Here is a 72,089-nt window from a genome sequence, read left to right as displayed (position 1 = left end):
CTCTACCACTAGGCCAACTTAGGTTGTACATCATTATAACTATTTATATACATAAGAAATCGCTTGATGATGAGATCATGATCATGGTTTATTTATGTCGATCATTTTTATATAGGTGGAGCGTCCTAGGGCACATGATATGGACTTCCATAACTTAGTGAATGTGGTTTTCTAAGTGGAGGAACATGGAGGTGTGAATATTGAAGCTGAAGATAATGATCCTATGGAAGAAGATGATCATGCGCCAGAAAACATAATTGAAGATGATGGTACAAATACATTAATCCATGACACATTTAGTACTAGTGCAGATAATCATGATGATCAAGATGACTTTGATGTTATTCATGATGTACCTCTACTTGAGAAGGCATACGAGCCCCTTTACGAAGGCTCCCAAAAAACTCTTCTCTCCATTGTATTGTTGTTGATGAACTTGAAGTTTATGAATAATTTATCCAACATAACAATCTCACATATGTTAAGGTATGTCATATATGTCATCTTTTTTCATTTATTTTTATTGTTATTTCATTATAGTTAATAAAGGGTGAAACATGCACCATTAAGATTCTTTATATTAACAAATTATATTTTTGGTTGTAGATTGATAGGTGAGTTTTTGTTATCACCATCAAATATTCTACCTCGCTCATACCGAGAATTATTTGCCATTATGAAAGATATTGGAATGGAGTATCAAGCAATAGATGCATGTCCCAATGATCATAGTATATATCATAAACAACATGAATTTGCAATAGAATGCCCTGAATGTTATATGAGTAGATATCAAACAGATCAACTAACAAAAAGGTGTCTCGCAAGGTTGTTCATTATATTCACATTATTCCATATTTGCAACGATTATTTAGGTGTGAAAGCTCGGCATAGTTTATGGATTACCATGCACACAATAGAAGTCGAGATGACATTATTTGAATGCCTATGGATGGTTCTATTTTTATGGACATAGACAAAAAGTGGCCACACTTTAAAGAAGAACCTCGTAATCTCAGGCTTTCATTGGCAGTGGATGGTGTCAATCCATTTGGAGAGCTGAGATCTACTTACTCGGTGTGGCCTATTTTTGTTATCAACAATAACATTCCTCCATGGATGTCAGTAAAGAGGGAGCACATAATGTTGGAAATGATTGTTCCAGGTATTTTTTCATTTAATAGTCATCCACATTAAATTATAAATATTGCAGCAAAATGGTCATAATAATTATGTAATGTTTGTGTTCATTCAACTAGGTAAGTACCAAGTTAAAGATATGAATGTATATATTGAGCCTCTTATCGACGAGTTGCTGGAGTTATGGAATCATGTCGCTATGTATGATGTCTCTAGACCAATAGGACAAAGACAATTTCAATTCCATGCAATGCTTGTATGGACAATTCATGATGCCCCAGGGCCAACACATTTTTCTGGTATATTATAGTGATCAACTTGCACATAATTGTAAATATAAAAATTATCATATATAATCCAATTATTAATGATCTTGTAGGTCTTCAAACAAAAGGAAAATTTGCATGTCCATTTTGTGGTCCAAAGATGAAATCTCGTTATTCAAAAAGTTTAGGAAAGCAGGTGTTTGATGAGTATAGGCACTTCCTCCACAAAAATCATAAGTATTGAAATACTAAAAAACATATTTTCAATGGGAAAGAAGAGACTACATCAAAGCCACGAAGAATGACACCTCGCCTATGGAAGTTGGAATACAATATAATTAATCATCAAGGTAATGTCATTCCATTTAATGGTTTATGTTTGGAATTTATATTTTTATGTTGTGTTTTGTTTACTGATGATGATCATCGTTGTTAACTTTTTTAACATATTTATATGCCTGGTGAAGGTCGTCAAGGCATTAATGACCACCTTCCAAAGGGAATAAAGAGTTATCCCAAACAATTTAATAGGTTTCCCTACTACGAGCAGCTACAAATTGTGCATTTGTTTGATAATGCATATTGGAAAGAATATAATGGAGACATTATGGAGAATATTGGATGGAATGCATGACAAAGAAAAAACTGTCAAAATTGGTAGTGACATTCAGGAATCCAATCATGCAATGAAAATTGTCATTCAACCGAATAGCAATCGAGACCAGATTAATATAAGTGCCTTTCCTTGGTTATTAATAGAGTAGCAAAGCAACACTATAAAAAAAGATACGAAAAAATTCGATTTCCCATAGGATTTGCTACAAACATAAACAATCTCATAACAAAGAAAAGTGAATTTGGGTCAGGGATGAAAATGCATGATTGGCATACCTTCATTAAGGCAATTCATGTTCTTGTGTATTTATTATATATTTGTATATTGCATGTACTTTTCATTCTATTATGTTAGAAAACAAAGAGAAAGATCATTTAATAATCGTTGCAATACGTTCTACCTCTATATCTCCCAGACCACTTCGACAATAATGTCAAGAAAGTTATATATGATCTTGGAAAATACATGAGGTAAGTAGTGATATTTGTTCAATTTATAGTGATATTACTTGTTATGTAATATATTGTATAATATTTTGTGAGGTCTCGTTAATATATTTGCATCTTGAATCTCTTGTAGGTGGTTGTCATCTAAAGAAATCCATAAAGAAGATATAAAATATTGGAAGAGAAAAACTCCTCATCTAATGTGTGAAATGTAAAAGTATCTACCTTCAACTTTTTTCAATGCACAAGAACACTACCTCATACACCAAGTTGAGGAGATTTAATTGTGTGGACCTGTACACACAAGGTCAATGTGGATGGTTGAGAGGCACTTGAAATTTTTGAAGTCTTTGGTTCAACAAAGAGCACATCCTGAGGGTTCTATGGTGAAGGGCTATATGGTATACCATACTATGGTGTACATTACTGAATACCTTCCTAAGTTCGTGGCAAAGATCCATGTAGATCATATTTGGGATCCCAAATCCATTAACAAATTTGAAGGGGAGGACCTGATGGGGAAAGGTACAATGAGAAAAGTGAGAGGTAATTATTCGATATTGCAGTTATTTATATATATTTTAGTTAATTTATTCATAATCTGCAATATGCTTCAGTTGTAAATTTGTAGTTATTTTTTGTACACTTGGTCGAGAGTGGGATGCACTACATTTGTATGTTGCAAACAATCTTGATTGGATGATGGTATGGATTCAACAATGTCAACAATCTATTCGCGCATTAACATGGGAAGGTGTGGCTTCATTGGTTAAAGAAGCTCACCATAATGGAGATTCCAATGTTACACAAAGAGAAATTGATTTAGCATATGGTTTAAGAGATAAACATGTACGTATAAATATATTAGTCACCCATATTATTTAATTTTCTTCCAATTGTAATGATGTACATATTATATATGTTTGAAATTTTGCAGGTGAAATACCACAAGGCTATGTGGTGCAATGATCATAAATTTCGCATCAAAAAGTTGGATGACACGAAGAAAACTTGTGATTCTAGAATAAGTGTAGTATTTCAGGTGACTAATGTTTCATTTAGAAGTGACATACATCTTTGAGTCTCAAAAAATCGATACTATGGGATTTTGGATGATATACTTTAGTGTGACTTTAGGTCCTTCAAATTTTTTCTTTTCGTCGTCCAATGGTACAGGCTATGATTGAATGAAAATGATCTTGATAGAACTGTTATTGATCATGATAATGGATTTACAATGGTTAATACAAGGTCGTTTGAGCGAGCTGGAAATGAGTCCTATGTTCTTCCAAGCCAATGTGAGTAGGTATTTTACTTAGAGGTTCCTCATAAACCGGATTGGTCACTTGTTGTTAGACATGATCCAAGAGGAAGGCTGGTAAAGTATAATGTGATGGAAGAAGAAGATACCAAAGAAGTAGAAGATGATGTAGATGATGATCACGATCGACAGTTAGTTGATGATGTTCTTGAAGAAGAACATGATGATGATGATGATGATGATGATGATGATGATGATGATGATGATGATGATGATGATGATGATGATGACGATGATGATGATGATGATGATGATGATGATGACAATGATGATGGTGATGATGATGATGATGATGATGATGATGATGATGATGATGATGATGATGATGATGATGATGATGATGATGATGATGGTCATGATGATGAGTTGGATGGAGAAGAATATCAATGACATGAATGAAATGTATTGGTATGCGATTAGAATATTATCTATTTGATATTGATTTCTTGATAGAAATTTATTTCACTTATATATATGGTCACATAATTAATTCAATGTGTTTTAAATTCTAATGTCATTACATTATTTATTCATGATGTCCTAATAGTAGAACCATGCCACCCATAGGAGATGGAGAAAGATAGAGTGTCGGCTAGCCGTCATTTTATTTTAGAGCATGTAGACCGTGGTGAGAAAGTTGAACATGATCCAGGTAGACAACATCAGGAGCGTGATGGGGCCTCACCAGGTAAAGATGGCCACTGTTATTCCTTTAAACAAATTTAATTGCAATTAGTGTATTGATTAATGTAACCTTTTGTGTTTCAACTGCAGAGGATTTAGAGGGTGTTAAGGATATTGAGGATGAGGCTAGATAAAATGATGATGACAATGATGGTCCAATTAGTCTTTACCTCCAAGCTTCAAAAAGAAAGAGAAAAAAATGATTGTAATCTTATTATATGTTAACAATTGGATTTTATGTTTTAATGAATTTAATTATGTGTTAATGAATGTTAATGAATGATATGTGTTAATGAATGATATGTGTTAATGAATGTTACGTGTTAATGAATGTTATGTGATAATGAATGAATGTTATGTTTCATTAATGGATGAAAGAATGTTAGACATTAACGAGGAATTTAGAGTGATATTAGGGGGCAGGTGGAGGGGCCAAATGAGCTTCCACCTTCGCGTGGTTGGCCCTGTTAAGTAGAGAATAGTAAACTATTCTTGAAACAAAGAGAAGCTCAATAAAGTAATGCACTTTTCAATATTCATTATGCTCCACTGTTAATCTTATTGATGCTAATCATCTTGTTTGCAGGTTACATATTCACTGTTGCAAGTTGTGAACATGCTTCTACAAGATAGTTCCCCATTACAAGTGAATGCATGCCTCATTGGTTTTGTGAGTTTATTTTGTTCTAGAATAGACATACTTTCTCTATTCATTCCTTAACATTCATTAATTTTGTTTTAGAATAGACACACTGCCTCATTTTGTTCATTCATTGTTCATTTTGAGTTTATTTTGGGTCGAATTTGAAGAAAGATCGCATGCATAAAAGGAGGTGAAACTGCTGGAAACTGAATGTTAAACTAAGTTACCGATTCTTCACTAAAACCCCTAGATCCTGATTCTGATTCTGCCTGAGTCTTGGTCCAAGCCTGATTCCCCTTGGATTCCTCCAAGGTCCTTCTTAGGTGGTTGGGTCTTCAGTGATTATTCATCATCTATTGTGCCTAATTTTGGGCCAAATTAATAAAGTAGTGTTGGCTGCAAAGTGTACAATTTAAATTGATATCTCATATACATTGCAACCTTTTGTAAGGGGTGTGATATGACCCAAACTGCTATTCAAATTGCAATTGTTATAAATACGCAACCTGTCATCATTGATGCAATCTGATCTTTATTTCTATTTCTGTTGATTTCTTCATACTATCATAATGATGTGAAACTTCTATTAGTGATTTCTTATTGGTCAACTGGTTATCATATTGATTAGTAATCAGCTCTAAGATCTGCAATAATTATAATGGCATTATTTATCACTAGATTTGTCATCCTACTATCTTGATGACTGGATCTTGTATTGTCAATACTTTTTTGAGGGTTTCAAGACCTAATTGAGCATCATTAATCAAATCAGTTTCTACATCTATGCAATTCGCTGTATGAGTGTTTACTTTGATTTCATTTCAATCTGTCATAAACTAAATAAATTCAAGATTACATTTGCTCTCAGCTACTTTTATACCATTGGAGTAGATTTTATGTCATATATATATGTGTGTGTGTGTGTCTATGTACAGACATACCCATACCCAAAGATTTTTTTTGCCGATTCGGTGAATTCGTAACCGATTTTGTATCCGTATGCTACTTGAATCAATAACTTAATTGATAAATCATATAAAAGCCATCTTGTATCATGTATGACCTATGAGGGGCTTCTAAATGATGTAGAATTGATGAAATTGTCCTCAAAACTCCACCTTTTCAGGCCTCAAACTGATGATGAACTTAGAAATCCACATTTTCTCTAAAAACTAATGCCTGAACTGATGAATGATACTAAGAACTTGCATTCTAACTTGAAGTTCACTTAACTGAAACTCCCACCCTTTAGTCATTTCCATGTGCATGTTTATGGTAGTTCAATCTACTAAAAAATACTATCATGACTGTAGCTTCATTTCTCATAGAAGGTGATCATATCTCCATGTTGCATTGTCTAATCTCAAACTCACTATCACGTGCCTCTATATTTAGAACCTAATTTCTATCACAATCCTTGTTCTTCACTCCTCATTACTGGTCTGCAACACTGTATCACCATTGTATTGAGCCTCTATACATGCCTTATGACTATTACATCTGTGAATGCCTTTGAGTTCTTTTTTTTCTTTAATAGACTTGATCTTCTTATCTCTCTATGACTATACTATGTCTCTAATTTTCTTTGTGACAATGCTTTTATGGACTACAATTGGCATTGATGGAATCTCCTAGTATTGCCCTTAAGTTTGGGGCCTTGAAATGGAGTGTATGCCTCATGATGGCACTATCTACTTTGTGTTCTACAATATTCTCATGTCTCCAGCTCAGATGATTATCTTTTATGACTAGATATATCTTTGTAAGTGCTTTCTTTGTTAATCATTATCTCCTTGAGCTGTCTCCAACTCAGATAGATGATTATCTTTGTAAGTACTTTATGCCTAAGATTGAAATATTGTTCTTGATAGTCTTTCTACTCACTACTTTGTAGAGTTTTCCTTAGGCACGTGCACTATCACATGTTGCCCTTTAAACAAGGTCTAGGACTATACCTAACCCTACACTGTTATCCATGACTTCATATTGAGTTCTAGGTCTCTATCTTTATAATATCCTCCTTTGATAGTATTTTTAAACAAGATGACTATCTATATGACTATTTATGAATGCTTTATGTACTGTCTGCAAGACATTTTTGGCATTTACTATTATGATTCCTTATGATAAGTCTTCTCATGCATTCTTGTAGTTATTTCATCTTTATCTTTCTGAGAATGAAGTACCTACTGCGATTAATCCTTTGTAAGCTCACTGATATTAATCCTTTGTAATCGGAAAAAGTCAACCCGATGGTAACACCGACAAGTAGAAGCATGTGATCAGGATAGAATACACCGTTTAAGTCCATCAACAAAACACACACTAGTGGCAATGGAGAAATATTGTCTTGCCAATAGCTGATGAGGCTATCGGTACGACTTATCCCGATGGACACTGGCAAAAAGTAAAATGCATCGGCAAAAGTTATGATGATAAAGGGTCATCGGTGTAGACGAAAGCAGACAAGATTTTTTTTTTTTAAATGTTGGGGAAGGTTGGAATTCCGATGAACACCACAATACAACAGATGATGTTGCCATACTTGCGATGACAAAAACATCGTAGGATGCGGCCTCGTCCGTCATCTTAATCATCAAAATTCTGATATCTCCTTGCAAATGGTCCATCGACAGAACACACACTAGCAGCAATGGAGAAATCATGTCTTGCCGATAACCGATGAGGCTATCGGTAAGACTTATCCCGATGGAAATTGGAAAAAGTAAAATGCATCAGCAAAAGTTAAGACATTAAAGGGTAATCGGAAAAGGTTATAGTGATAAAGGATGCAACGAGGTTGGAATTTTGATGTGTCCTCATCAAATAAACATGTCGCCTAGCGGCAATGGAGAAATATTGTCTTGCCGATAGCTAATGATGCTATCGGTAAGACTTATCCTGATGGACAATGCCCAAAGTAAAAATGCATTGGCAAAGGTTACGGCGATAAATAAAGTGTCAATGGCAAAGGTTATGATGATAAAGGATGCAATGAGGTCAAAATTTCGACGTCTCCTCATCAAAAAAACATACTGCGGGTCCATAGAAATTTTCAATATGGTGTCATTTGAATTTCAACGTGAATCTTGTCATCGGAATCACCGATGAAAAAATAACAATGAAAAATACGTCATAATTCTGACATTTAGTTGTCTGAGTTTCGACGAACGGTCGTCAAAAAATAGCTCCAAATGTACTAGTGTAGGTACCAAGATCTGTGGCATGGTAATTGGAATAAGGATCATAATTTATGTGTAGACACCTAAAAATGGTCAACGCTTGCGGAATCATACTTTAACATTTGTGCATTGCCTTATTTTAGGGTTTTTGCGTCACATTAACATTTCTCCTATGTCACGTACTTGGTCTTTATCATTTGCGAGCATCGAGTCCTTCTTCTGCATTCTTCAATTTTTCTAGCTTTTGAATTAGGTCTTGTCGATAGCAATCTTTAATCATGATTTTGGTCAATCTTGTCAATCTTGTCGTTTTACGATCGATTCGTCATCAATCCTTGTCCTCTTCAATCATGTCAATTGGCGCATATCAATTTGGTCTCTGTGTCAATATTGGTCAATTTGTCAATCAATCTCAATTGTTTATCAATCAAATCAATTCAAAATCATGATCGAATCAACATCAAATCAATTTTATATCAAGACCTAATTATCATCCTTGCATTTCTAATTTAACCTTGTTTGTCATTTTCTCTCCATTCTCCCTCTAGGTTAAATAATTTATTTATTTATCCTAGGTCTTCTTGTCACAATTAAATGTTTATTTAATTGGCTAATTAATTCCCAATTTATGAATTAATTAATAAATGAAAAATTATTAATTAATTCACTAAATTTCCTATTTCCCAATTTTCTAATTTTCCTAATTTCTAATTCAATTTCCTCCTATTTTTCTCCTAATTTCATGGGAATGACATTTCAATTTGTCATAATTTGTCATAATTGACAATCAATCAATTTTGACATAGAAAGTTGTCATAATTTTGTCATGAATTATCAATCAATCAATTTTGCATAGAAAGTGCATAATTTGTCATGATTTGTCATAATTGACATTCTTGATTTGCAATTTCCATTTGAATTGAATCATGCTAATTTGATCATCTCTCCAATTTATCTATAAATTGGATGATTTTCTTCAATCAAGGTCCCTGAATCCTGATCTAATAATCACTTGTTGGAATTACTTTGTCGAATCAATCACGCTTTGAGTATTCTTGTGCCAATGTCAATCTTGCTTTCACATTAGGTTTATGCACTTGAAGGTGAGATCCACAAACAAAATCTATTTGAAGAAGAAAGAAGGACAATGGAGCCACATGAAGGAGATATTCAGATCTGCATTTGGTTTGCTTACCTTTTAGTTTTGAATGTTTTGCTTTCATGTCTCTATTGAGTGTGTTAGGATTGATCATTGCAATTTGCTTTCGTGATTGAGCTATGATTAATATTTTGATTTGCTTTGATGATTTCTGATTTCCTAGCTACATTAATTAGTGAACCCGACGTGAACTAACCCCCTAATCATGCTTTTGAGTGCTTTTGAGTTGATTTACAGGTCAAAAACCCAAGAAACAGGGCAGTACAGTGTTTTCTGGGAACTTCTGCGTCTGTGTGAGACAACCTGCGCTTGTGTCAAGCAACCTGCGCCTGTGTTAAAGAAATTTTGTTCCTGTGTCATGCATTCTGCGCCTGTGTTATGAATTTTGCATCTGTGTAAAGTCCAGAAACAAAGGTAAAAAAAGCAGTGTTTTACTTGAAAATTGTTTGTTTTGCATTTTGTTTTCTGCTTTTTGGTTTGTGGTACTGATTCTCTATGTAGATCCTTGGCATATGCATGGCAAAGACAACGAATGAAACTACTAACACATTTTATGCAGATTTGATAGTCAAAGACTAAATATATCAAACTTCTAACTTGGGTTTTGCAGGTTGCCTTGGACTACAACTAAACTTTGTGTTTGCAATTAATGTTTAGGCACCTAGTATGATTTCTAAATAGGATGGAATGAATATATGTTTTCTTTGATTGTTGAGATTGACATTGAAGTAGGAGAGTATGCTCTCATCCTTCTTAGGATGATCAGAAATCCAGATCTTCAATACCATGCTTATGTTTTTTGATTGTGTGTCACCTTTAAAGGGCCTGCCTTCCCGACCATTTACTTTTGCAAGCAAGTGATAATCATGAGAAGGTAACGACCCAAAGTGAGTACGGCTAGAATACCTTGGCATTCTAACTCACTATAAACAAATACCTGATGGGCGAAAGCTTTGAAGGAAGGGTTACGTGGGAATTGTAGTTACTTAGGAAGTGATGACCCTTGAACTCTTTCTCATATCAACATCTAAGTAGGGCCTCAAGGTCTAAATCATGCTTGTGCAACTACATTTGTTTGGTATCTTAGTGGGCTTAATGTCTCAATCACGCTTGCGTGACATCAAGGAGTAACGCTTAACAGAAATCCTTACTAAACACCTTGTATTTAGAGGCCAAAAATCCTTCTAGTTGCTTGAGAAGGACAAGTTCAGATACTTGGAAGAGATACTAAGTTCACCATGGGGAGATTTCCATGGGGACTGATGCTTGGCTGCCTTGAGAAGTGAGTGCCGTGGAGGGGAGCCCGTGGGGTCAAGCATCTATGTATTCTCCTTGAATCTCATAACGAGTCTACCTCTCAAGTACCTAATGTCCTTGCCTACCATAAGAGATGTGTGAAAGAGCATGATTGTCTTGAGTCTATGTTAAAAAATCTTGTCTTCTTTGTTTGTCAAAAGTTGAATTGCATCTCATTTCAAAAACAAGACAGATTGATTCAAAACAAGGTTAAACCCAAGAGCATTTCATCCAACAAAGTTCAAAACATCTTCAAACATGGTTGTCAAACATTCTTCAAAGTCTTGTCTCAACATTCATGTCACTTAGATTTAGGTGCATCTTAGGTTTGCATTTTACAAAGTTCATTGTCAAGTACCAAGATTAGGTTTCACCTAAGTCATACTCCTTTGCATATCAATAAGGGTCATCCATTTGCATGTGTCCTCTTGCATTAGAGTAATACCATTGTCATACATTCATGTTTGGATACCCTAGCTCTCTTCATTAAGTTTAGGTCATTATCATATTATATTAGGGTTATTTGCATAGTAATTGTTCCTTTGCATATAGTGTCAAAACTAGGTTTTGTCATACTTGAGTAATCCAAATCTTTGATAAACCCTAAGTCATTGTTAGGAAGTCTAGACCTTATCAAACCTTTTCTCTTTATGTCATTATTGTCATTTGGTCAAACCTAGCTTAGTATCCAAGCATATAGGGGAGACATTGTCATTTTGTCCTTTTGTCACTTGGTCCTTTTGTCCTTTGAGGTCTAGACATCATTTCAATTTCCTAAGGGTCTCATTTTTAGATTTGCAATCCAAAAAGTTTGTCAAAATCTTGAAAAACAACAAAAACATAGGTTACACTCTTGCCATAGATTGCATTTTCATCTATTTAGTTGCATATCATACATTATCCTTGAAAAATTCCAAAAAATATTGCATTGCATAGTGACATGTCTATTGAAACAAGGTTCCAAGCACCAATGAGGCAACAAAGCTTGACATATCAACCAACAATGCAATCGAATTTTAATCCAAGGCAATCACAATTATATCCAACTCAACAACAAGGCAATATCGATCAAACTTTTTATGATGAAACAAGTCTCCAAATACAAAAACTAGAGGAGAAGCTAGCTCAAGAAGAGGAGATATTGGAACAAAGAGTGAAAAAAATTGAGAAGAATAGATCACAAATGTCCAAAATGTTTCAAAAATTTCCAGGTCGAAATCCAAAGATTGAGCCAATTGATGTAAGATCTCTTCTTGAATGATCAGACATACCAGCTCTCCTCTCCCAAATAGAGATGATGAAACAATTTCAAGAAAGGAGACAACATCAATTTCAACATTATGTGCCTCCACAACAAGAACAAGAAGGTGTTTACTATCAATTAGATTTTCAACCAATACAACCAATGGTTCAACCAATTGTTCAACATATACAACCAATACAACCAATGGTCCAATTTCAACAATATGTCCAACCAACTATAAAATGTCCACAACTAGTTCAACCAATGGTGGAATATCAACAAGTTCAATCAACATATCAATGTCAACAACCACAACCAAACATTCAAAAACAAAGGTTGCAGCACACACCAACCCAAGTTTCAAACATGTCAGAACAATTGAACCAAGTCCAATATCAAAACATGACATCAGATCAGAACCAACTCCTTGCCAAACAAGTTCAAATTCCAGATACAACTATGTCAAAACCTCGAAAGAAAGGTGGCTTTATTGCAATGATCTTAAGGAAACTACCAAGTGAGTTCTTTGAGGAAGCTCAAAATAATACACTTATGTCTAGCAATGCCTCATCTCCTCGCAAGAAAATTGACTCTCCAGTGGCATCTATCCCTACACCTCTAGAAGTTTCACAAGAACCTTCTATATTGTCCTCATAAAACAATACACTCAAGGATGAAATTACCCAAGGGCTGTCCATAATTGATTGCCAAGATAATCCAATTCATGATGCATATCCTTGTCATGTTTCAGAAATACAAGACCCAATGCCACCATGCACTTTATTGCCATTACCTATTTTAGAGGACCCCATTCAAAGTCCCTCTTCCTCATGTTCAAGCATTGATTCCTTGCCAGAATCCATCATAAATGTTCAAAGTGCATCCCCTTCGTGCCAAATCATTGATTCCTTGTCAGAATCCTCCATGCATATCCAAAGTCCAACCCCATGTCAAGAGGATAATTTAGAGCATGAAGAAATGTGTCTTGAAATAGATCAAGATCAAGATCTTGAAACCTTATCATCCCATCCAACTGTTGACCAGGACCCCATGTTCCTAGACACTCATGATGATTCCCCTATTCTTGTCCATCCTATCCAAAGTCCTATTGACACTCCCTTCCCTGAGCAAGATCAAGATATCCCAATCCATCCAATCCCAAATGATCCCCTTCCATTTCATGAAAAAAATGTCCTTTCAAATCCCATTGGCATTCCACTTCCTAAGAAAAATCAAGATATCCCTTCCATCCTTTCCGATGATCCCATTAAAAGTCAAGAGCAAAGCACCTTTAAAGAGGAATCCAATGATCTTCCTCCTTGTCAAGATCAAAGTATCCTTCCAAATTCATTTCCAACACAAGACCCTATCATTCCTTCAGATCCTCCACAAGATCCTTTTTTTCCTCCATCTCCTTGTCTTAATGCTCCATATACACTCCAAGATCGCATTTCTTTTGATGATCCCATTATTTCTCCCATTCCATCTCTTGAAGAGCCTGTCTTTGAACCATGTCCACTACACAATCCTAGTCCCTCTCATGATCCTAATCCCACTCATGATTCTAACATGTCAGTGCAAGATGTTCATGAACCCTCGACATGCATAATGGGTTCTTCCACTTTGGTGCAATTTGATCCACTTCAAGATCTCATTATTTCTCTCATATCATATCCACCTCATAATGGACTCGCATCTTCTTCCCAAAGAAAAGAGTATCCTACAAGTCAAGATATTCATAAAGGCAAAGGAGTAGACCTTCATGAGAAAGAATCCCTTCATGTTAAAGAAGATATTAAGGGTCATGTCTACACAACTCACTCTCAAGACGTTGGTATCTCTCCATCAAAATCAAAACATACACCTTCCCCATCATATTTCCATCCATCTTAGGTCCTTATATTCCTTCATCCTCTATGCAAGGTCAGCAAACACATCCTTGAGTAAATTTCATCAATCCAAAAGAAGTTCACTTCATTCCTATCCATCCATGCATTCCTTTCCCCCTCCAAGCAATTTGGATGCCAAGTATAAAAGTCATAAGTCTAGCAATCCACATGTATTCAAGGATCAACATGTCCAACATAATCGACATGTCAAAACAAAGAAAAATATGATCTATAAAGAAAAAGTAATATCCAAAAGGCCACAAAGGCCCACTGAGCAAAATAAAGCAAAGTTAAAATCTATATGGGTTCCTAAATCCCTTGTGCAAGCAATGCACTCCAAGGAACCACAAAAGCATGAAAAATCAAAAACCATGTGGATCCCTAAGCGGCTCCTTGAAGCACAAAAGCCTAAAGAAACATCCAACTTGGCATCTAAAATTGCTATTCCTCCATCCAAACCTTCCAAGTCTATTCCTTCATCACCTTCTTCATCCATTTTGGGCTCTTATGTCCCAAAATCCCAAGTTGTTCCTCCATCCAAATCTCCATATCCAAAACCCAATTTTCCTCCATTAGTCCATCACCCCTCAAGGTGTGTGCCAATGTCGATCTTGCCTTCATTTCCATCTAGTGAAGCACAGTTCTTCAAATACCCTATCTATTATCCAATGCATATTTTCCATCCGTCAATCCCTTTGATCCGATCCTTTGCATAAATCCTTGCCTTAGTTTCATCTCATTTTCCATGCCCTTATCCTACTAATGTCTTTGAGCATACTTTTAAAGGTCATGGTCCATTTTTTTTCAAGGCTACTATCCAACGAAAAAGATGCTTGAGTCCTTCTTCCATCCCCTATCATTTGTCCATCTTCTATCAAAAGCTCAAAAATACAAAAAAAATCAAAATTGAAAAAAAAAAAAAAAGGAAAAGAAAAAAGTAAAGCAAAAATAATCCGTCCACTGGTGAAAACCTGACAAATAGGTGCCTTGGGCAAGTACCATGATGAAAACCTGGCAAACAGGCATCATGCGTAATCTATGAACTTCTTGCACACCACACTTGGGGGCAGGTTTTATCCTATCATATCCTTTTGTCCTTCATTGTTCCATTATCCTATCAAACCCATGTCATACTCCTTCATATCCTATTGCCCTTCATTATCCTATCGAACCTTTGTCATACCCCTCCATTATCCTATCATCCCTCATGTCCAATTTCCCTTTCCACCTTTGATCTTGACAAGGCTAAGGATCGTCATGAGCATCATGCATCTTGTTTGCAGCCTTTAGTCTATCATAGCTTTTGGTCATTTATCCATTTGCTTATTATAACCTTTCATCCATATTCCCTAGCTTATTGCAACTTTCTGCCACTATCCCTTAGCCAATCTCAACTTTCAGTCCATGTCCCTTATCCATTCTTGGTCTTGCTTATCCTATCCATATCTTATCACTATCCATACACTCTTTCTGTCCCTTGATCTTGATCTGACATAAGGACGCGAAATGCAAAACATAGTTTCAAAAGCCTCTTGACATGTCCCTCATGCCATGTCACTACTTTACATTGTCATATCTAATCTTTTGTCCCATCACGCCATAGCCCTTGAAAATTGCATCCGTATTGTCTCCACGATAAAAGGTCTTTGTCTTCCCTCTATCCACCATCATTTCAGCAAGCCTATTTATTCATCTATCATATTCCTTGCCTTGCTAGACACTGGGGGCAAAATCATAAAAATTGCAAAATGTTCTAAAATAATTATAAAAAATTGCAAAATGTCTTGAAATAATTATAAAAAATTGCAAAATGTCCTGAAATAATTCTAAAAAATTTGAAAAATGTCCTGAAATAATTCAAAAAAATTGAAAATGTCCTAAAAAAATCTTTAAAAATCAAATAACGTCCTGAATTTTTTTTTAAAAAAATCAAATAATGTCCTGAAATAATCCAAAAAAATCAAATAAAGTCCTGAAAAAATGAACAAAAAAAAATTATAAAAATTCGAAAAGCAAAACAGCATAATATCCCCTTTGTGCATAAGACAAATCACTAAGTATACATCCAACGACACTTGCAATCACACACTGTGCTTTAATGAGATCCTGCATAAACAGATGAACTTTTTTGAATCAAACCAGACATTCAAATTGATCAAAATTGTCATATCAATCAACCTCAAAATCATTTGTCCTTGTCACTAATATCATGGGTCTTATACAAGGTGTGGTATACTCAAAACCAGACTGTGTCCTGTCTTAGACGGGGTACCACATGTCTTGAAACCAGACAGCATGATTGTCCTATCCGCGCTTTCAACTTTTGACAATGAAGATCAAGATGTTTGTTTGATTTGTTGGAATTTTGTGCATCTTATCTTTTTATTGATTTATCTTCGATCACGTTCCTATGTTGCTCGATGATGTCAGTGAGTGATTTAGAGTGACCGGGATGGTTCATGGTCCCTTTCTTTGTTTGTTGTGATTTCTGTTTGTCTGCGATGTGTCTGTCTTTTGCAAAAAGGGTTGCATTTCAGCTCTGGCCTTCAATGCCATGATGCTACGCATCCATTTTGCTGCATTAAAATAAAGGTTCTCACCTATAAAGTGCATTACTGAAAGCAAGTTCTTCTTCATCTCTAACTATCCTTTGTCTCATTTCTTCTTACTAACATTTCTTCCGTCAATTCCGATAGTCAGTTCAATCTCATTCTCTGATCTCCACACACATGTTGCATCCTACATTCATTTGGTTAGTACATTTGCATTACATCAAGCATCATATCAAGCATTTTATCCATTTCATATTATCAATGCATCAAAAACACATAAAAAATACATCCATACATGTTCCAGAATGGTACATAAACAGTGCATAAGTCATCCATACATGGAAAATAACATCAGTCATAATACATTGCATCCCATCATATCGATGCATATCATATCATATGTCACAATAATATCGGAGTACAAAATTGGACTGTCTGTCTTAAGTATGGCCCGTAGGCTAACTACAAAATGTCAAACTACATAATGTCCACTGTCCGTCATAAGGAGCACGTGCCTCTGTCACTGGGTGCTCCCTCTGTCCTCCTCATCCCTGCCATGTCTTGTGGATGATGTCCCTCCTGGTCCTGGTTGTGGTGGTCTCATAGGTCCACTCACCCCCATGCTGCTCAATGACCTCCGAGAGCGTGCCCTACTCTCTGTCCTCGATCATGCCCGATATGACGCTGCTCTCTACTCTGGTGGAACTGCACTCTCATATAGTGTCCTCCAATGGCGTATCTCCTCTCTGGTCTCTACCAACATCTGTGCCATCTCCCGTGCACTGGCATCCCGAATCGACCCAATATACTCAGTGACTCTTTGTTCTTCTCGCTGTGCCTGTGCTATCGCTGTATCTCAAGCCACTGTGAGTCTGGCTATCTCCACTCTGAACTGATCATTTTGTCTCTCTAAAGTCACAATATGATCATGCTGACTCGCTATGGTAGCCCTACACATCTCCATCTCCTCTATGCTAGCTGTCTCTGGCTCTATGGGTATATCCTCCAATGCCTCATGCTCGCCTGAATCTGGCTCATCCTCATCATCCCCATCCTCATCTCCATCCTCATCATCCCCATCCTCATCCCCACCCTCATCCTCCTCATCCTCATCATCTCCATCCTCCTCTCCAACGAGTGGGAAGTCCTCCTATCGCCTCGGTACTGGAATATCTGGATCTGTCAATGGCACTGGCCACCGTCGTGCAAACCATCTCTCATACTCCTCTATCATCCCGGTGTCCTCCACATCTGATCTCCAATCCCACTGTCTCTGTTGTAGCTGTGAGAAGTTAGCATATGCTATGTGTGACTGAATCATACTCCCCCACTAACTCATCTCTCTGTGCGATCAGGCAAAGTGTGCAGTCCTCCTAGGTACATCCTACCTCTCTCCAAACTGTCGTCTGACTCTCTCTGGCAGGTACATCTCAATCACTCTCTGGTGATTCACTAGTCACCCAATCAGGTACCTCTCCTATCTACAATACGGTAGCTCATCACTATCATCTGACCATCTAGGGGAATCACGATATGGCCTCCATGTGAACTCTCTCAGTCTGTCTAGCTCATGTCGCCAATATAATATGTATCCAAAAGGACCCTGTCTCAGTGCTCCCCCATAGCAATACACATATGGTCGATGTGGTACTACCTGTCTCTCTGTAATCGGTCGACATATGGCTATGTGCTCAAATGCCCATACCTGTAACAGTGTGACTCCACAGCTCAACATCTGCACTCCCTGATATGCTATCTGATGCAGCTGAAAATACAACATAGCCAATACACATGGTCCCCATGCGTACACCATCCCCTCTATCACCATCCGCTCTAGAACTCTTCCCCATCCAATAGGGAATCCATGTCCTCGTCTATCTCCTGCTAGTAGACATACTATCACCACTGCTATCACCACATATCGTCGATCATACTCTGATGCCATGGTCTCCCAGCCGATCTCCCTCTCTACGATATCCAGATCCTCGGTGTCGCACTCAAATAATCTGCACAACGCATCTCTCCCTGTCACTGGGTCATACTCTACCATCTCTCCATGAATAGGAATGCGGAGGATACGCCATACGTCCTCTAGTGTCACAGTCACCTCTCCAGTCGCCAGATGGAAGGAGGAGGTCTCCGAATGCCATCGCTCTACCAATGCGGTAAGCAGTCCTGTGTTTGCCCTAATCTCAGGCATGAATGTGATATAGTATATCCCAAGTCCTGCTAATGTATCTTTGTTCGTGCTTCTGAGTCTATTTCATAGCATGAAGCAGTCAGGTCGATTCTCCCGTGTGATCAATGGATACTGTCGACTCTGCATCACAGTTGGGGCATATTTTGTCAGTTTTAGGGTTTTCTCCTACGGGTTGCATTTCCTCATTTCATCCACAAATCAGGGTGTTTTTCATCTATTCTGACCTATCCTACCCTTGTCCCCCCTTTTCGAATCATTTGTATGCTGTTTTTGACCTAAATTGAGTTCCCAATGCACAATTGCGCCTGTGTGACAAGTCCTACGCCTGTGTCATGTAACCTGCGCCTGTGTATCCCTACACAAGCGCAGAAGACCCTACACAAGTGCAGGAGTCCCTTTCTGCATTTCCTGTGGGCCCCGCAATGTTCCGCAAGCAAGTCAAATTCACAAAATTGAAAACATGGGTTTTTGAGATACCTACCGCTGCTCCCGCATCGTCCGGTCGTCTGAATATGCGTACATGTTCTCCAAGGTGATCTACCCTTGGAATTTTCACCATCTCTCTGCAAGTGTCATTTTCTAGAGCAACAAATCCTCTTCTTGGGCTAGTGCAAATTTCATTCTCTTTGCCTCATTTATAGATCTTTGTCAGTGCATAGATGGACGTGCACCCCCTCCATCTTATGTTGGTCGCGGTCTTTTGTGTCTTCCATTGCTTGTCCTTCGTGCATCCGGTCTCCGATTGTCAGTCTGTTTGCTCCTATCATTTTCTATAATTTTTATCGATCAATTGGCCTCTTCTCTGCATGTTTCCAGCCAATTCCTCGATGGGGCATGCATATGTCATTGTCATTGTCTGGGGCATTTTCATTATTGTTCTTTGAAACAACGCTTAAAATCACATTGTCTCAAAGAGGGGCAAAATGTAGACAGCTAAAAATGGTCAATGCTTGCGGAATCATACTTTAACATTTGTGCATTGCCTTATTTTAGGGTTTTTGCGTCGCATTAACATTTCTCCTATGTCATGCACTTGGTCTTTATCATTTGCGAGCATCGAGTCCTTCTTCTGCATTCTTCAGTTTTTCTCACTTTCGAATTAGGTCTTGTCGATAGCAATCTTTAATCATGATTTTGGTCAATCTTGTCAATCTCTTATCAACTTGTCAATCTCGTCGTTTTACGATCGATTCGTCATCAATCCTTGTCCTCTTCAATCATGTCAATTGGCACATATCAATTTGGTCTCTTTGTCAATATTGGTCAATTTGTCAATCAATCTCAATTGTTTATCAATCAAATCAATTCAAAATCATGATCGAATCAACATCAAATCAATTTTATATCAAGACCTAATTATCATCCTTGCATTTCTAATTTAACCTTGTTTGTCATTTTCTCTCCATTCTCCCTCTAGGTTAAATAATTTATTTATTTATCCTAGGTCTTCTTGTCACAATTAAATGTTTATTTAATTGGCTAATTAATTCCCAATTTATGAATTAATTAATAAATGAAAAATTATTAATTAATTCACTAAATTTCCTATTTCCCAATTTTCTAATTTTCCTAATTTCTAATTCAATTTCCTCCTATTTTTCTCCTAATTTCATGGGAATGACATTTCAATTTGTCATAATTTGTCATAATTGACAATCAATCAATTTTGACATAGAAAGTTGTCATAATTTTGTCATGAATTATCAATCAATCAATTTTGCATAGAAAGTGCATAATTTGTCATAATTTGTCATAATTGACATTCTTGATTTCCAATTTCCATTTGAATTGAATCATGCTAATTTGATCATCTCTCCAATTTATCTATAAATTGGATGATTTTCTTCAATCAAGGTCCCTGAATCCTGATCTAATAATCACTTGTTGGAATTACTTTGTCAAATCAATCATGCTTTGAGTATTCTTGTGCCAATGTCAATCTTGCTTTCACATTAGGTTTATGCACTTGAAGGTGAGATCCACAAACAAAAGCTATTTGAAGAAGAAAGAAGGACAATGGAGCCACATGAAGGAGATATTCAGATCTGCATTTGGTTTGCTTACCTTTTAGTTTTGAATGTTTTGCTTTCATGTCTCTATTGAGTGTGTTAGGATTGATCATTGCAATTTGCTTTCATGATTGAGCTATGATTAATATTTTGATTTGCTTTGATGATTTCCAATTTCCTAGCTACATTATGAATTCGTTTGTTGGACTTGAAAAGCACTGAGAGGGGGGGGGTGAATCAATGACAACAAAACACACACTACTTTAAACACTAACTGGTAGATGAACTTAACCAAGCATTTAAACAAAATACATGCTATCCAAAATGAAATAACAACATCCACATAAAGTAGAACATCCACCATAACACAAGTGTTTATACATGGAAAACCCAAATAGGTAAAAACCATGGTGAGATGGAACTCACAAGTTAACTATCTGCAGTAATAGAAAACTAACCGGTTAAGGTCTTACAAAGAGCTCTGCTAGGAGCGAATCTTGTTAGAGATCCCAAGCTTTATTAGAAGCTTATACCCTATTAAGAGTAACCTTGCTAGACAATTTTAGAATCCAAACTAATGGATCACTTTGTTAGAGGATTTGTACAATGAAGCTTGTTAGAGCTTACCCGGTTAGGGGATTTAGTTATATTGTAATGATTAGAAAACAACAAGAAAGATTTGATCTGTGTTTAATAGCACAAACTTGCTTGATCAAATCATTCTAAGTACATTCAACACTGCTCTCCATCTAAACACTTATCGCTCTTTAGAAAAAGTATTCGCATATATCACCTCTACTATATCTATTCTCTCTTTTTCATCTCGCATGAAATGCTTCATTTAGATGTCTTTAAATAGACATTCAGACCTTATGTCGGCCATAGGAACACAATTTCCTAGGTACAATGTATCTAGACATTTAAACATAACTCATCACAAAAATGACCGCCAAACAAACGGTGCTGGTAATGCATCACAAAATCAGATACCAATTAGAGCAGTCAATACCGGTTGGAATAAAACTAGTGAATCGCTGTCCAGGAGTCTTCCACTTTCTCTTCACCTTCAAATTTATCTTCACTTTGATGCCAACTTAGTGTTACCACAGGTTATCTCTTAGGCACATACCGGTTGACACAAAGTACCGGTTAGAGATAGACCTTGAACATACCAGCTGGTAGTAAAAACCAATTGAAGTTATACCGGTAGTCAATGTAATCATATATGTGTGTGAGAGTGTTTCATCAATGACAATAAGTGATGAATACATTACAATTATCATCAAGCCAACAATCTCCCCCTTTGGCATTGATGGCAACACTTAGATTTTTTTTTGAGTAATACAATATCGCTAAGTGTGCATACACAACATATTTACTCATATTCCCCTTTAAATGCAATGCTCCCCCTTAATGCATGCATAAATACAAATTTTTCAAAAACACACATACATATTATTACTCCCCCTTTGACAACAATGCCAAAATGATAAAGTAAAATATATACATATATATAGAAAATATGTATCAAAGTGTTAAACAAGTTCATGCATTGGATATTCTCATGAAAATATTATTGAAATTCTGCTGCATCTGGGATAGAGCATTCTTCCATGATTCCAGTATGTTATCTGTATACTTAGAGGTAGATAACAGTTGAGAATAGAATTCTTCCATTGAATCTAGCATGCAGGTTTTGGGAGTAGCAAGAATAGCTTCTGCACTGGAGTAGGCTTTCTGAAGAATGTCAATCTGTGCAGTGAGCTGACTCTTCATCTCGCTTAGAGATTGAAATCTCTTAGCTCTCTCATTATCACACCTATTCAGTTTGTCATACAGTTCATCTATAGACTGGTTAAAGGCATGAATAGAGTCCTGGATTAGGATATATGCCTTGCCTAACCTTTCTATTTCCTGCTTAGTCTCAACTTGATTCTTAGAATTATCAAAATAAAAGAAAGTAATATGGAGGTAGAGGCAAGATACTTTCCTCCATATTCAATAGCTTTCTTTAACAGACTGCCATTATGAGATAAAGTCATTTTGCTATTTTCAATGTGCTTAGCCAATTTATCTCCATATTCCTTCTTGTGGATCTCCTCAGCAGATATTTGAGCAGCATCTTCAAGTGATTTGATTTAATCATGCATCTGCAACTAACTGGACAAGTTTTCTGATAGGAGTAGGAAGATGTGCGACATAGGTTTCTGGTAGTAATCTAGACAAAATTTCTGCAACATTCTGGATTGTCTCTGCCTCAATTATTTTCTCTTTCAACCTCTTCTTGTGTGCATGAGATTGCATAACATTAGCAATCTTCATCATTTCAGATTCACTCAAGGTATTCATGTCAATAGGTCCTGAAATACTTAAAGAGTCTTCATCATCATCATCATCAAGTAGTTTTGGCTTTGCCGATTCAGGGGGTGTACTCTTAATGATGGCTCTTTCTGTGATCTTCTCTATTGTATCTTCTATTTGTTGAGTAATAACTTCCTCAGTAGACTCCTTTTGAGCAGTCTCAATGATTGGTGGAGATTGGGGTTTCTCTAGTTGTTTAGTTGCCGGTTCACTGACCTCTTTTAGTTGATTACCCGGTTGATCACCTGATGTAACCTATACTTCTGTGATTGTAGGAGGATCCATATCTGGTGCAGTTATGTCTCCAGATAGGTCTACTATGTCCTGAATATCTTCATCAACAAGAATAATGGAATCATCCTTCTTCTTGGTTGGATAGACAACACCAACTTGAACAATTTCCTCTTCATCCATTTCTGGTCGAGAAACATCTTCTGTGGTATAATCCTTACTGCTTGAGTGGATTACATATTCCCTCTTTTTGATTATACAGGCTAGTTGATGTGTCTCAGACTCAACAACTGGCCTTTTCCCATTTAGAAGCTTCAGTCTTCTTACTTTAAAATCAAAATATGCTTTGTATTCCTTAATTAAAACACTAATTCCATTTTATGATAGATTGGGAAAATACTGTACAAATACTTCATCAAAAATCTTCTTTTCTATTTGAATGGCTTCTTCCCATTTATCTAACAAAGTATTATACAAAGAGACTTAAATATCTTTCTCCAATTCATGTGGAGATCTAATGTTATTACCCAAGTAGGTTAGTACTTGTTGAAGTACTTTCTTCTGCTCATCTTCAGTAAAAGAATCGTAATGTTCTTTGACATTGTCAAACCTGTTTCTTCCCAATGACTTCATTGTTCTTTCAAATGTTATGTCAGGTTTGTAGGTTGCAATGTCTATAGGTGTAGTTGCCTTTGGCACTACCTTTACCTTCTTAGGTGTTCTTTCGGTTGCCTTTTCCTTTTTAGGTTCTTCTTCAAAATCTGTACCCTCAGACTCTGGTTGCAAAATTAATTTTTTGTTCCTCTTCTTTAGTACACTCTCCTTCTCAGAAATTTTAGGTGTTGGTTCCTTCTTGGTTAGGACACTCTGAGTCACCCTTGTAGTCTTCTTCATGAGATATTTTTCATCACATTTCTTTTTCTTTCCTTTTGCTATTGCTACACATGTAGTACCGGTTTCAGTTGGTGCAACTTGGATTGCTAAGATGTCCAATTTTGCCTTCTTTTTGTCTTTGGGTGATGCTAATAGAGTATTAGCATAGCCAACAAATAAGACATGATTGACCTCGTAGATCATATCTTCCATCTCTTCCTCCCTTGGTTCAATTGCTTGCATCAAGGAAAAGTCAGTGGTAACCGTGAAGATTATGTCTTTCAAAGTATTTTACCACATCTTCAGGTAACCTCATTCTCAAGCTCATCTTCTTCTGGAATTCATTAAAGTGCTTGTTTGTGGCAGCTGAAAAGGTATTATTCACAACCTTTATGTTGTTCTTGATCTGTACATTGATCGGTTATTCTTTGGACCTTTCAATGTCACCTATACCAGGTAGAAAGTTCTGAAAGTAGAAAAATAACCTAGCTAATAGCTGACCAAATTTGAACTTATGAGTATTGTCCTTCTTAATGGATATCAAATTTTGAAATACTTGGAGTCTGATAGCTTCACAAATATCATTGTCTACATTATCAATTATCATTCCATGTGTTGTATGAATTGTTGCGGATGGAACACTATTAAGTCTACTGGAGTAAAACACTCGGTAGCCTATCACCATTGTTGCAAGTTTCACCGCAAGGTCCCTAATATTGTTGATAGAAAAAGCACGCCTATCGGATGTAGAACCGATTAACTTGAAGACAATATCTTTTGAAATTCTCCTCAACTCAAGAACTTTACTGGTTGAGCAATAACCTATTACAGTCCTAATAGCCTCCTTGGTTATTGTGTGAGTCCTCTCCAAATACATATTTTCATTGTGGACTTGACTCAAAATTATTCTTATGTGTTCATCCTCAAAGTCTTCAAGAAAGTAGGTGGCATTATGAAACCATTTTTAAAAAACCCTAGCATATTTAGCTTCAATCTTTCCATCCTTATTATAGAGTGATTTTAGCTGAGTATAGATGTGAAGAGTTCCCAAATCTTCAATTTTGCAATCTATATAGCTGGACAAATCACCTTTGACCACGACACCACTCAGGACTTGCGACAATGCATTATAAGACATAATTTCATCTGCCTTTAGAGCTTCCTCAGGATCAACGGTGATCATCAACCTCCCTACAGACTTAGAAGTAGATGCCATTCTAGACAAACAAGTTTCGAGGTGGTATACAAAGAAATACCTAGAATCTTGCACGTCGCTCTTTTTACCGGTTGGACTGTTCAAATGCACTCCCATTCGCTTCTCTGTAGCTTCCGATTCAACTTGATTTCTCTTAATCACAAAGCAATTTTCCAATTCGCACCAAGACAGTCTTGCTCTGCTCTGTAATCACTTCAATTTCTTTTTCCGAAAGAGTTAGGGTAAAAATGATAAGGTAAAACTTGTTTTTATCCTTTTTACCAACCACAATAAATGCTCATACTTTTAGGTTACAAACCCTAATTTCACCGCTTAGGTGAAATATCGGTTAATAACACGTCAACAAAAATCACCAACATTCAAAATTAAAAAAAAAAATTCCCACTTATTTTACTAAAGGGGTTCTTAAATGTTTTACCGTTACGCTCCCCTTAGCCGTATTAGACAGGATTAAGTCATCGGTACTGGATTCTCTTCACTAGGTGAAGGAATGATTTCCTCTACAGGCAATTCTTCACTTTTCTTCTTCCAAGTCCAATTCATATCTTCTCTTGTTTCCTCAACATCAATTTTTTGTTTGCCTTTCTGATCCTTGAAAGAGTTGACCAGTTTACTGTTCCTTGATTTGCAAAACTTTGTCAGGTGCCCAGGTTTGTTGCAGTGGTAACAGACCATACCAAATGATCTCCAGGGTCCTACATTTCCTCTTCCTGTTCTTTTTATGCAGTTCATAGCCACATGGCCAAGGTTATTACATAAGGTACAAACAACATTTGTTCCCTTTTCCATTTCGAATGGACTAAACCGGTTGCCATAGGATCTTTGCCAGTTCTTGTTTACCCGGTTATCAAAATTCCTTGTCCAATCACCATATGGTCTAGGATGCATGTGTGGTACAGGATTGTTTGATCCATATCTACACTCAATATGTTTATGCCCATACATTGCACAAGTGTAGCAATGTCCTTCAAACTTTCTAGACATATACCTAGCATTAATATTGTAACTTGCATTCATGTTAGGTTTGTTCCTACAAACATTTGCAGTATGACCAGGCTTATGGCAAACAAAGCAGATAGGTTTGAAAGCCTTCTTACTGATAGTCTTATTGACTTTAGAAGCAGGTTTGTTCTTTGGATTGTTGCTCTTTGTGCCAGAGCATTCACCTTTTTCAGTTGTATGAAAACCAAGTCCAGAGATATCACCCTTCATTATCTATGATTTAATTTGTTCTTCTAGCATGGTAGAACTTTTAACGAACTTCTCTAATTTCTCATTGGCTTCAGTAAGCTTTTTGACATGATCTTCATTATGCTTAGACAGGTTCTCTTTCAGAGACAATGCCAACTCAAGATCTAGCTTTAGGTTTTCCTTTTCTTTTGTTTCAGCTATTAAGTCCTCATGCATAATATCTTTTTCCCATTTGATCTTTATGATTTCCTGATCTCTTACCTTGATAAGATCTTCAGCGGCTCTTCTGGCTTCCAATTATTGACTCATGCAGATAGTGAGACCTTCCAGCTCTCTTAAATTCAGTTTCTCTCACCCTGCAACTTTTCAACTTCTTTTGATAAAGCATCAATATTATCTTCGTTTGAAGAACTATTGTCAGATATTTCTAACAGTTTTTCAGATAGCTCTCTCCTCTTGACTTGAGAAGCTTTCAGTTTTCCCCTAAGGGATTCAACTTCATTTCTACTAGCTTCTAGCTCTCTAGCCATCTTGAAGTAGCTTCTATCCCCCATGGTAGTTTCAAGATTACCTTCTAAGCGGTTAGGCTTCAAAGAAGTTAGGCTCTGATACCAATTGATGGACTTGAAAAGCATTGAGAGGGGGGGGGTGAATCAGTGACACCAAAACACACACTACTCTAAACACTAACCGATAGATGAACTTAACCAAGCAATTAAATAAAATACATGCTATCCAAAATGAAATAATAATATCCACATAAAGTAGAACATCCACCATATCACAAGTGTTTATACGTGGAAACCCCAAATAGGTAAAAACCACGGTGAGATAAAACTCACAAGTTAACTATCTACAGTAATAGAAAACTGACCGGTTAAGGTCTTACAAAGAGCTCTGCTAGGAGAGAATCTTGTTAGAGATCCCAACCTTGATTAGAAGCTTATACCCTGTTAAGAGTAACCTTGTTGGAGGATTTTAGAATCCAAACTAATGGATCACCTTAGAGGATTTGTACAATGAAGCTTGTTAGAGCTTAGCTGGTTAGGGGATTTAGTTATGTTGTAATGATTAGAAAAAAACAAGAAAGATTTGATTTGTTCTGAATAGCACAAACTTGCTTGATCAGATCATTCTAAGTACATTCAACACTGCTCTCCATCTAAACACTTATCACTCTTTAGAAAAAGTATTTGCATAGATGACCTCTACTATATCTGTTCTCTCTTTTTCATCTCACACGAAATGCTTCATTTAGATGTCTTTAAATAGGCATTCAGACCTTATGTCAGCCATAGGAACACAATTTCCTAGGTGCAGTGTATCTAGACATTTAAACATAACTCATCACAAAAATGACCGCAAAACAAACGGTGCTGGTAACGCATCACAAAATCAGATACCGATTAGAGCAGTCAATACCGGTTGGAATAAAGCTAGTGAATCATTGTCAAGGAGTCTTCCACTTGCTCTTCACCTTCAACTTTATCTTCACTTTGATGCCAACTTAGTGTTACCACAAGTTATCTCTTAGGCACATACCAGTTGACACAAAGTACTGGTTAGAGATAGACCTTGAACATACCGGTTGGTAGTAAAAACCAATTGAAGTTATACCGGTAGTCAATGTAATCATATATGTGTGTGAGAGTGTTTCATCAATGACAATAAGTGATGAATACATTATAATTATCATCAAGCCAACATCATTGAGGAAAACTTCTTTCTCTGGTGTAATATCTTCGGTCACCTCTTCATCCTCTAGAAGCTCAACCATTCTTCTCTCCTCATTAGAGATGGAGGTATGAGTAGGCTCAAATTTGAGCATAGCCTGATCAGCTACATGATCGGTGTGTAGGGGTTCTGAAAGAATTTTGAGCTTAGCACCATGTTGGGTCCAGAGGATGAGGTGGGACCAATCTAAAGATAACTAACCTCCTATCTTGGCGGTAAAGTCTTGGGAGAGGCAGAGGCCAAAACAGGTGGGATGTCAATAACTATTACTTCTTGGGACACAGTGACACTAGGACATGCGGACAATGTCAATGGAAGACTTTTAATAAGACCCACAGTCTGGACTTTATTTCCATCTAGTTGCATAACACCCCTACTCAGAGGCTCATATTTGATGTTCAAATCCTCAGCAATTTTCTTAGGCATGATGGTAGTGCTAGCACCAAAATCTATCATTGAATTATGTAATAGCTTGTCTCCTACTATGAGGGTCAAATAGAAATGGTTTGGTTTAGGCTTACCTTCCACTTGGGATCTATGTGTTGTAACCTCATTTATCAACACTGTCGACAAGCGTGATTGTGTTGCGAGGGTCACAAATATTTTCTCATTAGCCTGTGAAGAAGTGGCAACATTCTTGTCAATAGGTCTCTCCACCTCTACCAGAGCTTCTTTTAACCGATTCTTCTGCCTGGGATGCTAAGGAGATCCCATAAGGAGACGTTATTCGGGGCTTTCTTTAGCTGCTCTACCATGTCCAATACTGATGGCACTAATGTTTTTACTTCTCTTGGCTTATAGGGAATAAACTCCTTTCTCAAATATGTTGTAGCAACCGCGGGTTGTTCAAGAACTTTATCTGAGATGAACTTCCCCTACGTGCCTACATACTCTCCCGTAAAACATCTTTTTGACTGGAGGTTGTATTCTGACTACACTTGAGGAGCTCCTGAGATTGATGCAATTGCATCATTTGTGAGTACAACGTCCTCATCCTCCATCCAAGAGAATAAAGCATGGTTTGGAGCTATCTCAGATTCCTTCTCTATAGTCATACCTTTCATCTATGTGATGAGAGCCACATTGTGCATGCCAAGGGAAGCATAAACTGAATCATCTGAGGCAACACCTTGACTTTGCTAATCCACAATTTTTTGTTGCAAATTGCCTTTCAGGCAGTTTCTTGGGGCATGAACATTGTTACATGGGAAACACCAAGAATTGGTGTCATCCGCTAAAATATTTTGTCCTTCGGTCAACTCTTTATTGGTGTTGGGATAGACATTTTGCAAAGGATTGGGCAATGGAACTATCTATCCATTCAACTAACTTGAGGAAGCTCCTTTTTTCGCATATTGGTTTTGCTGATATGTGTGTCTATTCCTTTGGAAATTTTGTTGGAAGGGAGGTCTAGCAGGGGGGATTTGGGATCTTTTCAAATTAATCGTTTCATTTGAGAAAGTTCTCAACAAATTTTTCATATCATTGACTTCCATAGCCACAGATGAAGGGGAAGATGTGCTTGCTTGTTGGGATTCAGAATACACATACATAGATTAGGGTGCAAATGTGTTAGGTATATGTGGATCAGGAACTTGATTTGATAACTCAGGGAAGACTGGCATGAGTGGTCATGGTGCAAGCTTTCCAGGGTCAATTAAATTGTTTTCTCCTTAGACTAAAGTCATACACATCCGGGAGAGTATTTCCTTTGAGAGATTGAATCATCACAGATATATATGAATTGGAGGATTTCAAATAAAAAACAAATGCCATATCTATGGGAGGATGAGTAGACAATAGTATCCTCTGTTAGGTCCTCAGAAACCTCATATTAAATTATGTCGCCGCTTCTTGAGGAGCCATTTTGATGGTAATCAGTTGCTACATTAGAGATGATCTATCAGCCTTGTCGAAAAATCTCTCAAAGAAGCAGTCACCCAGCTGGTCCCAATCGGTTATAGAGTTTGGACCAAGATATCTATACCAATCTAAAGCTCTTCCTTTGAATGAAGCTATAAGAAATCTCAGAGCTACATTTTTCTCTCTAATGTTATGGACGGTGCAGACATCGACCACATCTTGTAGGTGTTCCCCTGATGTCTTGGAACATTCTCTAGTGAACTTAGGGACAACTTTTAGCGTGGAGGTAGGAATTGGCCCCCATACTACAGGTGGAATGGGAGGAATGAGAGGGATACCGCTATTCCAAGTCATGAAATTTCTAGGAGGAACTTGAGCCATTATTATGGGAACAGGTACCGCAGGGATTACAGGTGGATTTTGAAAAGAAGTAGTTGCAGGCAAATGGATGCTTACCAGGGGTGGTAGAAGCAAATTGGGATTAAAGTTGTTTGACTCCTAGTAATAGGTCTATGGCTCATAAAGTTGCTTAGGCTTGTTCAAAATTAGGTCCCACCAGGCGTTCTCAAAAAAGAATTGTTGACTCCTAATTTAACATTAGATGCTAACAACCTTATGGGAAATTCAGTGATGGGGGAGCTTTTGTGTGAGATTCACTGAATAACCTCCGGGTTTGAGAAGAGAGCTCTTCATACAATTTGGGGAAAAAAGAGGAAGAGGAAAACTTAAAAAGCTATACTACTTAGGCGATACGCCATAATATTTTTAGGACACTAGCAACATATAAAACCAAGATACATGCAGTTTTAAAGCCCATTCAATAATCTACATGCTTGACACCATTAGAGAAGATGATTAAACTAAACTTCATTCAACATAACATGACATTCACCATTCATCCAATAGATAACAAGTCCTAAAACATAGTTTAATCTATAGAGTCTCACAACATATATCATAGAAGTTACTGAATCTGAATACAACACATAAGTCAATTTACTATGCTTCAAATAAAACAACGACATAGGCCATAGGCACAATTTGATATGTCTATCATTCACCCAATTTAATTAACATAAAGACTTTTCAATGAGACAAAGTCTAATCAATTCTCACGAAAGTCTGAACCCTTAAAAAAGCAGAAATAAGGCCTATATAGAGCCCTCAACTTTCAACAAACAACACAAAAGCATCAAAAAAATCCTAGCAATCACTTCCAATTAGGAATCTCTCAACGTGGCACTCCTTGAGATGCTACCCAGTGAAAACAACCTTTAATATTGTTACTCCAATTGCATCATGGTGACCCTTGTTAGGGTTTCAAGCAGATCCGAAGCAAATATGAACTAACAATTATATGTAGATTTAAATACAAAAGATAAAGAAATAAAATAGGACACAGATAACACAAAGATTTAACGTGGTTCACCCAGAATGGGTTACGTCCACCATACACAGTTGTCCAATCTTTCTTATTATCCAGCAAAAATAGTACATCAACCTTACAATGCCTTAAGCATCCCGGCCGCTTATAACATGCATTTTTAGGGCAAAAACAAAGTCGGCCTTTTTAGGGTTTTATTACAATATCATTTTTCATCAACAAAAAATGGTGAGAATACGTGCTAAGTGTACATTACTTTGCTGATCAGTCACCGCATTTCAACAATCTCCCACTTGGAGACTAATCAGGCTCCACACCAAACAATCTCCCACTTGGAGACTGAAACTACACGACACCACTATACATGCAACATCTGCTGGAAAAAACACTAGGACTTGACTGGTATACATTCCACAATTATCAATCAGAAGACCAACAGAAATTGATGAAGAAATTAGCTTCTCTTGTGGAACTACCTTCGTGAACATATCGGCAGGATTCTCACTTGTGTGAATCTTCTCAAGCCGTAACTGACCCTCCTCCAAAATAGTCTAGATGAAATGGTACTTGAGCTGAATGTGCTTTGTCCTTGAATGAAAAGCAGAGTTCTTCGCAAGATGAATGGCACTCTGGCTATCAGTATACAATGGGCGATCCTCCTATGTTTGACCCAATTGTTCTAGAAAACATTGTAACCAAATCATCTCCTTGCTGGCTTCTATAGCAACAACATACTCAGCTTCAGTGGTTGAAAGTGCAACAACCTTTTGCAGCCTAGAAACCCAACTGACTGTATTTCCCCCTATAGTAAAAACATACCCTGTAGTACTCCTCTGTGAATCAATATCACCCGTCGAATCAGAGTCAACAAATCCACTCAGAGCAGCATTAGATCCTTTGAAACATAATGCCTTTGTAGCAGTTCCTTTCAAATAGCGAAGAATCAATTTCATAGCATTCCAATGTTCCATACCCGGATTACTCATAAAACTGCTCACAACTCCTACTGCATGTGCAATATCTGGCCTGGTGCATACCATTGCATACATCAGATTGCCAACAACTGATAAATACAGGATGTTAGACATTTTATTAACCTCTTCTTGTGCCTTTGGGCACATCTCCTTAGTCAATTTGAAATGACTAGCCAAAGGTGTACTAACTACTTTTGCATCCTGCATGTTAAATCTTTTCAACACCTTCTTTATATACTCACTTTGGGACAAATTCAAGGTTCTATTTTTCCTGTCCTGTGTAATCCTCATATCGAGAATTTGCTTAGCTGCACCCAAATCCTTCTTAGCAAAAGACCTGGCTAATTTCTGTTTAAGATCATTCATATGTTGCATGTTAGACCCAGCAACAAGCATGTCATCAACATAAAGCAATAGGATAATATAACTGCCATTATCAAATCTGTTAAAATATACACAATGATCAGAATGACATCTATGATAACAGTGTTCAGCCATGAAAATATCAAATTTTAAATACCATTGTTGGGGTGCTTGCTTTAGGCCATACAGACTTTTCTTCAACCTGCACACCAAGTTCTCCTTACCTTTGACCTCATATCCCTGTGGTTGCAACATGTAAATTTCCACCTTCAAATCTCCATGGAGAAAAGTTGTTTTCACATCTAATTGTTCAAGATGTAAATCATCTGCAGCCACAAGACTAAGTACAGTTCTAATTGAAGTCATTTTTACAACTGGAGAAAATATTTCATCATAATCTATACCCTTTTCTGTGCAAAACCTTTTACCACAAGTCTGGCCTTATATCTTTTCTGACCTCCTTCCTCCTCCTTCAGCCAATAAACCCATTTGTTAGGCAAGGCTCTTTTTTCTGTAGGTAAAGGGACTAAGTTCCAAGTCTTATTTTCCATCAAGGAGTCCATCTTCTCTTTCGTGCCTAGCTCCCACTGTTGTTTGGCATCCACCTGCATTGCTTCTTCATATTCTTCTGGTTCACCAGAATCAGTTAATAATATAGAATACAAAGAAGGAGAAAATCTTTCAGGGGGTCTACTTGACCTCGTAGAATGTCTAACACTTGCAGGAGTTTGTGGGACATTCTATTGTTGCTGAGCATCAGGTACCTGTGGCATTTCATTTTTAGGAATCTCATCCAACACCACATATTCTTGCTTGTCCTGTTCATGCTTCTTTTCCTCCATCTGTTCTTTATACATAACCTTCTCATTTAATATAACATCTCTACTTCTATTTATTTTATTATTTTCAAAATCCCATAACCGATAGCCATATTCATCTATCCCATATCCAATGAAGGTACATTTCTGAGATTTAGCATCAAGCTTGGTTCTGTTTTCTTTATCAACATGGACAAAAGCTTCACAACCAAAGGTTTTCAGAAAAGAATAATTTACCTTTTTACCAGTCCATGCCTCCTCTGGAATACCACCATCCAAAGGGGTTGAAGGTCCTTTATTTATCAAATAGAAAACAGTATGTACAACATCTGCCCAAAAATGTATGGGCAATCCAACATGCAATCTTATGCTCCTCGCGCGTTCCATAATAGTCCTATTCATTCTCTCTGACACACCATTTTCCTGTGGAGTTCCTGGATTTGTCTTCTGCTTTTGAATCCCATTTAAGGAGTAGTAATCTTCAAATGCTTTGCTGCAATACTCACCTCCATTATCCGATTTGAGACACTTCAACTTTTTTCCTGTCTCATTCTCAACCAAAGCTTTCCATTTCTTAAAAGTTTCAAAAACATCTGATTTTTGTTTTAGGAAATATACCCATGTTTTTCTGGTTGAGTCATCAATAAAAATAACATAATAACAAGAGCCACCAAGAGATGATACCTAAGCCGGTCCCCATACATCTGAATGCACAAGCTCTAACTTCTCACTCTTCTTCTCTTTCCCAACCTTGAGAAATCTGACTCTTTTTTGTTTGCCATAAACATAGTTTTCACAGAACTCTAAATCAATCTTGTTTAGTCCTGGCAATAGATTTTTAGAGTGTAGGATTTTCATCCCTTTCTCACTCATGTGCCCAAGCCTATGGTGCCACATTATCGAATCTGTTCTTGCAACATCTATTGTTGATGTCCCTGCAATAACTTTATCTGTAGCAGCTAAGGTAGAGTAAGTGTTACCAGTACACAGATATAATGTGCCTACCTTTGCACCTTTAGCTACTACTAATGATCCTTTACTGACCTTCAGTACCTAGTTGCCCTATAGAAATTAAATTTCTTCTTAAGTTAGGAACATGTCTTACCTCCTGCAGAAACCAATCATTTCCATTCTACAACTTGATCTTTATCTTTCCTTTTCCAACAATTTGACAGTGCTCATCATCACCCAAATATACCTATCCAAAATCACCTTGAACATAATCTAGAAAATATTTTCTATGGGGTGTAGCATGAAATGAAGCCCCAGAATCTATTATCCAGGAATCATTAACATTATCCAAACATAAGATTAAAGCATCTTGTAAAGTATTACTTGCAATATTAGCTTCCTTACTATTGTTTTCATTTTTGTCTCCTTCTTTGTTTTTTCGAGACCAACAATCTTTCTTTAGATGACCAGGCTTTCCGCAGTACCAGCAATCTTTCTTTCCTCTAGATTGAGAGCGTCATTTCTTTGACTTCCCTCGTGACTTCTCATTCCAAGGGCCTTTTCCTCTTTCCTTTGATCTTCCTCTGTTCTCCACATTCAAAACACTACTTGATGATGTTGGAGTCTCACCTATTCTTTTCCTTCGCATTTCCTCGCTTAGGATAACACCAACAATATCATAAAATACCAAAGTATTTTTACCAGAGACATAGTTACTTACAGCCATAACCAAGCTATTCCAGCTTTCTGGCAAAGAACATAAAATCAAGAGAGCCCTAACCTCTTCTGCAAAGGTAATTTTTACCGACGGCAATTGACTGGTAATTGTATTAAATTCATTTAAGTGCTCCGCTACAGATCCTCCCTCACTCATTTTCAAATTAAACAAACGCTTCATAAGAAATACCTTATTCGAAGCCGAGGGTTTCTCATACAACTTAGCCAATGTTGCCATCAAATCTACAACTGTTTTTGCTTCTGTTATATTGAATGCTATAGATGGCGCAAGGCACAATTTAATGGATCCCAATGCCTTTCTATCTAAAATGTCCCACTCTTCATCTGACATTGTGGTCGCTTTCTTTGCCTTTCCTTTCAATGGCCGCCACAAATCCTTTTGATATAGGTAATCCTCCATCTGCATTTTCCATAACTGATAATTCTGGCTGTTAAACTTTTCGACCTTGAATTTGGAATCCTCCATTGCTCCCACTTAAATTTGAAAGTCCTGCCAATTTACAGAAAACCTCGCTTTGATACCAATTGTTAGGGTTTCAAGCAGATCCGAAGAAAATATGAACTAACAATTATATGCAGATTTAAATACAAAAGATAAAGAAATAAAACAGGACACAGATAACACAGAGATTTAACGTGGTTCACCCAGAATGGGTTACGTCCACCATACACAGTCGTCTAATCTTTCTTATTATCCAACAAAAATAGTACATCAACCTTACAATGCCTTAAGTATCCTGGCCGCTTATAACATGCATTTTTAGGGCAAAAACAAAGTCGGCCTTTTTAGGGTTTTATTACAATGTCGGTTTTCATCAACAAAAAATGGCAAAAAAAAATTTCTTGGGGGCTACCGCCCCCAAACCCCCATAGTGGGCTTCACCCACTTTGGGGGTTGCCGCCCCCAAACCCCCGCAGTGGGTTTCGCCCACTTTGGGGGTTGCCGCCCCCAAACCCCTACCTAGGGCCCGGACCCTGATGAGAATACGTGCTAAGTGTACAGTACTTTGCTGATCAATCGCCACATTTCAACAACCCCTGCACCTGCCAAACAAGAAAATTGCGGCGAAACAACATTCTAGTTCACAAACCATCAAAGAAGACACACGGCGACTCGGGAGAGACCCAAAGTTGAATGCAAAAAAGAAAACCAGAACATCCAATGCGGGGGCACCAAGTGTTGCTACCAACACACGAAAGATGGTGGCCCGAGAAACATACACTAAAGAAAAGACTTGTGCAACACAGAATCTTTGCATCCTCTCAATACCGAGCGAGAAGAGCGAGCCACTTATAGCAACGTCAAGACACCACTTGGCACATGCACGAGCGATCGGAAGAGGAGGCCAAAAATTAAAGGAAGGGGCCGAAACTTTACTAAAATACCGCACATGAACCACTCTGAAAGAATATTAACAAAGCCTAAATAGATTTCTCATACCAGCTCCTCCTAGCTCTTTAGGCTTGCAAATATTATCCCTTGCAATTAGGGCATATTTCTTCTTTTCTACTACCCCTTGCTAGAAATTTTTTTCTTAGGATCTTAACCAATCTCACGTTATCTCCAGAAGTCAAGGCTAAGCATGATAACATATAAATTGGGATTGCTGATAAAATTGTTACCAACATTACTACTCTGCCCACCCAGGTCAGCCATCTTCCTTTTCAATTATTTATCTTTTTCTCCATTTTCTCCCCTAGGGTGTCCCAAACTTTATTTGTTCGAGTGTCCTTATCATGGGGTAGACCAAGATACTCACATGGGAAGTTTCCTCTCTTGAATTCTAAGATTCTAAGTATGTTTTCTTCTTCCCTGATGTTTGTGTTAAAAAAGAGTATCTTTGATTTCTCCTGGTTAATGAATTGACCCGATGCTCTACTATAAAGGTCTAGGGTTGACTGTATCTCCCTTGCCTCCTATTCTGATCCTTCCCCAAAGAGCATGGTATCATCCGCAAATTGCTAGTGTGATATAGAATTAATTGAGCTAGTGATTTTAATCCCTTTAAGTAGACTTGATTATTTTGCTCTTTTTAGAGATCTACCCAAATTTTCAACCATTATGATAAATAGGAAGGGATAAATCGGGTTCCCTTGTCTTATCCCTCTTTTTATTTCAAAAAAGCCTTTGAAGGCACCATTGACCAAAAGTGAAAATTTTGGAGTTGATATGCAAATGTAGATTAAATCTACCCATTTCTTGCTAAATCCAAATGCTTCCATACATTTACAAAGGAGTATCCAATCCACTTTGTCATAAGCCTTTTTGATGTCTAGTTTAATTATTATGTTTGTTTCTTTTTATTTTGAGCTGAGTGAATAAATTCTTGAGCTATAATTATGCCCTCCAAAATTAACCTCCCAGGGACAAAACTAGAATGTTCATCTGATATTAATTTTGGTAATATCTTCCTTAACCTATTTGCCAAAATCTTGAAAAAGATTTTGTATAAGGTGTTGCATAGTGATATAGGTCTATACTCATCCAAGGAGGCAACATTCCCTTTTTTGGTACTAACACTGTAAAAGTAATATTTATTTCTTTGAGAAATCTGCCAGAGTGTCTTGCTGCATCTATTACTTCAACCAATTTTTTCCCTATTATAGGCCAATATTTTTAGAATCCAACAGGGAATCCATCTGGTCTTGGAGCTTTATCTAGGTGCAATTTTTTTACTGCCATTAGCACTTATTCTACTGAGAATTTCTTCATTAACATGTTTTTTTGATCTTTTGTTAGTATTATAGGAATTTGATTTACCAAAGAAGATTGATCTTTATAGTTCGATCCTTCCTCATTATTGAAGGTGTCCTAAAACTATGCAATTACCTCCTTGACTATATCCTCATGTTTTTCCACTAGCTCTCCATTAATTTTTGTTAAAGAGGTAATTTTGTTAATTCCTCTTTTGATTTTGGTGCTATTATGGAAGAATTTAGAATTTTTGTCTCCTTCCATAAGCCATAACTCCCTGGACGTCTGCCTCAAGAAGGTTTCTTCCTTAGCTAAGATATATTCATATTCATTAAGTAATTCCTTTCATTGAGAAAACATGATTGATCCATACCTTGTCTTCTAATTTCTTCATTAAGGTTTTCTAATTGTTTTTCTAATTTTTCTTTTGTCTCAAAGATATTTCTGAATTGTTCTCTGTTCCACTGTAAAAAAAATTGTTTTAGTGCTTTGAGTTTTGCAAAAAAACAAAATAACTTGGATCCTTCAAATTTCTCTTCTTTCCACCAATTATCAACTAGATCCATAAAGTCCTTATGTTTCATCCACATATTCTCAAACTTGAAAGAGAAATGTTTTTGGGTTTAGATGTCCCTAGTATATTTAGCTGGACTGGATAATGGTCCAACCTTGGAGATCCATAATGACCGATTTCATGTCATAATCAAAAGTTAAGATATCTCCTTTAAAGAAGAATCTATCCAACTTTCCTACTATATGGCTAAATCCTTCTCTTCTGTTATTCCATGTAAGAATGACATTCTTGTTAATATTTTAGCAACACAAAAATCTAAAACAAGATACACAAAATTTATCTTGGGAAAACCCTCCACTTGAGGATGAAAAACCCAGCCCACTCAAAAATGAACTTTATTATATCTCTAAAAATGAATACAACTGTTGATAGTTTCAGATTACTATCACTCACAATAAGATAAGCTAATTTTGATTCTCTACAAATCAATCATGACAATGAAGTCAAATGATACATCACATATACATTCTATAAACCTTCATAAGTCTGAAAACTCTGAACACAAAAAATATAAAATATTACTGATCTGACAGACTCCATACACATTATTCTCAACTTGCTATGAGACAAAATTGGAAGCCAGCAATATGACTATCAATCTATCGAAGAAGAAGAAGACCACGAAAAATAGAAGAGTGATATACATAAATAATCGTAAGGCAAGTGAAGAGGCTCCATGATGGAAGGGAATATTCACCGACAACCACACAAGTGAAGAGGCTCCACGATGGAAGGGGAAGAGTCACCGACAACCACAAAAATATTCCACCGACATCACATAGACATCTCACCGACAACAATCAAAGTGATGCAAGAAAGAAAATAGTAACTGAGTCCACAAATCTAATAAGAGACGTTGGAGAGGAGAATATATATCATTTTAGATCTCTATCACAGCTATAACTTCAACAATTCTTAGGAATCACTTCAATCAGATTGTTTCTATTTACTTAGTCCCAAAAGTCAATTTATGTTTGCAATTCCTTTTGAATTCCTCCATTCTTTTCAAATAAATGTAAAATTGCATTGAAATCTCCTCAAATCTTATTCAGCAAAGTTGTTATCTCAACATAACAATATTCACCATAGCTACTCCTAGAGGGTGAATGAAAACAAAAATAAAAATTATAAAGTCATACACATGACTTCCACCATAGCTACTCCCAGAGGGTGGATTAAGGGATTTCACCTCGAATTTCTCTTGCAGAGAAGAACTTATTAATCAAGGGATTTCACCTCGAACTTTTCTCGCAGAGAAGAACTCATTAATTAAGGGATTTCACCTCAAACTTCTCTCACAAAAAAGAACTCATTAACAAGGGATTACACCTCGAACTTATCCCTCACAGAGAAGAACTCATTAGCAAGGGATTGCACCTCGAACTTCTCCCTCACAGAGAAGAACTCATTAGCTAGGGATTTCACCTTGAACTTCTCTGTCACAAAGAAAAATGCTTTAACTAAATCTTCATGATGATGTAGCTCCCTATGAATCTGAAATGAATCTTCTGACCTCCTTGTCTAAGGTTACTTCTGACGATATGTTAGACTCCCTCTGAATGTTGATTCTTCCTTTGTGAAGGAGTGCAAGCAATATTCCTTCCTTGAATGCAATCTCTGATTCGTCCAATAGGGCCAAGGGTGATCTGCTCACTGCCCAAATACACAAAGTCATTGCAGTGCTCCATACTGGAAATCACTCCATTTCCCTTGAAGTAATTCCTCACAGACACACTCAACCCATTAAAATAAGCCTTAGCTAGTTCCACCCACCCGCCAAGGCCCTCACTCAACAAATCCAAAATATGAATAACATCGACCTTCATGCCATCGATCCCCGCCCGAGACAAATAAGAGTGCAATGCATCATAAATTTCCATAACATGCTCTGACAGAATGAGTCCCACGTCACTGTTAATAATCTTATCAACAACCAGATCTTCCATGGTAGTTTCCAACCTTGGCGAAAGCCTTGGGGTCAAAATTTCAGATGACAATTTTGTACTCCCAGGGTGCACATCGCCCCAGTAACCACAAAAAAATGTGTCAGACATACACATAATCCAAACTATGAAACTTCATTTTCAAATCCCTCACAAAAGAATAGGATCTACCTTCAAGCATTTAGGCTCTATAGAAGGAACCCACTCTGATACCATGTTAATGTTTTAGCAACACAAAAATATGAAACAAGATACACATAATTTATCTTGGGAAAACCCCCCACTTGAGGGTGAAAAACCCAGCCCACTCAAAAATGAACTTTATTATATCTCCAAAAATGAATACAACTGTCAATAGTTACAGATTACTGTCAATCACAATAAGATAAGATAAGTTTTATTCTCTACAAATCAATCATGACAATGAAGTCAAATGATACATCACATATACATTCTATAAACCTTCATAAGTCTGAAAAACTCTAAGCATAGAAAACATAAAATATTACTGATCTGACAGACTCCATACACATTATTCTCAACTTTCTACAAGACAAAATTGGAAGTCAACAATATGACTATCAGTCTGCCGAAGAAGAAGAAGACCACGAAAAATAGAAGAGCGATATACATAAAGAATCACAAGGCAAGTGAAGAGGCTCCACGGTGGAAGGGGAAGAGTCACTAACAACCACACAATTGAAGAGGCTCCACGATGGAAGGAGAAGACTCATTGACAACCACAAAAATATTCCACCAACATCCACATAGACATCTCACCAACAACAATCAAAGTGATGCAAGAAAGAAAACAGTAACTGAAGCCACAAATTAAATAAGAGACATTGGAGAGGAGAATATATATCATTTTAGATCTCTATCGCAACTATAACTTTAACAATTCTTAGGAATCATTTCAATCAGATTGTTTCTATTTACTTAGTCTAAGAAGTCAATTTATTTTTGCATTTCCTTTTGGATTCCTCCATTCTTTTCAAATAAATGTAAAATTGCATTGAAATCTCCTCCTATTTGTAATACCCTAAAATTGGTCACCTAAGCCATGGGCCCCTAATCTCGACAACATCACCAAGGTCCTAACCAAAGGCAATTAAATCAACTTTGAGCACATAATTAATTAATTCTTCAATCATCAAATGTCACATGGAAAGTGAATTATTCTATATTAATTAAATATTTATTTAATTAATTAAATCATTTCAAGAAAATTATTTTTAACTATTATCCTGTTTAATTTATTAAACATCCTAGCATATTTAATTAATTAATAAATTTTCCATTTAATCATAAAAAAGGAATTAATTTATTACAAAAGTGCAATTAATCACAAAGCAAGAGTTAAATTGAAAATAAAATAAAAGAATTGAATTGAGAGAGAAATCAAACTTGAGATATTATTTCTTTCTTCTAAATTGAGAGAACTTGAAATCAGAAAAACAATTAATTGAATTATTAATCATTCTCTAAAATTGGAACTCAAAGCTTTTGAGAAAATAAGTTCAGTTGCATTGAAAAGACTCTTTTCTTGAATAAATCAAAGAATTGCATAGAATTACCTATTTTTATATCAAGTGCATGGAATTAATTGAATTATATCTCTAATGCAAACTCAAACTTCTTTTCTAAATGCATTTCAATTAAACTATAATTGGAATCTATCTCAAGGTTAACTGAATCTGATTTCTCAATTATTTCAATCATCCTAAATTATGTTTTTTCTTGATCTCTCTTGTGATTCTCCATAAATTCAGCCTTCGTCTCTCATTCAAAACACCCTGGAGATTTATTGTTATTATACAGATTTTTCTCTGGAGTCATTGAATATTTTGTGCTTGTTTTTTAAGATTATTCCATCTTAGTTTAATTTCTTTTTGTATAGTTTATGATTGCTTGAAATTCATATAGCTTACTATTCATCCATCTACCATAATCTTGCATCCATTTAGCTTAATATCATACTCATATAGATTAAATCCTTCCTCTTGGTGTAGTCTAGTCACTGGTATTGCTTATACAAATCTGAGAGCAATTTTATACTCACATCTTTTAGAAGGAAATTGGTCGATTGTTATGGTTTTATTATTCATGCTTATATCTGTCTAACCATACATGTAATGACTTAATTGAAGTGTTGTGTCTTATAGCTTACAAACTTATTCCACTTTTTCACACACACATTTCTGGCACCCACCGTGGGGCAGAAGACTACATCTTTTAGCCTCGGAGACTAACTTTTTTCTTATTTTTCAGATTTTTATTTTTTTTGATTTTCATGCATACAGTTGCTGCGAAATATCATACGAGTTTTCCCACAGTGCCGAATGACAAACTACAAATATCATGCGATCTTGTATGAATTATCGTATGACTCGGTGAGAATCATCGTACGGTATTCTGTGTTTTTGCGTTAAAAGCAGATTTCATTCTTCAGGTTTTCTTATTTAATTTTTATCATACTAACGCTGACCCTGGCTTGTTGTTCATCTGTCTGAGAAATTTTCACAACCTAATCAGTTTTTGCAGAATGCTTGTCGAAAAATATGCTTGTTAAACAAAGACAATATGACTACTTCTTCAACTCCTGCTCAAACGAAGTCAAACCTACCAACCTCATCCAACAAACAAACAGATACAACATTTGTTAAATTTAAATAGCTAACTTCATCATCATCCTCTGAATATAGCATTTTCGAACAACTGAAAAAAATGAATACTCAAATCTCCATCTTTGAATTGCTCAAAATCTCTTCTGCTCATAAAGAGATCCTGGACAAAGCGTTTCTCACAACTAATGTCCCAAAAGATTTAGATATCGATCGGTTTCAATCTATGGTGGGTCACCTGACTTCACCTCATTATCTTACTTTCTCTAAAGAAGATGACAACTCGCTGAATCACCCACATAACCATCCATTGCACATTGAAGCTATGATCCATAAACATCGAGTTAAACATTTTTTGATAGATGAAGGTGTTGGGTTGAATATTTTTACCTATAATTTTCTTACACAGCTGGGCTTTTCTGAAAATGTCATTGATCCGGCTAAGAAAATAACAATCAAAGCTTATGATGAAGAAGAAAGAAGCTCTAAAGGTCTGGTACTATTACCAATCAGAGTATGACCTGTAGAAAGGGATGTTATTTTCCAGGTGCTCGATCTTCCTCTGTCATACAATATCTTACTGGGCAGGCCATGGATCCATGAAATGAAGGCAGTTCCATCAACATATCATCAATGCTTAAAGATTCCTTATAACAGGGTTGAAGTCAATATTGTTGCTCATACAAACTCCCCCTGTAATGCATTGACAAAGAGTGCTGATATCTTTGTGCCTCATAATAGAGCAGCCTCTATAGCTGAAAGTTCAAAAACCTTGATGAAGAAATTAGAAAAGAAATTAAAAATCACATATACTGGCATGGATGGACATAAGATAGAACCAATACTTTCACTCATTTCTCTTCCTCCATCACCCAAATAGTCAAGATAATCATCAGAGGTTATGAAGCCACAGACTTCCGCTCCAAATGTCATATATGACAGTCTCTTTGTACAATCCTCTACTTCCCTTGTAGATGAAATAGAAGAGGATGTTGTTCTCAAATGGATTTTCAAAGAAGATAGTGAAAACAAAGAAGCAAGACATTGTGAGATTTCTCTAACACAGTATGGTCCAGGATATAAAATGATTCAACGTATGGGATATTTAGGTACTGGTCCTTTGGGAAAAAATCAAGAAGGTATTATTGAATCCATTCATCTACAAACAAAGTCTACAAATGACAAAGTTGGACTAGGATACAATCTAGGAAAGACATCACACCAAAAACATGCTTTTAAGTCTAAGTGGAAGAAAAAGACATCACCTTCACTATCACAGGAAGTAAACACTCAACAGACTCAAGAAGAGTATGAAAAAGAACAAGAATAAATATCAATCTAGACAGAGGAAACAACCAATGATCAAGTTCCAATGGTATCAGCTATAACATTACAAGGAGTAGAATTCCCAGAGGATATGTGAGAAGAGGTAGAAAGAATCAGGGAATTGTTTGCACCACTGAAAATTCTAGTCACATACACTGGTAGACAATAAGTAGATGATTCAGAAACTGTCTCAAATGAGTATGAATGGGGTCCAGATCATCTCTCAGATACATCTAGTACAGAAACTCTAGAAGTGTCCAATGATATCACAAATGAAACTCAAGAAATGATATGCTTAAAGCTACAAACAGAGATAGAAGAAATCAGACTAAAAAGATAGGCAGACTATGAACAAAAGCTGAAAGAAGGAAGGACACAAGAAAATTATTCACCTACTAGGTCTCCCTCTAATAGGACAGAACAAATCAGGTATGGAACTAAACAAGAAGAATTGGAAGCTACAGAAATAGAACTTGTCATTAGTCTAGAAGAAGCTGAATGGAGTAGAAGACAAAATTCATAGAAGCATCAAGGTTATGTCAATAGGTATGTCAGATACAAGTGATAAATGAACCAAATCATGAAGGAACTTGTAGCATCAAAGATGTAGGTATTGACACTATACATAAATTCACTCAATCACCTGAAGAAGAGTCAGAAACTTCCTCTTATGACTCTAATGACTCTGACAACAGTCCTATTGATGATAATACCTATTCAGCATCAAACTCTGACTCCTCTGTCATGGATGTCAGGAATCTGTCTACTGATCTTGTTACTGTCGAACCATGATATGTAGTCCATTCTGGCATAGAAAATGGTGCTACAAGTATGTCTATTGGATTTGGTCAACTAAATATTAACGTGTACTTCAATGACCATGTTGTAACTATTCCTGGCCTCGAGACATTTACGCAAGGTAGTCTTCTAAAACTCAACTTGTCGGTCTGAAGTTATGATGATAATACTGTGAACTCTCTCAAACCTATCCAGACTTTATCGTTGGTACATCCTGAACTAATTGACTATAGTCTCCAAAACCAACCTATGAATGTACCTATCTTTGCCAATGACTATACGTTAACCTACTACCTTAATGCAGTTGAACCAATGGACTCTTCCACCAACGAACATAGTAGAACATGACTGAAACAGATATCAAGTATCTTAGTCACAAAAATCAAAGAAAGAAAAATAAAAGATCTGATGGCGAAAACCACATCGTGGTGGTGTCAGAATAAAAAATATAAAAAATAAAGGACGTACCTAAGGGTGAAAACCTCTCTGAGGCACTTGAAGGTGAGATACTTGATATACTGTCAACTCATTTTTAGGAAAGGTCTTCTATATTGATTGAACCAACTCAGCCAATAAATATTGGGAGTCAAGAGACACCACATATCATCCACTTAGCTCAATCATTATCAGCAAAAGAGTTAAAAGATTTCAATGATCTCTTTTTAGAAAAGAAGATCAACTTTGCATGGACATACTCTGATATGTCGATTGTAGATCTGATCTCATCATGCACCATCTTTCTATTACACCAGGAGTTAAACCAGTCAAGCAAAAACTCCGCAAGATGCACCCTCATGTGGAACTGCTAGTCAAAGATAAGCTAGAAAAATTGCTAAAAGTTGGATTTATTAGAGCAATAGACTATGCAAAATGGATTTCAAACATAGTACCTGTATCAAAGGCAGGCAAATCTATTAGGGTTTGCACAGACTTCAGGGATCTCAATAAAGCATGTCCAAAAGACGATTTTCCATTGCCTAACATTGATATGATAGTGGATATGACTATTGGATATGAGATGTACTCACTAATGGATGGATTCTCTAGTTATAATCAAATCAAAATAGCTCCTAGAGATCAAGAAAAGACAACTTCCACCTATGCATGGGGAACCTTTTGTTGGAACGTCATGCCATTTGGGCTAAAGAATGCAGGAGCAACTTACCAAAGAATAGTAACTACTATCTTTCATGATATGATGCATAAGAACATGGAAGATTATGTTGATGACACTTTAGTGAAGACTATGAAGAGATCCACACATATTCAAGAGCTAGGCCTTATACTAGATATAATGGAAAAATTCAAGCTCGGGCTAAATCCTAAAAAGTGTGCATTCAGAGTAACATCTAGTAAACTACTTGGTTATATTATTTCAAAGAAAGAAATTGAGGCTGATCCTGAGAAGGTCCAAGCTATAATGGAAATGCCACCCCCAAAGAATATCAGTCAAATGAGAAGTCTACAAGGGCATCTCCATTCAATTAGACGCTTTATTTCTCAGCTAGCAGATAAGGCTCAACCTTTCACAAAGGTATTAAGGAAAGGGGTAATATACAACTAGGATCAAGAATGTGAACAACACCTTTAGCAAATCAAAGTATACCTGTCTAATACACCAATACTGATGCCACCAATTCAGGGTAAACCATTGATCTTATACATATCAACTACTGATTCATCATTAGGGGAACTTTTCGCACAACAGGATGAAAATAAAAAAGAGAGAGCTATATATTATATCAGAAGAACATTGGTGTCTTATGAAATGAACTATACTATAATAGAAAAATCATGCTTGGCATTAGTCTTTGCATCAAAAAAATTGAGACACTACATGTTATCACATTCCATCAAGCTAGTAGCTAAGATTGATCTGCTCAAATATCTTCTCAACAAAGAAACACTTATAGGAAGATTGGCTAAATGGGTCATGGTTCTTATAGAGTTTGATATTGAATATGTGGAGTGCAAAGCCATCAAAGGATAGGTAATTGCAAATCAACTCTCTGATGCTCCACTTGAAGACACTCAACCGCTGCATATAGAATTTCCAGACGAATCAATAATTCACCTTACTCAACAATCATGGAAGATGTTCTTTGATGGGTCTTTCACTCAACATGGTTCCGGTGCTGAAATAATTTTTATTACTCCTCAAAAGTATTCAATACCAAAGGCTTATAAGATTCTTTTCCCTTGCACAAACAACATTGCAGAGTATGAAACTCTGGTAAACAGGATCAAGCTGGCTATCGAATGGAAGGTTCTGGAATTACACATCTATGGAGATTCTCATCTAATCATTAATCAATTCAATGATATATATCAGACTCGAGATAAGAAACTGATGCCTTATAAGAGAATGGCAGATGATCTCAAGAAATATTTTACTTTTGTATCATTCCAGCAGATTCCCAGATCCGCAAACAGAGCAGCAGATGCTATGGCCACCTTGGCATCCATACCAGAGTTACAAGAATCTAATTTTTGCTTTCAATTCCTAGTGGAAGAGTTACATTACCCTGCCTATTATTCTCTTGAGTCTCAGATGGTCTGTTCTATTAGTGGACATGACTCATCTCGCTACAACCATATTTACTCTTATCTATGAGACCAAATTGTCCCAGAAAATTTTACCCATAATGAGAAAAGGAATCTAATTTGAAATGCTTCACGATACGTCATCATCGCTAATGACCTATTTAGGCGAGGTTTGGATAGTACTTTTCATAGGTGTCTAGAAACTAAAGAGTCCCAACGTGCATTATCAAAAGCCCATGAAGGTATTTGTGGATCTCATTTGAATGGTCTTACTTTAGCTCAAAAACTACTAAGGGTTGGCTACTACTAGCCAGATATGGAGAAAGATGCTATAAAGTTTTCTAAAACTTGTGAGAAGTGTCAGCTACATAGGAATCTCATACATGCTCCAGCAAGGGATCCCATACCCTTCATTACACGTTGGTCTTTTCAGTAATGGGCCTTTGATCTCATTGGTCAAATATATCCTGCATCATCCAACGAACACAAGTTTATCATAACTGCTACTAAGTACTTCACTAAGTGGGTAGAAGTAGTTCTGCTCATCTAAGAAACCGGTAAACAAGTAGCTCTGTTCATCCTTAACTATATCATCTGCAGGTATGGGATACTTTCATCCATTGTGACTAACAATGGAGGATAATTAAAGAATGAAGATCTAGACGAACTCTGTGAGAAACTCAAAATCAAATAGCACTAGTCATCCATATATTATCCTCAAGGAAATGGAGAAGCTGAAGCATCTAACAAAAATCTGTTGACTATCTTACATAGAACAGTGAACAAATCTGGGAAGGATTAGCATCTGTAGCTCAATCCTACACTATGGGCTTATAGAACAAGTATTAGAACACCTACTAGGGCTACACCTTTTTCTTTGGTGTATGGGTCTGAAGCAGTCTTACCTATTGACGTGGAAATACCATCTCTAAGAGTTTCTTTGCAAGGTCTTGTTACTAATGAAGACTATAAAATATCTAGATTGCAAGAACTCAAGTTGCTAGATGAAAGTCAGCAAGTGGCGTTTGATCATTTGAGAGTGTATCAAAAGAGCATGTCTAAAGGATATTACAAGAAGGTTTGACAAAGATAATTTCAAGTTGGTGACCTTGTTCTGAGAGAAAATCCTAAAAATCAACAATTTCAAGACAACAAAGGGAAGTTTGAACCCAACTGGTTGGGTCCCTACATCGCTACTACAGTCTTTGGCTCTAGTGCCTATCAACTCTCAACATCAAAAGGAGAACAGCTCCATGAACTGATTAACACCATCCACTTGAAAAATTTCTTCACTTAGTATTCTCTGCTCCAGCAACCTGTACAGCTGAAAAATGTCCTGAAAAAAATCTAAAAATCATAAAAAGTCCTTAAGAAAAAAGAAAAAGAAAAAAATAATGTTTGCCAAGCAAGTGAAAACCTGGCAAACAAGCACCTCTTGTACTCAAGCGCTCTATCTATCAATGCAACGTTGGCATTCCTGCTTTCATGCATCTTTTCTTTCGCTTGTACATATTTTTTAGTCGCTTTTGTGACATTTTGGTTCTTTTAGAACCATCATGGCTTGAAACTGATCAATGTCATAGTCTTAGGGTAATCGACTGAGCATTTTACAGGTCCTAATCAATATCAACCAAGTCATCATTCTATCAATGATATCCGGTTGTCCAATCTAAGTCAGTCACCTATCTCCTAACTACTGAAGAGTTTTATCACTGAGTACACAAGTGAAACAACAACATTACTGAAAACAATCACTAAATAGTTTGAGATATGCATGAAATTTTTCTTTGTGTGTTGTCTTTTATATTGGTTTTTTATTATTACTCCCTCTGAGTAACTTGAGGAAGTCTATCTTGACTAAGAGGAGCAAGGATTTGAGGCATAATATTTTCTTTGTTTTATGCTTGTAGGAATGATTTTGATGATCTGGAAACATCTAATCGGCCGAGTGTCTAGGATAAGAGCCTTCACATCAAGGTGAAATCGCCACACATACCTCGACTCGGCTTATTTGTATGCTACAGGGAGGTTGGCATCATTTTTTTGTCTGTTTTGAGGGAATTTCTTTAAATGTGCAATCCGAGTCCATGCATAATCTATCCAAGGATATGAATGAAAAAAGGGTCATTGCAGACAAGATAATTAATATTGCATATGAAAAGGAAGGAACTCTAATCTACCTGCTATGTTTGTAAATGCTCAATGATGAAACTTAAGCATTCCAAATCCAGTGACTAAGTATAGGTTGCATTCATTTTGCATTTTGTGCATTTAGAGTGATTTATGCATGATAACAATGATCTCTTTATCTTCTAAATGAGAGTTTGAAGTTTCATCATTTCTAAGCTAAGTGGTCTATTTTTAATCCTTTCTCTGATCAAGTACTTGTGTATTGAGATGTTAGCTGCATACATAAGCATCTTATATAGATTCATACACTCATTTACATTCATCTTGTTGCATTAAAAAAACAATATTTTTTGCATTAATCAGTATTCATTTTCTTCATTTATTTGCATATGAAAAGAAACAAAAAAAAAACATTCATATTCATTTGCATTACATACATCCATACTGAACAGATATGCATACATATAGAACAAAGCATATAGAAGAAAGCATCTCATAAAACAATCGACACAAGTACAATGAAATCAAATCAATATCTCGTATATATAATCATCAAGATCTCAGGGTACAAGTGATATAATTGTCATATACAATCTCCCATCGGAGCAAGAATCGTATGGGTTACAAAAAATAGGGTATCTAACAAAATCTAAGAGCTACAAAAAATCTAACTCTCAGCCTCTCCCTCATTGCCAAGTGATGGAAAGGGTGGAGCCTGCTGACTGACATCCTGTCTCGGTGCCCGAGCTCCCTCAGATCGTGCCATGTACTGAGAGTAGGGGACAACATGCTACGCTACAAGAATAGCTACGCTATATGCTACCACATAATATGTTGCCCGACTAGTCTGGTGTAAAACCTCTTGCTGAAGAGCATCTCGCTCTGCCCTCATCTCTATGACCTGATGATCGCGCTTCACTCTGAGCTCCACCAGCTGTTGGTCTCGCTCTGCAAGTTGTGTCTGAGCCATTATCAACTGTGACTACAGAACTACTAATTGCACTCTCATCGACCGTGATGCGTGAGCTGATCCCTACGCCCTCACAGGTTCCTCACCTCCATCTCCACCTCAGCTCCACCCTACTCATCTCTCCTCTGTCGTACCTATGTAGGAGCTACTCACTCCTCCTCTCCTCCACCCTCTACTGTCCTAACACCACTCATCCTCACACCAACATCCCCTAGAGATCCGCCCTCTCCTCTCTGCTATTGTCTCCCCCCAGCTGGTACCCTACTATTGCTCACACTAGGATCACCACCTGCCCGCCTAGGAGCCTCTGCTCTCTAACCCTGTCCCTGTCTCTCTCCTTGTGCCAGTCCCTGTGCCTGTGCAGGGGCATCATCCTCAATCTCCTCTATAAGAGGCACCTACTTTGCCAGATCTATAAATATAGGGAATGGATGATGTTGGAACCAATCCATGTACTGGGGCAATACCCCCGCATCTACGATGTCATCCAAGTAATCCCACCTAAGTCACTGTAACCTTGTTAGCTCCTATATGCTCAATGTGTATGATAACCTAGGGTCCCATCCTTGTCTCTCCTCATTTGCATAATGAGTGTACACAGTAAACTCCTATGAAATCCCCCGAGGCCTGCCATACTGCCTCATAACCCAAGATACAACAAATCGCTCAATGACTATCATGGATCTGCCAATCAGAGGATGAGTCATGAACATATCTCTCCACATAGCTCTCCAGTCATCCCAAAGCTCAAGGCCCCTATACAATCTCTATACAACAACTATTAGGTCATCTAGTTGCCATCTCCAATACTCTATCTTTCCTAGATGGGGTTGCGTAACGTATCTAGAATATCTTTAAACAATCGACTGTTGTGGATCTCTGGCATCATCCACTATAGGTTTGCAAACTGTGATATGTTCCCAGGCCCATATCTATAAAATCAATACCCCTATAGCCATCCTCTTCCCCTCTCTATATACAATGTCATGCATCTCATGATACATGTGAGCTAAAACACACGAACCGCATCCTAATCTCTTAGGGTGATCCACAAGCCTCTACAACATCCTAGCCCAGCCGCATAAGAAACCCTGATGTCTCTGGTCCGGCATAATGAAGCAACCAATAAATCCTACCAAGACACAAGCCAGTGGAAACTGCTCACTGTACCTAGTCATCATATCATCCCAGCTGATATCCCGTGTAAGGATGTCCTCATCGTGAAATACCTGTCTCAAAGCTAGTAAGTCAGGACACTATGCAGAATCGTAATCAACCTTATCCCCAACAAATAGAATCCTGAGAATCCTATAAACATCCTTGGGAGTGATGGTCATCTCCCCAATAGGTAAATGGAACGTTTTATGCTCAGAATGGAATCTCTCAAGAAGTGCAGTGAGCATCCCATGATTCACATGAATATCTTGCATCTGTAAAAGGTGGGTAAACCCGCACAAGTCAATATGTGCCTTATCTATATCAGATAACTCATGCACTAGTCTCATAGTCAGAGGATAGATGCATCAGAAAAACATGTGGGAATCGAACCTAAAAGAATCAAACAATAGAGCATCAGAAAGTCCTTCAAATTCGCTATAAGATAACTTAAACATCACGCAAATCCAAATACATCAATTGCTAAAATCAAATTTTCATGTTTGCACCCTTAAAAATGCTCACTGTTTTTCAGACGACATTTCACAGAGTAAGCAAAAACTCGTACGAGTCAGGAATAGTTATAGGATGACAAAAGACTCTAATACGACACAAAACATGTACTTGCATGACAAAATGGTCTATCAAGCAAACTTTCATACGACACAAGGGGGTTTCCCGAACAACAAAACTAATGGCTTTAAATGATAAAACACAAAAGCATAGTTTGTCGTATGAGATAGAATGTCGTCTCGCATGACAAATCAAAAACGACCAACTTTTAAACACCATAAAAAGAAAAAATTCAATAAAAAAATTCAAAATTGATGAAATGAAAGGGCTAAAAATTAGACTCTTACCATTGGCTCATAGTTCCAAGGTTGATTATGACATCTCTAGTGCTCAAATCGGTGCTCCTGGATCAGAATGACCATCTTTCTTCGTAGAAGGCTTTTTGAATTTTCAAACTTGGAGAGGTCAAAATGAATTGAAAATGACACTTTGACCCCTTATATAGCCCAAAACCTAATTTTTCAACTTGCTCCAATGGACATGAAAATTGTACCCTTAGCTAATTTGCCCATCCTAATTCCATTTTCGGGATTGAAATTAAAATCTAAGATCGTTATCCTAGTCAATTTCAATACAATTTGGACCACTTAGCACTTTTCATCAAATGCTCATTATTTCTCCAATTTGCGCTCATTTTCTAATGAATCAACGTTGAATCTCAATTTATTCTATGAATCAACTTTGCTCTCAAATTCTCATCAATCTTCATATATTCATCTAAATCACTTTTTGCACTCAAATCATTATCATCGCTAGCAATTGCCTAAAATCATTAACCCTCACTATCTTTCGATTCCGCTCCCGAGGGGGCATACTCATGACCTTATGACCTCACATCTTCAAAGTCAAGATTATTTTTTCAAACCTTCATCAAAAGTCAAGCAAAAAAATCTTTGCAACTAAAGAAAATCAAACAAATTCTTATTGCTAAGGGGCATCTCAATTTCATCACTTCATATCAAGTTGATATTTCTCGTTCATCTAAGTCAAATTCTTATCACTAGGGGCATATCGGTTTCATCGCTTCAAATCAAGCTGATATTTGCCTTCATCTGAAACAGTCTCTTAACGTTAATCAGTTTTATCACTTTTCATCAAGATAATTATTTGTTTAAACTCAATCAAAATTTTAGAGATTATCTTTGATCACACACTCAATCTAAGCAGGTGTTCAGTATCATCGCTTCAAATCAAGTTGGACAGTTTATCTTTGGTCATCGTATCTTGATCCATCAAGTTAAATATCGATTTTATCTTTGCTCATTGTGTCTAGTTCAATCAAGTTCTAGATTAGTAAGATCCGCTTCTTGATCAATCAAGTTCAAGTTCGGTATCTTTTATCTTCATCGGTCCTAGTTCAATCAAGTTTGGGATTGGTATCGCTTTAATCAACTTTGTTCAGCTTCATCGCTTCAAATCAAGCTAAACACCTCGCTCTTCATCTGGTTTGTGATCAATCAAGTTCAGAACTGGTATCTCCTAGACATGAATATATTCTTTGAACCAACGCACTGCTCACACATTAATTCAAAGAGGGGCAAATGTAATACCCTAAAATTGGTCACCTAAACCATGGGCCCTTAATCTCAACAACATCACCAAGGTCCTAACCAAAGGCAATTAAATCAACTTTGAGCACACAATTAATTAATTCTTCAATCATCAAATGTCACATGGCAAGTGAATTATTCTATATTAATTAAATATTTATTTAATTAATTAAATCATTTTGATCTATTATCCTATTTAATTTATTAATTAATAAATTTTCCATTTAGTCATAAAAAAGGAATTAATTTATTACAAAAGAGCAATTAATCACAAAGCAAGAGTTAAATTGAAAATAAAATAAAAGAATTGAATTGAGAGAGAAATCAAACTTGAGATATTATTTCTTTCTTCTAAATTGAGAGAACTTGAAATAAGAAAAACAATTAATTGAATTATTAATCATTCTCTAAAATTGAAACTCAAAGCTTTTGAGAAAAGAAGTTCAGTTGCATTGAAAAGACCCTTTTCTTGAATAAATCAAAGAATTGCATAAAATTGCCTATTTTTATCTCAAGTGCATGGAATTAATTGAATTATATCTCTAATGCAAACTCAAACTTCTTTTTTGAATGCATTTCAATTAAACTATAATTGGAATCTATCTCAAGGTTAACTAAATCTGATTTCTCAATTATTTCAATTATCCTAAATTGTGTTTTTTCTTGATCTCTCTTGTGATTCTCCATAAATTTAGCCTTAATCTCTCATTCAAAACACCCTGGAGATTTATTGTTATTATACAATTTTTGCTCTGGATTCATTGAAGATTTTGTGCTTTCTTTTTGAGATTATTGCATCTTAGTTTAATTTCTTTTTGTATAGTTTATGATTGCTTGAAATTCATATAACTTTCTATTCATCCGTCTAGCATAATCTTGCATCCATTTAGCTTAATATCATACTCATATAGATTAAATCCTTCGTCTTGGTGTAGTCTAGTCACTAGTATTGCTTATACAAATCCGAGAGCAATTTTATACTCGCATCTTTTAGAAGGCAATTGGTCGATTTGTTATGGTTTTATTATTCATGCTTATATCTGTTTAACCATACATGTAATGACTTAATTGAAGTGTTGTGTCTTACAGCTTACATACTTATTCCACTTTTTCACACACACACTATTATAGAATACAAAGGATTTTGATTCAAAAATCTTTCCAATTCGTTCCATATTTCGTGTTTTCTATTTAGTTAGGATTGGGCCATACACATTTATTAGTCTAAATTTGATGTTACTGTTGACTCCCTTGACTATGCCACTACACCAATTTGTATTTTTAACCATTTCATCTAACACTATCCTTCTCTAGTCCCAGAGTATAGCTAAGCCTGTTGAAGCTCCTTTTGCTTGAATAGCCTCCACTTTCCAAAAACCCAGTTTTTGTTTAAATGATTTCATTTACTCTATATTATGTTTTGTCTCTTGTAACATAACTATCTTTGATTTTAAAAGTTATGTTTTGTGCTTGATTAAGCTCTTTTTGTTAGGGGCAATTCCATGTCATGATCCTCATGGTTCCTTGGGAAGGAACTTCCTCTTCCCTACATTTCTTTTCTCTGAAATTTGTTCTTGTTCCTTTTGTAGTCCTTGTTGTTTTCTAGGGACTAATAGAGGTCCTCTTCCTTTTTTTCCAAATTATTTGCCACAATATGGAGTGGCTTAATTGGGAATATTCTGACATGGACCTAGAGTTATTCCTATGTTCTCTTCCCCTTCTTTGATTGGATTTTCTTGAAGCTCTTTGACTATCTCTCGGTAATCTTTGATTCCTTCTTTTGGATTCATCATTTGAATAACCAACTCTTGTTATTCCATTGTATTTCCTTCTTTGTCCATTAAAGAGTATGAGAAATTTAGGAACTAGCATACTGCTTCCAATATTGAATTCTTTTGGGAAATTAGATCATTTCCATTTGAGTTTCTTCCATCCCATCTTGTTTGATACCTTCGTCCTTCGGTGTTATCCATTGTCAAATTTTTGATACAATGACTCCTTTGAATCCTATTGCTCTTCCTACCTGAGACATTATGTGATTATTCAGGTATCTCCCCTCTTGGAGTGGTCATGTTATCTGTGTTATGAAGTCCATTATATAGGATCAAAATTTGTTGATTGATTTATTCTCCTATGCTTTTTGCCTCTTTTTTTAATTCTGAGAGTTCTTCCAGTTGGGAGCTTATTATTTCCTCCCACATTTTATCCATAGGTGTTTCACTTCCTGGATTTTCTTATGAGGGATCTCTTGAATCTAGGTTTTCCCTTTGATCCTCTTGAATGGCCTAGTTTTTTCTTCTCACTGAAGTTGTTGCTATTGCCCCAAACTGTAAATTTGTGTTTTCGTCATTATTGGTTACTTCTAATATTTCTAATTCTAATGCTCCTTTCTTATTATTTTCTCCTATTAATCCTTTATTTATGTCATTTAAGGAGATAGAATCCTCTTTATATTTGGAAATTGTAATATTTAGCCCATTCTCACTTTCCACATTCATTTCCAAAGAGGGCTTATCCTTGTTTGTCTTTGAGGGCTTTGTACTGCCCATGTCATTTGATTCATCTAGATTTCCATCATCTATGGATTCTTTATTAGACAGTAGTAGATTCTTATTTCTGTTTGAACTTTCAACTTCTAGATACAATATTTTGTGCCTCCATTTTCTAGATTCTGATAAATGTGCCTAGATTAGGGTAGATTTCAACTAGTATTTTTCCAATATCCCCTATTAAACTGATTAATTGTTTTTCTTCTACAACAAAAATCCCTCCTAGTGCATCCCTTATGAATAATAGGGTTTCTACATTCCATATTTCTACTAGGAGACCCTCTAGGCTTAGCCATACTGGGATTTTGTTAGATAATTTTTTATATGGGTCAAAGTTAGGGCACTAGTTTATTCTAAAGAAATAGTTCCTCTATAAAACAAGGGTTTACCATATAAAATTTTCATTTTCAATGTTATATCCGAACATATATTAAGAAGAAAATCAATCCAAGTTGGTATTATACTTACCTTCTCTTGATAGGCATTCTGCCACTAGCTTAGAATGTCCTCCTCCTCTCCTTCACCACTCCATTTTATGAATAGAGCCATGTCCTTAAGCCTTGTTGAATGCATCTAGATAAAGATTTGGGATGGCACCACTAATTTTCTTCCATTATACTATCTTCTTAAGTGTGGCTATTCCATGAATTTACCTCTAGAGGTCCTTGAGATCCATTTCTTTGCCATTTTATGATCTTTCTTCTACCTATTCCCTGTTTGGCCTAGGTTGTTTGCCTCCAATATGTTCTCTAAGTTATGGTTACTCCTGTATGCAGAGATTAGGTCCTTTCTCATTCCTGCTCTATTGTTTTAGTATATTTTGAGGCTCTGGTTGCTTTTTGTTCCTTGGGTCTCTTAGATAGCCATTATTCTCCGATTTTTGTACCTAATCCCTTGAGGATGTTATTAAAACTAGCCTTTAGTATTACTCCTGATCTACCTATATTTCCTAACAGATCTCTCTAGTGTAGATCTTTTCTATTTTTTCTCCAACCTTGTGTGTCATTAGATGCTCTCCTTTTCCTCTAGTTTATCCTCTACCTTGAGAACCTAGCCAATTGTGGCTTTTTGCCCAAGGGCATTCTGTTAGACCCTATAACTGGAAATAAACTTTCATGGAGAAGTTCCTTTCTCTGTCAAATATGCTTATGGTGAAAGTCTCATAGCCTTTGTGGATTTTGTTGTTCTAGTCAGGTCTTTGTCTTGAATCCGGCTAGATCAAATGTTTCAAATATTGCAAAGCCATGGTAGAAATGTGTCACACGCTACTCTATCTCTAAGTGGAGCCTGGAGATGTTCGTAAGCATTAAGGAAGAATCGATAAGATCTAGTGACTATTTTCAAAATAGAAACAACAAATCGACTTCTGCCCTTTCTTCAAAATGTCACTAAAAGAATGAAGTTAATAATATGAAAAACGTCTTGATAGATATCACATCATTTAAAATGATGAGGATCAATGACTCAAAGTGGCATAAAAAAATCAAGTATGAATAATGCAACCAAGGTAAAATATAAACACCAACAACACCTCACTACTATCAAGCATCAATGAGCAACACCGTAAACTGACACCTTAAAATTAAAAGAGTACATGTCCATCAAAGTTATGTTAGTTTTGGGGGGTGTTATAATCCTTGCATAATGTTTATTTTATTATTATTTTGTGGGGTGCACCTAGGGATACATGCATCACTAGGAGTTAACATTCTTGGAGCCACTTTAAGTGGTGTATGTAACATTGAGAAATATTTAATGTGAGGCTTCACATGGGAAAAATGTTATTTAATATTAGAAAAATCCTTTTAATAAAGTGAAAACTTAGTACCCAATATTAAATGAAGGGTTAATGGTTTTGTAATCTCATGGTATTAGTCACATGGTTTTATATAATACCACTTGGTGGTTTTGTGTGATCTTGTTTCTATAAAAGAAAAGAAAAGGGTAACTGTCTAAGGTTGGCTAGTTGGAGAGTTGACTAAATTGTCATTGTATTGAGTCTCCTTTTGACGAGTGCATATGTGAAGCATGGCATGGGATGTGTGGACTCATGATTGGAAAATGGACATATGGAGGATGCATTGGAGAGGTTTGATGTTTAAGAGGCGTTCATGGCGGCTTTGTAAATATATTGTAATATTTTATTGCTAAATAATACATTGAACATGGATGCTTTTGGAGGTTGGGTTTTTCCATCTATGATGGTTTTCCTAGGGTATATCTTGTGTTATCTTGTGGCTTGTCTATTTTACCTATGCATAATGGTTATTCAATAAGATTGTATAGGTTTTTTTTTATCTCATGGGTTATGTAAGAAATAGATTAAATGAATTGGGCATTGATGCGTTATTTCCTAGCAAGTTGAAAGGAATAGTTCATTCAAGACTTGGGGAAATCAAGGTGAAGTTATTGGTTTAAAAATCAAATTTTCACTTTTGTTGCAAGTGTTGTCACCATGGATGGACTAACATGTTTGATTTTTTTAATGTAATGCAGTCCATGTTATTGTAGTAAGAAGCATTAGTCCTTTATTAATTTTAGTTTTTATATTTGAAGATATCAATTTGTAGATAATTAGAAAAGTTGTAAATTTTCATATATTGTACTCCTTTAAGGTTATTTTTATGTGTTGTTGTGTTTGAGGGACCATAGTACCCTTGAATCATAAAGAAGGATACTATTCTATAATGACAAATATGTGTAACTGAATTTTATTTGTACTCTTTAATTCTACCAATAATAATAATTGAATCTATTTATTATTTAAATATTATTTGTAATTGATCATTGTTGTGGCTATGTGATAGGGTGACATCGTAAGGAACCTAGATCTTATATGCATGAAGTGATATCAAAGCTAGTTATTGATATCATGTTAGCAAAATAAATCATAGTAAAATTTGTTGTAGGAAAAAGAAGAGTGGGGAAAACATGCAACTATAGAGGACTTGAGCTGAAAATGGTACACAAATGACATGGTTGAAGAGGAGGAGCACCACATGTTGGTGATGTGGAAATTGTGGAGATGTTGAGAAGAATAACAAGGTTAGAAGCAATAGAAGCAAGATTGAGAAGAGGGGTACATGATGATATTAGTAAGGATGAAGAAGTGGTAGAGGGAGAAAATGAAGCCAATGAAGATGAATTAGAGCAAGCTGAAGAATTTTTTTAAGGCAATTCCTAGAATCAATAGTAAATAAAGGATTGATAGTATCAATTATAACAAAATTTTAAATATTTAAGAATTTATAGCTTGGATATCTAAAATGGAGAAGTAATTTGATTTTGAGGGAGTTGAAGATGATGCCCAAGTTGCAGGGAATTATAGCAGGTAGGTGGGGGAGATAGATGGGGCCTCCCACCCACCATCATAATTCAAGTGGGAGGGAATTATAGTTCTAATTAGGGCACTAGTACATTTGGGGCTCAGTTTCGATGACAGTTTGTCAGAATTCCAACTAAAATTCGTCGGACTGCCGACGAGCAACGCCATCAAAAACTTGTAGTCGAACATTCCAACGGTGCTCAAGATAGAATTTTGACGTCATCGAAGAATATTTTGACGATGACCATGACTGTGCTTAGCCGTCGGTAAAACTCAATAACTCATCGGAATTCCAATGGCTTCCAGGTAATGTTCTGATGGTGAACATGACTACACATCTGGCAAGAATGCCATCGGATATACAACATCCTCGTCAGATGTTTTGTGGGGGTCCATCGGACTTCTGACGACGTCCAACGGAAACTAGGGCATCTGCACCAAATGAGGATGTTGTATATGTGATGATTTGAGCATCGGAATAAATTGGGTGGGCATCAGAATTCTGACAGCCCCCTCACTACTTATTTGATGAGGATGTTGTTGGACATACAACATCCTCATTGGATTCTTGGTGGATGGAAATGTTTGCACTTATTGACCAATACAATAATACTAAAGATTCATTATTCTGTATCAACCAACCAAATGACAATAAAAACAATTTGACAATCTAAGCATGCGACGGTTCAGGCGTTGGATGCTTGGTGGATGGAAATATTTGAACTGGTTGACCAATACAATAATACTAAAGATTCATTATTCTGTATCAACCAACCAAATGACAATAAAAACAATTTGAAAATCTAATCTTTCCACTCGAAGACCAACCTCAAAAAACCATGTATGATTGAAGAATTGTGTCCCACGTTAAATTCTTCAATCCCATCAATAGCCACCCATAGATGGCATACCATAAGCTATCATGGGAGGCATTCCCATTCCACTCATACCTGGCTGAAAGCAACCTCCCATGCCCAATCCCATGCCAGACATTGGAGGTACTGTAAAAGCAAGGGGAAGAAGCTGAGCATACATATTCTGTAAACAAAATAGGCACATTTATTTCTACAGAAGATTTAAAATGTTTATTAAAGATAAACTTAAAATATTCACAGAATCACCAGAGTATATCAAGAACCTGAAGTAGGTATGGAAACACAAATTCAATCATATTATTCATCCAGGCAAGTTCCAAAGTCACATCTAGTCTGATCAAGTCATAGCATATGAACAAGCATGAAGCAAAGCATTCTTTCTTGCCCTGCAATTCCAAATGCAAAAGTAAGCCCCATTTCAATGCCGCAATCCAAAATGAAAATTCAAAATATACTTTATCCTGTGAGAGATAAAAACCAACTATATGTTTTACCAATTGTATACCTGTTCCACAAAATACACCAGCAATTCCTTCGCAAGTTCACGATCACCCGATTGAGAACTAGTTTCCATTTCATCCTTGTAAAGATTATCCTTTTTAGACAATGCAACATGTTAGCACATATTTTTTCCTATAATTTCCTTAAAAATGCTATTTTTCTATAATTTCCTTAATTATGCTCTTAAAAATGCTATTTTTCTATAATTTCCTTAATTATGCTCTTAAAATGCTATTTTTCAAATTAACTATGCTCTTAAAAATGCTATTTTTCTATAATTTCCTTAATTATGCTCTTAAAAATACTATTTTTCTATAATTTCCTTAATTATGCTCTTAAAAATGCTATTGGAGGTGCTGGCAAAGCAAGGGGAAGAAGCTAAGGATACATATTCTGTAAACAAAATAAGTACATATTTATTTGAATTTTTAAAAACCATCAGTAGAGTAGAACAAGTGCTCCTTGAGGCATAATTAATAAAAATGCATACCTGTTGAGCAACAAGATCTTTCTCTTCTTTCTCCTTGGATTTCTCTTCTTGGACAACCTCTAACTTGTCCTTAACAAGCTCATCAAATTTTGTCATGTATTCTCGAATGAACTTTGAAAAAGATTTTTTTTGAATATTAGCTATTTAATTATGCAGAAGATTTAAAATGTTTGTTAAAGAGAAACTTAAAATATTCACAGAATCATCAGAGTATATCAAGAACCTGAAGTAGGTATGGAAACACAAAGTCAATCATATTATTCATCCAGGAAAGTTCCAAAGCGACATCTGGTTTGATCAAGTCATAGCATATGAAAAAGCATGAAGCAAAGCATTCTTTCTTGCCCTGGAGTTCCAAATGCAAAAGTAAACCCCATTTCAATGCCCCAATCCAAAATGAAAATTCAAAATATACTTTAGCATGTGAGAGAGAACAACCAACTATATGTTTTACCAATTGTATACCTATTCCACAAAATACACTAACAATTCCTCTGCAAGTTCATGATCACCCAATCGAGAACTAGTTTCCATTGCATCCTTGTAAAGATTATCCTTTTTAGACAGTGCAACATGTTAGCACATAATTTTTCAAATTAATTATGCTCTTAAAAATGTTATTTTTCTATAATTTCCTTTTATATATTGAGCACTTTTTTCATAAGAATAGTTACTGTTGGGTTTTATGTGTAGGTGTAATCTTGTAGTGACAATATCCATCCATTTGTGACATCTCTCCAGAGATTCAACCATTTGGGTTTCCTTTTGAGGTGAGGAGGCCTGGAAAATAGGTTCTTGGAATTGATCAAAGTGCACAAGTAATTATCAGAAAGGGTAAAGCTCCCATGCAAACAAATTTTTTGTTTAGATTGTATTAAATCCATTATCAATTTTTGTATCTTAAAGAAGGAGTTGAAAATGATTGAAATTTCACATTGTCGCTATAAGTTATCCCGATGAGGTCACTTAAACTAACAAAGACCAATTTTGCATTAGGATACCTATAGAGCAGGAATTCGATTAACATCAAAGCAAATAGATATTAGCTAACCACAAAGCCAAATTGCAATGAAATAAATCCTAATTACACTCAATAGAAGCATTGAAAACAAGACATTCAAAATACATAAAAATCCATCACCAATGTCTCTTCCAATTGATCTCCATTGTCCTTCTTTCTCCTCCAAATAGCGGATTTGTGTGGATCTCACCTACAAGTGCAAAAGCATGAAGCAAGATTGATTTTGATAGCGTGAGGATACTAGAAGCGTGGTTGATTGATTCGATCTAAAAATGTGATTAATTTCCTCCTTTCATTGAAGAAAATCATCCAATTTATAGAAAAATTGGAGAGAGGAGAAGATTAGCATGAAGAGATTTGAAAGGAAATTCAAATCAAGAATGGAAAAATTATGACAAATGAAAATTTTCTATGCAAGGAGTATGACAAATTATGACAAGTTGCTATGCAAAATGCATGACAAATTATGGCAAGTGGAAGCATAAACATAGGAGAAAATGAGGGAATGAAATTAGGGGAAATATTAGGAAAATTAAAGAAAATAGGAGAAATAGAAATTAGGAATTAGGAGAAATTAGCAAATTAGAAAATTGAGGAAAAAGATGAAATAGAAATTAGGTGAATTAATTAATAGGTTTTCATCCATTAATTAATTCATGAAAGAGACCTAGGACTAAATAAATAGATTTATTTAACCCACAAAGAAGAAGAAAAGGATTAAATGAACAAATCATAAAACCCTAGAAATAAGAGAACAAGGAATTAGGTCAAGACAACAAGAAATTAATGTAGGTTCGATCATGATTCTGATTGACAAAGGACCAATGTTGATAAATGATTGAGATTGGTTGACAAAAATCAATGACAAATTGACCAATATTGACAAGGAGATCAAATTGATAAGCGCCAATTAACGAGGAATAATGACTAATTGATCCAAATTGACATGATTGAAAAGGACAAGGATCGATGATGAATCGATCGCAAAATGACAAGATTGACAAGTTGATAAGAGATTGACAAGATTGACCAAAATCATGACTAAAGATTGTTATCGACAAGACCTAATTTAAAAGCGAGAAAAATAAGGAATGCAGAAGAAGGACTCGATGCTCGCAAATGATAAAGACCAAGTGCACAACATAGAAGAAATGTTAATGCGACGCAAGAACCCTAAAATAAGGCAATGCGCAAATGTTAAAGTATGACTCCACAAGTGTTGACCATTTTTAGATGTCTACATTTTGCCCCTCTTTGAGACAATGCAATTCTAAGCGTTGTTTCAAAGAACAATAATGAAAATGCCCCAGACAATAACAATGACATATGCATGCCCCCTCGAGGAATTGGCCGGAAAAATCCAGAAAAGAGGCCAAGTGATCGATAAGAATGACATAAGATGATAGGTTCGAACGGATCAAAAATCGAAGGTCAGATGCACAAAGGACAAGTAGTCAAAGGCAAAAAAGACCGCGACCAGACTGATGGAAGAAATGTTAGTAAGAAGAAATTAGACAGAGGATAGTTAGAGATGAAGGAAAACTTGCTTTCACAAATGCACATAAGCAGGTGAGAACCTTTATTTATTGTAGCAAAGCAGATGCAGAGCATCATGGCATTGAAGGCCAGAGCTAGAACGCAACCCCTTTTGCAAAAGATAGACACATCGCACACAAGGAATGAGTGAAGCATCCTAGGGTGCATACATCAAGGGTCGAGGTATGTGCGGCATTCACAAAGCGAACGTACTTATCACAAACACCCAATGATATAGTTGCCCCAGTTTGTGACAAACATTCCACAAACAGCAAACACAACAAAAAGGAAAGGGACCATGAATCATCCCGGTCACTCTAAATCACTCAGTGACATCATCAAGCAACATAGGAACATGATCGAAGCCAAAGATAAATCAGTAAAAAGATAAGACGCACAAATTCAACCAAGTCAAACAAACAGTCTGATCGTCATTGTCAAAAGTGGAAAACAAGAATGATCATGCTGTCTGGTTTTAGGGAATGCGGTACCCCATCGAAGACAAGACACAGTCTGGTTTCGAATATACCACACCTTGTATAAGACCCATGATAATGTTGACAAGGACCAATGGTAATGTTGATGCTATTTGGATTGATGTGACAACTGTGATCAGGTTGAATGCTTGCTTGGTCGAACAGTTTATCTGTTAATGCGTGATTTCATTAAAGCACAATGTTTGATTGAGTGTCGTTGGATGTATGCTCAGCGATCTATCTATGCACAAAGGGGACCATTTATTGACAAAATGCAAAATGCCAAAGGAATTGTTTTTGGATTTTGATGTTTTTCACTTTGTAGGAATTTCAAGTTTTTTTTTTAATTTTTTTTTGTTCGTTTTTCAGGACTTTATTTGACTTTTTAGGGATTTTCTTAGGACATTATTTGATTTTTGGGGATTTTGTTCAGGACATTATTTGATTTTTAGGGATTTTTTTTCAGGACATTTTATGAATGTTTTTTTTTAATTATTTCGGGACATTTTTTGATGTTTTTGGATTATTTCAGGACATTTTTTGAATGTTTAGGGATTTTTTTAGGACTTTATTTAATTTTTTTGGATTTTTATGATTTTGCCCCTAGTGTCTAGCAAGGAAAGGAATATGATAGGTAAATAAATAGGCTTGCTAAAATGTTGGTGGATAGAGGGAAGACAAAGGCCTTTTATTATGGAGACAATACAGATGCAATTTTCAAGGGCTATTGCGTGATGGGACAAAAGATTGGATATGACAATGTAAAGCAGTGACATGGCATGAGGGACATGTCAAGAGGTTTTTGAAACCATGTTTAAATTTTGTGTCCTTATGTCAAATCAAGATCAAGGAATGAAAAAGAGAGTGTATGGATAGTGATAAGATATGGATAGGATAAGAAAGACCAAGAATGGATAAGGGACATGGACTGAAGGTCCGGATTGGCTAAGGGATAGTGGCAGAAAGTTGCAATAAGACAGGGAATATGGATGAAAGGTTGTAATAAGCAAATGGATAAATGACCAAAAGCTGTGATAGACTGAAAGCTATGAATAGGATGCATGACGCTCATGAAGATCCTCAACCTTGTCAAGATCAAAGGTGGAAAGGGAAACTGGACATGAGGGACAATAGGATATGAAGGGTAATGACAGGGGTTCGATAGGATAATGGAACAATGAAGGACAAAAGGATATGCTAGGATAAAACCTGTCCCCAAGTACAGTATGCAAGAAGTTCATAGACTATGCATGATGCCTATTTGCCAGGTTCTCATCATGGTACTTGCCCAAGGCTCCTGTTTGCCAGGTTTTCGCCAGTGGACGAATTATTTTTGCTTTACTTTTTTCTTTTGTCTTTTTTTTTTCTCACTTATTTTTTTTTTTCTTTTTGTATTTTGACTTTTTCAATAGAAGATGGACACATGATAGGGGATGGAAGAAGGACTCAAACATCTTTTTGTTTGGATAGTAGCTTTGAAAAAAAATAGACCATGACCATTAAAAGTATGCTCAAAGACGTTGGTAGGATAAGGACATGGAAAATAAGATGAAACTAAGGCAAGGATTTATGCAAAGGATGGATCAAAGGGATTGAAGGATGGAAAATATGCATTGGATAATGGATAGGGTATTGGAAGAACTATGCTTGAGTGGATAGAAATGTTGGCAAGATTGACATTGGCACACACCTTGAGGGGTGATGGACTGATCGAGGAAAAATGTATTTTGGATATTGAGATTTTGACAAAAGAAAGGCTATGGATTTTGGGACATAAGGGCCCAAAACGGATGAAGAAGGTGGTGGAGCAATAGACTTGGAAGGTTTGGATGGAGGAATAGCAATTTTAGATGCCAATTGTGATGTTTCTTTAGGCTTTTGTGCTTCAAGGAGCCACTTGGGAATCCACATGGTTTTTGATTTTTCATGCTTTTGTGGTTCCTTGGAGTGCATTGCTAACACAAGGGATTTAGGAACCCATATAGATTTTAACTTTTGTTTTTGAGCAATGGGCCTTTCTGACCTTTTGGATTTTTCCTTTTCTTTATAGATCATATTTTTCTTTGCTTTGACATGTTGATTATATTGGACATGTTGATCCTTGAATACATGTGGATTTCTAGACTTATGACTTTTATACTTGGCATCCAAATTGCTTGGAGGGGGAAAGGAATGCATGGATGGATATGAATGAAATGGAGTTATTTTGGATTGATGAAAATTACTCAAGGATGTGTACCTTTGCTGACCTTGCATAGAGGATGAAGGAATATAAGGACCTAAGATGGATGGAAAGTATGATGGGGAAGGTGTATGTTTTGATTTTGATGGAGGGATACCAACGTCTTGAGAGTGAGTTGTGTAGACATGACCCTTAACATTTTCTTTGATATGGAGGGGTTCTTTCTCATGAAGGTCTACTCCTTTGCCTTTATGAATATCTTGACTTGTAGGATACTCTTTTCTTTGGGAAGAACACGCGAGTCCATTATGAGGTGGATATGATATGAGAGAAATAATGAGATCTTGAAGTGGATCGGATTGCACCAAAGTGGAAGAATCCATTATGCATGTCGAGGGTTCATGAACATCTTGCACTGACATGTTAGAATCACGAGGGGGATTAGGATCATGAGGGGGACTAGGATTGTGTAGTGGACATGGTTCAATGATAGGCTCTTCAAGAGATGGAATGGGAGAAATAATGGGATCATAAAAAAAAATGCGATCTTGGAGTGTATATGGAGCATTAGGACAAGGAGATGGAGGAACAAAAGGATCTTGTGAAGGATTTAAAGGAATAATTTGATCTTGACAAGGAGGAAGATCATTGGAATCCTCTTTAAAGGTGCTTTGCTCTTGACTTTCAATGGGATCATTCGGAAAGGATGGAAGGGATATCTGGAATGTCAATGGGATTTGAAAGGACATTTTTTTCATGAAATGGAAGGGGATCATTTGGGATTGGATGGACTGGGATATCTTGATCTTGCTCGGGGAATGGAGTGTCAATAGGACTTTGGATAGGATGGACAAGAATAGGGGAATCGTCATGAGTGTCTGGGAAGATGGGATCCTAGTCAACAATTGGATGGGATGATAAGGGTTCAGGATCTTGATCTTGATCTGTTTCAAGACATGTTTCTTCGTGCTCTAAATTATCCTCTTGACATGGGGTTGGACTTTGAATATGCATGGGGTATTCTAACAAGGAATCAATGTTTTGGCATGAAGGAAATGCACTTTGAACATTTGTGATGGATTTTGGCAAGGAATCAATGCTTGAACATGAGGAAGAGCGACTTCGAATGGGGTCCTCTAAAATAGGTAATGGCAATAAAGTGCATGGTTGCCTTGGGTCTAGTATTTCTAAAACATGACAAGGATGTGCATCATGAATTGGATTATCTTGGAAATCAATTATGGATAGCCCTTGGATAATTTCATCCTTGGGTGTATTGTTTGATGAGGACAATATGGAAGGTCCTTGTGAAACTTCTAAAGGTGTAGGGATAGATGCCACTAGAGAGTCCATTTGCTTGTGGGGGGATGAGGCATTGTTAGACATAATTTTATTATCTTGATCTTTCTCAAAGATCTCACTTGGTAGTTTCCTTAAGATCCTTGCAATAAAGCCACCTTTCTTTCAAGGTTTTGACATAGTTGTATCTGGAATTTGAACTTGTTTGGAAAGAATTTGGTTTTGGTCTAATGTCATGTTTTGATTTTGAACTAGATGTTGATCAAATTGGTTTGACATGTTCAAAATTTGGCTTGGTGCATGTTGCAAGTTTTGTTTTTGAATTTGTGATTGTGGTTGTTGACATTGATATGTTGATTGAACTAGTTGATATTCCACCATTGGTTGAACTATTTGTGGACATTGTATAGTTGGTTGGACATATTGTTGAAATTGGACCATTGGTTGTGTTGGTTGTATATGTTGGACCATTGGTTGTGTCTGTTGGAAATGTTGAACAATTGGTTGTGATGGTTGAAAATCTGATTGATAGTAAACACCTTCTTGTTCTTGTTGTGGAGGCACATAATGTTGTTGTCTTTTTTCTTGCAATTGTTTCATCATCTCTATTTGTGAGAGGAGATCTGGTATGTTTGATTGTTCGATAAGAGATCTTACATCAATTGGCTCAATCTTTGGATTTTGACCTGGAAATTTTTGAAACATTTTGGACATTTGTGATCTATTCTTCTCAATGTTTTTCACTTTTTGTTCCAAAATCTCCTTTTCTTGAGCTAGTTTCTCCTCTAGTTTTTGTATTTGGACATTTACATCATCATGATAAGTTTGATCCAAGTTCTGAGACATGTAGAGATTGGATTGACATGATTGATTTCTCAATTGTGATGACATGGCTTCGTAAGAATGTTGAGACCTCATTTCAACAAACATGTCACTATGCAATGCAACTAATGGGATTGACAAATGCAACCTAAAAGGATGACAATTCAACTAAATGTTTTTGGACTTTTTGAATTTTTGGAGACAAACTTTTGAAATGCAAAGCTAAAGACACACCCTTGGGAAATTGAAATGAAGTCAAGACCTTAAAGGACAAAGGACCAAATGACAATAGGATAAATTGACAATGTCTCACCTATATGCTTGGATACTAAGCTAGGTTTGACAAAAAATGATATTAATGAAAGGACAAATTTTAGACAAGGTCAAGACTCCCTAACAACAACTTAGGCTATCATCCAAAGTTTTGATTTTTTTAAGTTTGACAAACCAAATTTTTTAGACTAAATGCAAGAAGGCAATGATTATGACAATAACTTAGGATATGACATGAAAATGATCTAAGAATATGATATGACAAGATGAAGCCAAGACAAGATGACAATACAATGATAAGGATATGCGAAGACCAATGACTTGGAATATGCAAAATGCAACCTAGGCAAGACCTAATTTTAGCATGACAAGGATAATGCATGAATGTTACCTAAATGGAAATCTAGCTTGGATATGACAATGAAATTCAAACTTAGGGAAATGATTTTGAACCTAAGTGCAAAATGAGGACGCTTGCAATGAAAAGGACTAAAATGAAGGGAGATGACAATATGCCCTAGGACCTAAGTTGGACTATGCAAAACCTAGCCTAAAGTGACATGAATGTTGAGACAAAGTTTTCCAATGTGTTTGAAAGCCATGTTTTGAACTTTTTTGGATGAATGTTCTCTTTTTAAAACCTTGTTTGGACAATGTTTGGACTTGTTTGACAAATGATGTTTTGTGACAATTGTATAATTCAACTTTTGACAATCACAAAAGAAAAGATGTTTGGACTTAGACCCAAGACAATCATGCTCATTCACAACAAATCCTATGGCTAGCAAGGGCAATATCTATTGAATCCTCTAACCATAAAATACAACACTCAACCGGATAGCTAGACGCTTGGTAGCACTGGCTCCCCCTTACAGTGCACTCACTTCTCGGGCATACCAAGCTTCAAGTTCAAGGGGCATCACTTCCCAAGAACTCGCTATCTCTAACTGAGGAGTACATGAGAGGTGTCTTCGGCATGCGCGTATCACAATGCCTGAGCCAACAGATAGAAGGATTTTGGCATCTAAAAACAAGAGATTCTAGTAAGGGCATCCGTTCGGGTGGGTATTGATCCGATGAATAAATCGTTGCAATACCATTCCAACACCCTTTGTCTACAACTTTTGTTGCATCCATAGTTATTTAGAGTGGTTCGGAAGAGCTTGGCTTTAGCTCGTCACCACTTTGGGTCATTCCCTCTCACCAATGCCTGTGCAAAGTGCCAGGCAAATCGGGAGGTAGGCCCAGTTCTAAGGGTTAAAACATGCAATCAAATTAAAAATAGACAAAGCATGCATGGTGTTCATTAACCTTTAAGAAATGAAATGTGCAACTACTTTAGAAATCACAAACACATAGTTTTGAATATGAATCTTTGACTGCGTCCTGTAACAAATATGTTAGTAATTTCAATGTTTGTCTTCAATATACGAAAATGCCAACCTCCAAACCTGCACACATCAAAAGCCCCAAATTAGTTGCCAAAAAGAAATCCAAAACACACTAACAAAAAACAAAACATTAATCTAATTAACAAAAATAATGTTTAATCTACTTAACAAAATTTAAAATCTAATCTAAAAAGCAAAAATCTAATCTAAATTAAAATAATCTAATAACAAATTAAAAATCTAACTAAATCTAAATAACAAAATTAAAATCTAACTGAAAAAAAATCTAAAAGTAATCTTAAAAAAAAACAAATCTAAAAAATCTAAATCAAATAAAAAAAAAAATCTAAAAGTAATCTAAAAAAAACAAATTAAAAAAATCTAAACTAAAATAACTAAAAAACAATCTAAAACTAATTAAACTAAAAAAAATAAAGAAAAATCTAAAACTAAAAAACTTACTTAAAATAAAGAAAACTCTAAAACTAAAAAAACCTACGTAGGAGGCTACCAAGGCAGCCCTAGGCAAGTAAGAAAAACGTGGGCAGATTTAAGATGCTTTTTTTTCAATAATTTAAAAAATGTTTTGGTAGATTTAAGATGTCTTTGACAGATTTTTAACAAATTTACAATGATTTCTGAAGATTATAAACTGATTTTCATAAAACATTTCAGCAGATTGTAACGTTTTTTTAGCAGAAAATAAAATCTCCAAAGCTTTTCCATTTTTTTTTATTTTTTTTTTAATCTTTTTTTAACAATTCACAAAATGATTTTTTTAACAAATCATTGATTATTTGGAGCAGATTTCAAAGCTATTTCTGCAGATTAATAGACTTTGCAACATTCTGGACAAGCATGCCTGCTAAATCTCATGAAGATCCTGTCATATCAAAAACTCAAGAAATTTTTTTTCAGATTTTTAATACGTGATTCACGTCGGGTTCACCAGAAATGTAGCTAGGAAAATGGAATGCATCAAAGCAAATAGATATTAGCTAACCACAAAGCCAAATTGCAATGAAATAAATCCTAATTACACTCAATAGAAGCATTGAAAACAAGACATTCAAAATACATAAAAATCCATCACCAATGTCTCTTCCAATTGACCTCCATTGTCC

The sequence above is a fragment of the Cryptomeria japonica genome, chromosome 7 (assembly GCF_030272615.1).
Source record: "Cryptomeria japonica chromosome 7, Sugi_1.0, whole genome shotgun sequence".
Lineage (NCBI taxonomy): Eukaryota > Viridiplantae > Streptophyta > Pinopsida > Cupressales > Cupressaceae > Cryptomeria > Cryptomeria japonica.
Note: the sequence above shows the minus strand (reverse complement) of the source record.